Source organism: Lepidothrix coronata, unplaced genomic scaffold (genome assembly GCF_001604755.1).
Source record: "Lepidothrix coronata isolate B3197 unplaced genomic scaffold, Lepidothrix_coronata-1.0 Scaffold117, whole genome shotgun sequence".
Taxonomy (NCBI): domain Eukaryota; kingdom Metazoa; phylum Chordata; class Aves; order Passeriformes; family Pipridae; genus Lepidothrix; species Lepidothrix coronata.
Window position 1 is genome coordinate 965,529 of NW_016690297.1, and position 72,089 is coordinate 1,037,617.

The 72,089-nt window shown below is 38.8% G+C and overlaps 1 long non-coding RNA gene across 2 annotated transcripts; it reads left to right on the plus strand.

Moving 5' to 3' along the window:
- Positions 1-16,729: 16,729 nt before the first annotated feature.
- On the plus strand, positions 16,730-35,467 carry LOC108502350. Of its 2 annotated transcripts, XR_001876472.1 has the most exons (4): positions 16,730-16,835; positions 27,601-27,735; positions 28,156-28,297; positions 35,116-35,467. It is a non-coding gene; the product is annotated as an uncharacterized LOC108502350 (long non-coding RNA). The 2 variants fall into 2 exon arrangements; XR_001876473.1 differs by lacking the exon at positions 27,601-27,735 and having other exon boundaries at positions 16,739-16,835.
- Positions 35,468-72,089: the final 36,622 nt, after the last annotated feature.

A 72,089-nucleotide genomic window follows, 5' to 3' on the forward strand; every position in this document is an offset into this window, starting at 1 on the left:
CCTAACTGCAAGTTAGCTGAATTTGTATGAAGATGTCACATGATTTAATTTACTTTGCTGACATTCCTTTGCATGCTGGCAGACTACAGGTTGCTTCTACCAATTTTTCCCAGTTTCTTGCTAGGTCATATAAAATAAGCTTGGTGTCTGCCCTGGGCTGTTTCTTGCCACCAAAGGCTCACATCCCCAGTCTTCATCCGTGAGGTTTGGGAATCCACAGAAAGGTGACATCACTGATCCTCACATTCTGAAACTCCAGAAAAACATGGGAGATGCCACAAACCATGTTTTTGAAAATGGAGGAAACTTTAAAATAGGAGAACCTATTATACTTTCTTCACCACATTTTTTCAAACCTCTGTAGTTTATTCACATCAGAGTATTCAGCTTTGCTCTGCAGCCGTGAGAGTGGAACATTTTGCCTTCTGGTCTTTCCAAATGAGAGCTAAAATTTGTTCTTTATTCATTTGTACCCAAGAAGGTTCAGTTTTAGAGTGAAAATTTACCTTTCCTTGTCAGAATCTGGTTCTACCAGTTGTGGCCTATGGCAACAACTTATTCAGCACTTCTTGTTTAATTTATGAAGTTTAAAATAGAGTTTTCCAAAGCCTTCCACTGAAGGTGTTTCTTTTTTTTGTTTCTGTTTCTCTTTTTGTCAATTTCTACATATGTAGTTTACTTCCTTTTTTTTTTTTTTTTTCCCAAGATGAAGCAAATACCTTTTCTCTTTGGTCTTGCTGTGTTTTCTCTATTACAAAATTTCTTGCCAGTATCTCAGGTTGGGAAGATGGTATTATAACCCTGATCAATAACTGAAGTCTCTGTGTCTGTTTCCTTTAGCTTTCCTTATTCATCATCTGAAGAATGATGACATTTTTTGTGTTATTTCTTTGGTAGACACTCTTCTGAAAGCTTTGTTAAAAATTGCACATTTCTTTTAACTTTGAATAAAACTCTGGCACTACAGACGTTCTGGATGAATCACAGTGGAAATTAAAGTGGAATTTTGTTCATCTGTTTGAAAAGACCTGGTTTGAGCCTTTCAGACATTGCTAAATTTCTTGGACAAGAGGTTGTTACTGTATTCGTTATGATATCAGCAAGGGTAGTTTTCTGGGATGAGGAAGTCATTCACAATTCAGACCACCAAATCTCTGCCCCTTTCATATTACTGTTTCCACATAAACCACAGTATATTTTTGAAAGTCCTTTTTTCATACTGGCTCACCGTCTTATGCTTCTTTATGCAATTACAGTGCAAAGGACAAAGATTGGGAGTTTCCTTTTTCCTTTACTGACAACCCTAGACCAAGGACACATTCAATGACACAATGAGATAATAAATTCAAAACTGCATAAAGAACATATCTCTTCATGCAGCCTGTAATTTATGCTGGAACTCACAGCTTCACCATGGCATAGAGGCCAGAAATAGGTGGATAGGTCACAATAGGGATCGAAACTATATAGAGATAATAAAATACAGTAATATACAATTGTAAAAGCTAACATTTTGGAACACATTTAGCTTTGTTTTTCCCTCCTGCATTTCAGCCAACCAAACACTATTCAAGATTAGGGGACACCAGAGGTTGGAGGTATATTAAAAACCATCTGCCAAATCTGGGATGCCTTTTGCCTTCTGAAACATGGGATACTGTCTTCTAACAGAAGCTGAATTAATAAACTGCAGCACATTCTGATATGAAGAAAATAACTGCAGGCATTTGTATGTTTGAAAAAATGCATGCATATGGTCCTGGAAAATTTACTTTATTAATTTATTTTTGAACCTTAGAAGCTTGTATTTGGAACCCAAGCACTAAAGTGGAGGGAAGATGGACAACTTATCACAAAGCAGCAAAGGAAGTAAGTTCACTTAATGACATTGCTGGCTGTTTAATTATGCAAAGAAATTATCTTCTCCACTTCACTGTTTTTAAAAATGAGCTTGCTACATTCAGATATTAAGTGGCATATTCATAAATTTAGGTTTAATGCCACCGTACAGAGGCTTTCCCAGATAATTCAAAAGCTTATTTTCTTGAAGCCATAGAGACTGTCATTCTGACTAGACAAACTTTATGTTCTGTGTGTAATATCAGAGATGGATGATGTTGTATGAGAGTGCTCTGAAACTTTGGGGAGGTCTGTGTGGGTATCTGATTGTGGCTTTTGATTCTTTCCCTCTTTATACACTGGTACCTGAGGTTTAAGTGCAGCAATGTCATCTAACACCTTCTTCCTGCTGTGTTGAAACTAATACAGCATAATTACCTCAACTTCAATAGTCACAGTAGTTCATACTGCCTGAATGTGCTAAGGTAGAATTCAAGGCAATTCCTTGAAAAACTAAGCTGAGCACTTTTCATTTGTTTGAAGTTTCATATCTGTCTAATTTAGTTATCTATTAATTCTACAAAGATCACAGCATGATGACGATTAAAAGTCTGAATTGCCCCACTCATCTTGATTAAAATTTCTCTGTCAGACACAGGAAGAAGTTGTTGCTCACCACTTCAGACTGGGCAGCATTGCATCAGTGAAGTGACTCTCCTAGTTTTATTGGGACCCTTTGAGATGAAAACAATGGGACACTACTGGCCTTGGAAAGGCATGGGAAAGTGCACATAGTATTTAGCATCTGGAGGAGGAAGAACTTATTCAAACATAAATATTTGTTTCAGTACCCTGTTGTAAATGTTCACCATAGTGCACAGGGATTTACTTGCTCGACTTCCATCAAATATATATTAATGGAAGTTGTGTAGATAAATCCCTAGGCTTCTCTAGGAACAGCTCTTCTGTATTTATTATTCCTCTTGAATTTCAATGCCCCTCAAAGATTAAGGAACCTCAGGTTTTATTTTACTTTTCTGGGAGTTTCAGTAAGTTGTGATAACATCCTGGGAACATGACAAGTGTGAAAAAGACTGTGTTCTTTATTGTACTGATCACATCCCTTGCATGTTAAAGGAGAATATTTTCTGTTTCTCAGACTTCAGTATGTGCTGATGCAATATTTGCGTCAGCAGCTATCTGCAATTCCCTGGGAAAGGAAGAAACTGTGAGAAAGAATTCTTAGGTTGTTTGTTCTTAATGTTGAATTTTGCCAGTGTTGGTATGAATTCTCTTGTGAAATACAAATTTATCAATACAAAAAGATGATAATGGCCAGTCTTCGCGAGCGAAGATTTGGGAAAGGTCGTTAACCCTTCGAGCCTGCACAGTGGATTTTTTAGGTGAGACACAGCGTGCGCTGAACTGAGCCCACCCTTTAATCCTGAGGTTCATCTGCCGGGGCCGAGCAAGCTTGGACANCTTCTCTTAGATGGATTGCCTTACAGGGCTGACGAGCTCCATCTGCCCGGGGGGCTGGGAATCGAACCCGGGTCGCAGCGGTGAGAGTCCTGCACCCTAACCACTAGACCACCAGGGGCCCCTCGAACCCGGGTCGCAGCGGTGAGAGTCCTGCACCCTAACCACAAAAAGATGAAGTAGACTGAGTAATGTCATTAGGTCTAGGACTGTCAAAGGTTAGTGAGGTTAACTGCTGGCTTCTCCAGATAGTGTCCCCCAAATTCCTCTTGAGCTCATCCCACAGTAATTAATTCCTCCTTCTATGGATTTGATGCGTTTCCCCTAAATGAAAAAAAAAAACCCAAACCCCTAGTGTTAAGGAAACCCCCTTTTCTGACCATTCAGGAAGCCCTCTGGCACACTCCCACCACTGGAGCCTTTCACTGATGGGATTGAAACCCCTTCACAGCGGCAGCTCCAGTGACCCGACGGGTCCTCACTTGACTCCCTACACACCCACCCAAACAGTCAGACTGGGTTTCCTCACTAGTTCGACCCTGGGTTTCCCACAGCATAATCTCACATGTCTTGTTCCAGAAAGCAATTTATTCACAGTGCAGTAACACAGAATCAGTTCAAGCTGGTGCCTGTCAGCAGTTCATGGCCTCTTGCCTTGGGCTCCCAGCACCCAGAGCTCAACCTGCAGCTCACACTGCAGCTGCTCACTGAGCTTGTATTCCTCAACACTAGCAGTGTTATTTTCTTCCAACTGTCGACCTTTGAAGGTATAGAGTTATTTGTCAAATTAAAAGGCTGCTGCTAGGTTAGGAACAGATCTTACTCTACCTTAATATTGATCAAGGTTATGCTCTTCCTTTCCACCAACTGCAGTGAAGAGACACAGTCTGCGGGCTTCTGACTGCTTTACTCCTTTATTGCTCTAGTACTATGCCAGAGATGAAAAAAAATGTATGTGTTCTTCATGTTCTTTATTCTCTTCCATGCTCAAACTTTCAACTCAATTTTCATGTCTGTAAAGAATTTCTCCCATTTTTCCCTGCTTTCTGGAACTCTGTATAAAAATATATGGTCTGACCTGTGCATTAAGACAAGTCAGATAAAGAAAATGGCCTCTCTAAACTGCTCATCTATATATAGTACGTGTAGACTGAAGATGGAGTGCTTTCGACTCGTTTTGGTGTCTCTTCAGTTTAACCTACCAGGGACAGATTTCACTTGTTAAACCAAAACTGGATGACATCACATGACACTTCCACACTAAAATTGCAGCTCAGTTTACCAGCATTCAAAAGCCCTCTCCCTCTGAGAGCAGAAAATAACGTGTCACAGGAACAATTTTTTGGAAGCAAAGCATTCTTTGTTTGTCAAAAGGTATGTCATACAGAGCACAATGAGCAAAAGCAACAAAGACTTGTCCAATGATGAATCTTTCTTCCAAATTGAAGTTTTTCTCTCAGATAGTGGACTATCTCCTTAAAAGCATGTAGTGCTCAGGATCAGACAACTGCCTTGAAATTGCCTAGTCCCTCTCTGACATCTGCTTGACTTGACTGAAAACCGTGTAAGCTGAAGATTACATCTACACTGCTAAGTGCATATCTCCATGGGAGTAAATCCTGGTTTCCAGGCTGGGTGGTGTGAACTGTTTCTGGCTGCCTTGCAGTGAGCTCCTTTAGAAGCAGACTGGCTGCATTCACCCTACACAGTACTTGCCCTTGGATCTCTTCTATGCCCCTTGTAATGCCTCTGTGATTTTAAAATTTTGGGGTGGGATTTGTTCATTTCAGTGTTCAAAAACAATGACAAATGTCTGACTGCTAAAATATTTGCAAGCTTTGCCTAAGGACAAACCCCACTGTAAAGGGAAGCTTTTAAGGTGTTAGTTCTTCCTTCCTTTTTCACTGGTGCTAGATTTTCTTCCCCCCCACACTATTTGGCTTTTCTCCAGAATTACCTATGTTTACTAGGCTTTTATTTTATCTCCCTCTCTAAAGCAGAGGGAACCTAGGGAGAAGCAACATAGTAATTCAGGTGTAGGATAGGCTTGATTTTGTGGACAACTTTGCATGACATAAGACAAAGAAGGCTTTGTCAGCTTGAATCTGGATTCAGCTTAAATATGCTGGCATGGTGCTATGCCTGCCTAACACTCTGTTAGTGCCAAAAGGCATTTCCACACCCAAGCCGTTGTGTAGAACCATGTGGAATGACTTACCCCTTAGGAATCCACTTGCTCAAAAATCTCTTTACCATTTTGCCTTTTTCAGGTAAGGCTTCCTGTTGAGAATGCAGTGTGTTCTCTTGAACCATTACCACTGGCAAAGATACACAAGAAAGGGACATCTTAGTGTGAGCTCTCAGATTCCAAGTAGAGTTTGCATGGAGAGTTGTACAATATTTATGAAGTCAATGTGTTTGATCTGGAAATCATTGAGAAACAGAAAACACAGAACTCTGTCATACCATATTTTTTTCAGTCACACTCCCCAGTGCAAAATATCCCAAAATATGTTTAAAATTCTCGTTATTAGTATTTACAAAATGAGAAATGCAGGAAAATAGCAGAGTCTGTTCAAATCACCAGAAAGCAAGAGCACACTGAATCTTCCTTTGTAAATAAAGAAGTAATGTGGAATTTTTATTGGTTTCTTGCAAAGGTATCCTGGCAAAGAATTTTATTTTCTTAGCTGTGATGTAAATCAAGACTAACTTAGTTGTGCCTAAGTCTAAAAAAAGAGATGCCAGCCCTTTTGTACGCTGTAGGAGATCTCAGAAAATGAATGGTCTTGGGAAAAATGTCAAGTGTGAAAATTTCCTTGTACAAGTCCCAAGCACTATAAAAAAATGCCACATTCTTCTTGCCAGCTCCAGCAGTTCAGAAGCTTGCAGGAAATGAGCCCAAAGTGTATTAGATGGTCTCTACTATTTTAACAGAGGAAGATAAGAGAGCTTTCAGAAAGCCTTGAATTTACTGACCTTCTCTTCCAATTTGAGCTAATTCATTAGCTTCATAAAAGCCTTTCACCACTTTCTCAATAATTATTTTGTTCCACATAGCTGAGTTCTGAATTATTATTCAGCTCTCTGAAGAGAAGAGAGTGTTATAAGCACTCTTTCTAATGTATGGAGTTGAAAATCACTTCTCCTGATGGCTGCAATAGATCTGTGGGGAATTTTCTGTGATTCCTTTCTAGATCCTTTTATAGGACCTTTCCATGCTTTTATCTTCCCAAGTGTTCAATGAGGTAAGATTATTACAGCACCAGAATAGGTGGCCACTGCTGTACCATAGATGCAGGTCTCCTTTTTGTCTTCAAGAAGTGGTATGCCAACTATCATGTACATGGGGTTTTTTCTTTCCCTGAAGGCAACTTAGTGATACCCTGAGGATCCCCGGCTTACCTTTATCCACAAAATAGGATCTATGACAACTGATATTTTCATACTCATGCACTTCTAAGCTTTCTTGAATGACCACTTGTACCAGAAGGTGACATATTTCAATTGGAGGTTGTGGAGTTCCCCATCTTTCTAATTACAAATATGCATTCCAGTCACTGGAAGTTAAACCATAGCTATCTTCTTATTTGCTACAAAGTCACCATATATTATGTCTATGGTATCTAAACTATTTGTTACTAGAATATCATTAAGGCCGCAAAGCTCCAGTGGAATCTGTTCACTTTAGATACATGAAAAATTAGATCTAAGCTCTATTACTCGCAGAAGGCTTTTACTGCCTGAGAGAAATAATCCAAGGCAGTAACAGAGCACACTGCCTGATAAGGTATGTGAAACAGATGTAAGAACTAGAGATGCCTTCCTTATCTCCATGCTGCTAGGCTGGAAAAGGGTGCTATGGAGTGGTTTGTTGCTGAAATAAGCAAGTTTTTAGGTGCAAATGAAAAACCTGACAGAAGAATCCTACATTTGCCTAAACTCCATGGGTCTGCTCTAGCTTCAGCCTGGTCTGCTGTCTAATGGCTATTCCTTATCCAGTTTTGGACACTGTTAGATGGCAAAATCCTGGGATAGGTCTAAAACTCTGTCAAGGCTAAAAATAAGCTCATTTTTTCAAACTCCTATTCCTTCTTTTTCAAATTATGAATGTTTTCAACACTACTGTAAATCTCATTTATTCCAAAAGTGTATATTTGTAGTGGTTACAGTATATCCAAAGTAATTCACAAATCCTACTGGAAATTACTGACTCCTTTGGTTTAGAGCACTATTGCCTCAAAATAGAGTAAAAACCTCAGGGTGTGGTCTATGGATCATCACCTTTCCTTCTGCCTTGAAAAAATAGTTTCTTGGACATGCATCAGTGAAAGATACTTTTGTGACTATGCCTGATTTTTGGTCCTGCTGTGTTTGATCATTTGTATGTGCACGTGTCTGTGACTGCTTGCATGATTATAATTAATACGACACTGAATGTTGATGTTGTGGCTTGAGTGGAAAGATTGGTATAACCAACACTGATCCTAGTGATACAATTCCTGAACTGTGCTGTATTGAGAGGAGTGCATCAGGTGGCTCCTGGCTCACAAGACCAGTATTTAAAGCCATATTTAGCCACAGACATAATTAAAGTCAAGTCTTTTTCAGCCTTCATTGGAGCTGACTGAAGGGAACTGCACGAAAGTCGAGTACTGCAATGGTAAGAAAAGGCAGGAAAAACCCCTGCTCCAGGAATGGTGGCACCCAGTGATATGAAAGCAATAGTGAGAATGGGAGAGGGATCCCTGACAGTGGGTATGAATTCAAAGGCGAAGAAATTGTTTGACAAATTGAATATGTGGGAGGAAGACAGGAGAAAAACACCAGAAAATGAGAGCAACAGGTGTGAGTGTATCCCTGAGGAAAATCAACAGGTAGAGATTTTATAGAATATAACACACTGGAAAAGTAGGTTTGGAAATTCTGAGTGAGACAGTTGTGTGCTGTCACTTGTTTCTGTCTATTCAGAAGACAGAGCTTGGTTGATTTTTTGCAAAGAAAGAAGGTTACATCAAAAGCTATAAATATTTCATACTAGACTTGAGTTACCTGTTTCATACCAGATTTTAGTTTAAGAATATTCCCACAAGTTCCTATCTACTTACTGACTTCTTTGGTCAAAGTGATAACAATATTTAACTCTTAAGAAAAAGTGCCAAAGTGACCTGGAGGAGAGACTATTCTTTCTCTTGATACTGCCCAGAAGCTTCTTGTGTGTGTGTGCTGGTAATTTACTGCAATGAGCATTACCACAATTGCTCAGTTGCCAGCTTTTGATAAAGGAGGGTTGGGAGCTTGCAGGGATGTTTTAAAAGAACAGTTCTTACAGGTAACACTTTTCCATATTTCAAGCTTTTGTGGGATGTCTGAACTACTTGGCAATGAGCACAATGGATTTGCAATAAAGCATAACTTAAGTCACTTCTTTTTACACAGATATCACTTTTAAGTAATCACATGCCTCTTATTTAATTGTACAGTTGTTCTCTAAAAAGAAAACTACCCTATTTGATTTACACCAGTGTCACTTAAACAATACTGATTGGGTTTTATTCCCACTGCATAATATATAGACTGAATGGGGCAAAGCAAAGCAGAGATTTTTATTTTTTCTAATTATGAACCTCCTCTAACAATGTGAGGAGAATCAAAAGGTCACCTTGAATGTGAATGTTACTGGGTAGGTAGAAAGGACTTGAAAAACAAGTGATAAAGAGGAAAAATCATGATGATCTAATCAATATAGTTAATGGAGCATTCAGCACACCCTTCAGGAGGCAGCGGGAGCTCAATCCAGCTCACTAGATAGAATAGATGTCCAAGTGCCAACTTAAGCGACATTTGTCAGCCCCTTAGGGCTTCCTGAAATAACAAAAAACATGTCAAAGAGCTCTGGACACCTCTGTTAGGCAACAGATCTGGGCCTCATCTGAACTGCTGCAATGCTGTATTGTGAAGAGAACTTGAATTTTGCTCTCCATCAGTACATATTTCTTACTATTTGAGATATGCTGTCTTGATCTGTCTTGTCTCCATCTAAGACTCTCAAAGAGGACATGTCTCCCATATGTCTCATACCACATCTACCAGCCCCATGCAGGTACTTCAGGCAGCCTAAGCATATCCTATAGCTTTATACCTCTTTGCCTGACCAGCTGAATTGAGTGTCACTATAGATGTCCTAATTTCAGCTGTATCTCACCTCAGGTATCTCAGATCCTGATCACTCCATGGCAGACGAGGTGCCCAAAGCCATCACTGACAAATGCCTATTACTGGATTCTTCCTTTCTGATGTAAGGTTTGCACAGGAATGCTGAGGGTGAAGGAAAAGATGATCAGATCAATGTGCCTTGTGACATTCCTGAAAGAAGGCAAAGCAGTGAGGAGAGCTAATCATCAAAATGGAATCACATTTAATTGTACATCTCCAGAAACTAAGCTATGATTTCTGATTTACTGGGGTGGCACTTAAACAATACTGACTGGGTTTTATTCCCAGCACATGGAATTAAGTACGGAAATATATTCTTTTGAATGCATTATGTATTGTTTTAGGTTTTATAAAAATTCTTTTTGTCTTCAAGTAAGTTCATGGTGTTATCATGATGAAATAACACATGTTAAGGCACGGTCCACTCCTATGATGATCATTACCACTGAACACGTGAGGCATAACAATATGGGGCCAAGGCCACGTCTAGATCCTCACTCCACCATGTTGGAAGATCTCACTGGTGGTTAAAGCTGTAAGGAAAAGGAAGAGAAGAAGTACACAGTAAGACTGCAGATCTGTCTAGGGGCCTTCCTCTTAACTGTGTTGCAAATTTTTTCTATATTGGTGATTTAAAACAGGTCTGTCAAAAAGAAATCGTGCTTTAAAAACAAAGGCAGTAAATAATAGATGAATTACTGGAAGAGTAAAAGTATGGAGGGACAGCGTGCCATTTATGTCCTGCAGCCATTTAAACAAAAGAAGCACAGTCCTAGACAAACTAGGGGCAGAGAATGTAACAGAAACCATTGCAATTAATACCACATCAGTCTGATGGACAGGAAACATAAGACTAGGAAGAAAATGTGACATTTTGAACCACACTGAGAAATCTGGCTTAAACGAAGATGACTTTCTGGACTCCACTGATGTGGAGACACCCCTCTTTGAAGCTGATTTTTCCATTTGGCGTATTTATAGTTCAATCAAATATTCTTGTTGATCCAAGAATGAGGTATTTTCCTTAGGAAAGGGATAATGAATGCCTACATGTCTAGTAAACCCTCTAGAGATGTGAGCTGCTGGGATGCTGATTGAGGTTGACATTGTTGGAATGCTGACTGTGTCGCTCTGCCTGGCTGCCCACTGTGCCATGCCTTTAAAGATCAGGTAGTAGACAAATTAGTTATTTTAATTATGCTTATATTAATTTCAATTACCCTGTCAGATGTAAGAGAAACTAAGAGAGCTTCTTACTGTCATTCTAAAAATCAGTACATAAAAGAATTGAAGAATGTCTCATGGAGTGTTTCAGTGTTTTGGAAAGGACACAAAACATCAGTCTTCCTGATCCTAGTCAGAGTAGAAATGAGACTTTAATGGAATAAGTCTTTAAAAGACCCTATTTTTCTTGTCTGCAAGGTGATAGTTCTTTTTTCTTCATTTTTATTCCATTGTAAATAAAACAATTGGAATTGTGCGCGTGATTTAAGAACTTACATCTCATTTTCAAAAGCTGGCTTTGGCATGCTAGAGTGAATGTAACAATGACTTTTAGTGAAAGTTTGGGTCCATATGATGCTGTTTTAGATGAGGACATTCATCATCTTTGCAACTCTGGTGTTTTCCTTCGAAGTCCCGACATGGTTGTCACGTTAAAAGAAACAGAAAAGAAGAACTTCCTGTCCAACTTGTATATTTTTTTTTTTTGCTATCCATGTCCCCCCCAGGAGATCAAAGCCTTTTAATGTCCAAACAGTCTGTTAGTGTCTCCTTAGATGAGACTCTTCGCTTAACAGATTCACTGAAATGACACAGGACATTTGGTACCATTTATATAGGGACAAAATGGCAATAGGGAAACCCCTCAATCAGTTTCTCCTATGAGTTATTTCACTGTCGATGAAACTGTCAGCACCTAAAAACTGAGTCACTCCAACAGTTCACGAAAAACCACATTTATTCATACAAATTTATGACAATTTATGGGGTTTGTATCATCAGTGATAACATTTAACTGCAAAAATTAGACTGAAACCATGTAGCAACAACAAAGCCAGGCATAAGCACACACTCTAAGGCAAAGCAACTTACAAAGAATACTAATACCACAAAACCTAAGCAAAAAACTCTAAAGCAAAGTCACTTACAAAGAATACTAATACCTCTCAACCTAAGCAAAAACTCTAAAGCGAAGTCACTTACAAAGCACATGCTCTAAAGCAACTTAAAACAACTTACAGACTTAAAGCAAAAGCTTAAGCACACACTCTAAAGCAAAAGCAACTTGTAAATAAGTAAGACAATGTACAAAGAATAAGTAAAGCAAAAACTTAAGGACACACCCTAAAGCAAAAGCAACTTACAAATAAGTAAAAGATTTAAAGTATTATGAAGCAAAAGGAAAATGAATATATATAGATATATATATGTATAAAATGATCGCTCATCCCAAGGCATCCTGAGAGAGTGGAGGGAGAAAAAAATAGCCCTTTGGTTACCTCCCCAGAGTTGAAGGAACTTCTCCCCAGTTTTTGCTTGGGTCAAATCCCCTTTTATATTTTATTTTTCTTTAGGCAGTTTGAGTGGCTATAGTCAATAAATTAATTTTGGGGTGATAGACAGTTGACAGAAGCCCAAGGATCCCAGCAGGATGGTTGTGAGAAAAGGCAGTGTTATGTCCATATCACTCCTTTCTTTGTTTAATCCTTTTACCAGTTTCTGGGAATGTCTCCCCAGGTGTGGGGGTTTTTCCAGGAAACCATCAGGAGCCTTTTTCTACTTCTGTGTGGCCTTATCTATCACCTTACAACTGGTATTTGGAAGATTCCCCTGCCTCCCCAGTGCTCTGAGTCTGTATTCAGTGTCTTCCAAGTGTGACGCAGTGAGGAAGTCCATGCATTTGGGCTGAAGTTCTCAGCTTCTCAGTATATTACTCTGGTTCAAACAGTTTATGTGGTAACATGGATGCTGCCAGAAAGTCAGCAGACAAAGTCTGCTTTTCTTTGTGAGAAGGGAGGCAGGTGCAAAACCAAGTTCATTTTGGTCCTGTAAAAAGTCCTCCCAGAATCAAATTCTATCTTCTTTAAAATATTGTTCTACTGGTTACTGACATACTTTATCCTTTGTTTTGCATATACTGTTTATCACTGGAAATCCCACAGTGAATGACATTGCTAATATCCCGTGGATGGAGAAAATCTCACCTACACCTGCTGAATACCATGCCCCTGTAGATGAGGGATAGCTAGTTTTCATTCTGTCCTAACTCCTTGGATTCCCATGAGGTTAAACCAGTAAAACTGTCTGTGATGCTTAGTTAATTAATGGTGATCAAAGCAATTGAGCTTGCTTTGAGATTCTTAGGTTATATTTTGTGATAAAATTTTGCAGTTTTCTCTGTCCAAACTCTGAAACATAAATCACAGTTTGAACCAAAAAGCAGTCTGTGACGTTACAAAGGTACAAATTTCTCTCTTCCTCTGTGAAGAGAATAAAAATGGGTAGCAGTTATAATTTTTTTTGCATACAAAGTGTCTGTTTGTGCTGACACAGATTATTCTTCTCAGTGGGACTAGATAAATAAATTTAAAAAATATAATTTTCTTCCTGGGAAGATATTCAGTTGCAAAATGCAGTAAATTAATTCACTTACATGGAGATATTTCATAAGTTGTTGTGAAAGCTAGACCCATAACTTGAAATGATGGGCAGAGCCACTGGAGGGTGTGTTGAAGACCGGTCTGTACCTGAATTTGACTCATAGGTAAGAGGTGTTTTAACTTTCAAATTACTGTTTAAAATACTAAGCAGAAGCTCTTTTGCTCAAGTGCTGATAAACCTCACTTATGACAATTTCATTTCAGAAGGTTTCTGTCTTGGAATTCAAAATAACAAGGGCCAAATCCATTAAAAATCCAAGAAGCCATGGTACAGAAGCATCTCCATGATCAGAGCAGCTGGAAAACACCAACTTTCAGGGTCCCATATGGACCTAGAGGAAAGCTGAAGACAATGGCCCTGGGCCCAGGCTGCAACACACTTGTACTCGACATAGTCCAACCATAGGTAAATAAAGCTGCATTAAAATTCAGAATTGTTTTAATTTACACGGGTTTGTCAATAACCACTAGAGACAAAGAAAACCCAACAAGTGGAATTGTTGATGTCACACCCCCTTCATGGAAAGCATAAGTAATAGAAAAGCAAGAGGGTCATGTGCCAGTTACATCTCCTGAAAGCCCCACAGCTCTGGACACTCTTCTGAGCCAGAGATACTGCTGCGTAATTTGTTCTACATCTGTTGTTAAAATGGGTTTACTTAAATTTTTCATTTATCCACATTTATCTCTTTTAAAGCCTGTGCTAAACCTTACCTGCTTACTGAACTGCTCTGCCGGTAAGGTGGCTTTACTGAGTATGGACAGTGTTTCACTAAATGAAACTTGTGAGATTCTAATAAGGAAAGTTTCAGCAGCTTGAGAGTATAAATGTTTCAGGATGATCGTGATAATAAGGTGTGACATAAGATACACTCTAATACACTGGGAAATAGTGAGGAACATGTTTATGATTCCAGAAGGTGTTATTGAAGAGGGATCTAGTTCCCATATATCCTCTCCTTGTCTATGTAGCAGAATTATGTGAGGATGGATTAATGCCCAGACTGAACTCCTACCAGCATGAGTTGGCTATGGATACTTTCCCTCAAAGCAAGGGCAAATATATTCAGGAGATGGCATCTCACAGAGAGGCAGGCTGCCATTTGGACCAATATCCTGGGAAATGGGCCAAGGACCACAGCTTGGTCAGAAGAGAGCTGTGGGTTACCAGCAAACCAGACCACTGACAGCACCACAGCCTCTGTATACCCTGGAGATCCTGGATGGCTACTTAGCTCTGCAGAGTTTCTGGAGCAAATAACCTTTTTGGGATTGTTGCCTAATCCACAGAGCTAAAGCAACATGGAAAAAAAAAAAGAGTAGCCAGAGAGGAGAAATAAGTGATTTTCAGAACCCTGCATGGGATACCTTTAGGGATATAATTTGGATGCTGGGTATAGGTTAGGTTTTGGCAGCTAAGATTTTCAAATAAACAAATTAAAACTACAGCAAAGTGGGCTGAGAGCCTTTTTCTTCCTCAAACCTTACTGTTGCTTTATTTATTTAGCCTTCTCTCTCCTTTCCAGCTATCATTGTGTCAGGTTCAAGAGGACCTGAAAATAAGACACCAGAAAACACTAGTGGCAGATCCAATCTATGTGGGATTAGCCCTTGGCTACATTACCTCCAAACTGAAATATATAAACAACATATAGATGTTACATGAATGTTCTGACCATAGGTACCTTCAAGTGCAGTAGCGTAAAACAGAGCTGGAAACCACCATATGGTTACAGACACAGCACTGTTTAGAAAAATCCCTGCATTTTGAAGTATACTACCATGCACTAGGAAAAAAGGCTTAAAGCAACCTTTAGAATATCAACCTGAAGAGCAAATTATAAACATTTTACATGCCTTGAATAAAAAATGTTGTTCCTCTAAGCCATTTTTCACATACTAATTTCACATTAATCTCATTGTGTAACATTAGTATGAGAAATATTTCACCAAAATCCCTTGAATTCTAAAAGTCTACTGACAAACTATTCAGTTTGGCTAAAAAAGTAATTATTCTCATTACTTTTTTCTTTAAAATATACTATTTGCTTAGAATGGCTCTTACATTGTTTGCAGAAACATAAAGAAATAATGGGCCATTTAGTGGGCTAATGTATTTTTCATTTGCTTTTTATCAACTTCCTTTAAAAAAATAAAAATATCACTGCTGAGGGTGAAATCCTATAATAAGGTTAATGAGTAAAGAAATAACACAGAACTGCGTTTATCATACTTAGCAGGTCTAAATCACAAAACAGGAGAAACAGATGCTTTGGAATGCAGCCGAGGAGTTGATCAGTAGAAGCTGATTATCTATTAATGAGAGGTTTTTAGTGGTGTACCCTGGTGTAAAAATCACTAGACTCCATTCAGGCAGTCATCAGTTGCAAATGCCATGTATATGAATCACTTGATTGATGTACAAAATTCAAAACAGATTTCCCCTGGTGCCCTATGGGTTGTCACGCACTGATGCTCTCCTATCTGTTTATGTTAATGAAACAGGGTTTTTCAGTAAGTAAATATGTGTAGTATTTAATTAAACTCACTGCTGAGCTCTGTGTGAAAATGTAGCCACATTGTTTAGAAGTAGTCTGACTGTAGTTCTTTGTTTTCACCTCAGTTTTCCTTCCCAGTTGCCTCAGTTCCCTGTCTAAAGAGAAGCTGGGTTTGTCCCATGCCAAGACGTTGTGAGCACCAAGATCTTGCGCCTTTACTCTTAAGTGGAAGGTGCCTTTGACTTCAATAATGGCAGGAACAAACCCTCATGTTCTCATCACCAGCCCCACAATTAGCAGGATTGCAAAGAGGGACCTTCTGGAGACTGAACTGCACTGGCATTGAGCAAATTGCTCTGCTTTTGACCCCCTTTGGGGTCTACGTGAGGGCTGGGCAAATGGTTTTTTACACGGTTTGTTGCCATATTAGGAGGTAAAGACTTTATGAAGTATTTGGAGACTGAATGGTTAAAACAATTTTATGAAAATATATATTATGATTAGAGTAGAAGTAAAAGCTCCTGGTTCCTACTTCAAGGCCCTACATGTGGGCAGGACAATGCAGAAAGAAGCATGAAAAGAATAAAAATTAGGCTTAAGGTAGAAGCCTGTAAAAATATTTCCCTCGGCTCTAACAAAGATCTTATACCTTTCGTTAAAGAGGAATCAAGGTTGTTATTATTATTATTATTATTATTATTATTATTATTATTATTATTTCATGTCAGTGCATTTTCTGCCTTTTTTTTTTTTGTTACTGTCATCATTATTCTCCTGAAAGAAATAGAGCAGCTGCTCATATGCTTTGCAGCACTCATAGTAAGTCCTGGCATGATTTGTGGCTCTATTTATTGAAGAGCTGGTTAATAGTTTACATTTATTAATGGCTGCTTGCCCTTTACTGTGGCATGTGTTTGCAATTTAATGCTGCCATGTGTCAATAGTATTTGCATGTTTGGTATTTTATTAGGCATCAGCAGTGCTCATGCATTTTACTTAGACCATCCTATAACTTTCCCTGGCTTTTTGTGGGACTGTACTTAGGAAAGGGTCAGTGTAACAGTTCCCTTCTTCACATTTCCAAGAGTCCAAAAGCTGCAAAAGCCACACCCGTTCAGATCTCTCCTCCTGTTCGTATCTGGTAAGATATCAAGGATCTTTTCTGGACTAATAGTGTTAGGAATACTTTGCTGAATATGATCTTTTTCTCTTGTGGCATCATTAATCAACTGAGAAAGCAATTTAAAAGGAATGCTGGACTCTGCTTAGGCTGTTTTGTCTGTTTTTTTCCCTGAGGTTCGATGCAGAAGGGGGCTCAGAATCCAATTAACTGAAGTTATTGTTATATTCATGAAGAGCTGCTCTTTCTACCATAGTCTCACTAACACACAGATATTTCAGAAATCCTACTTTCTCATGGCTTTTTTTTTTTTAAACAACAAAAAACATTTTCAGTGTCATTCCAGATCAATGATACACAGCACATGACCGAGGGAAGCAGAAATGCCAGTTCCAGCCATGGCTGTGCCTACATTCTGTCAATATGTATGAGAATGATGGCTTTGTTCCTACAGACAGTAGACCTTTCCCCTAAATGAATAAACATGCTACCAACAGGTCCTTCTCCAATGCTGCAAAAGTTCTGCTTTGGCAGAAACAGAGAAAGATATTTCCAAAGGATATATATTCCTTTACTGAAAGTACAGTAAAAGCGCCAAGTTCAATTCACTTGTTGAGTTACTGCCTTCCCTCTGATTTGTGGGGACTTTGAAAGCTGCTTGGAGATGGATGAGCATAGCTGGTGAAAAACTGTGGAATATTACTTGCAAAGTAGTCTTCAAATTAAATTCCCCAAATTGCCTTTTGCTGTGTTTTTTTAATCACCTAGCGGTCTTGTTTACAAAACTTCATGCAAATGACATATCAAAACATGGTTATTTATGAAGAAAACAAATCATCCAGACCTACCCGTTCTTTCATTTAAAGTTGAATATTTTTTATGTACTGAATGCATTCTCTGTTGCCAAGCCCTGAGCTGTCATGAGACTGGCTTAACACTGTGGTGATATTTTGTTTGAAAGATCACACAAATAGTGTTCTTTAGTGTTCATTTATCTGGTTGCAGAGCTCTCTAGTATTCACATTTCTAAGCTTTACATGCATCTGTGTGTATTGCATGTGTACCAGAAAGAGAGAATCTCATACCTCTCCTGAGAGTTAAAACTCTAGCAGTACCAAAAATAGTGGGTTCTTAATGAGGAAATCATTACATTTGGCAATTTCTGAAAACTCATGAGGTCTATAGTAAAACCTCCACTGACTTTTTTATGCAGCCCAGATTTTGCCCCATGTGAAATCAAATATTTAATCAAATTCTGCATTACTGTAAAAAAATATGGCAAAATTAGGACAGCTGTGAGTATGTCTATGAATTTTTTTGGCCACAGTCTGCATCTAAATCTGACACCTAGTTCTTCAAAAATCTTGTCCAACATCTAAGGTATGAAAGAGCTGAAATCATGCTTTTTTTCCCCCCTAACTCAATCTACATAGATTCACAGTCTAGATGATCTTACACTAAGATTCTTGAATATAGGGCTTGAACAGAGAGATAATAGTCTCATTTTGTAGTTTAGGCTGTAAAAAAAAAAAGGGATAACAGCAGGGGCACACTACATAGTCACACAACCATTAAGGTGCTTAAAAGCTTTGATTTAAATCAGGTTCCACACGTGACGTTTCTATGTTACCACCACCACAACCTTTCAGCTGAGTGCCCCAACCAGTTAGAGGTATTCTCAGGTGGCTGTCTTACGGTCTCTAATCTCAAGAATGTTTCCTATCTAACTAGTTTAATCATCACTGAATATGGTACAGGAATATGAACAACTGTGGGAATTATGATGTTTCTACTGGAAAAAAACCCCCACATCTACGGTGATGTTGGACAAGAGTGGCGGGATCAGTCCTTAGCAAACCCATCACCGGGAGAAACAGATTTTTTTTTTTTTTTTTTTTATGAACTTTTTGGCTAACATTACACAGAGCTGAAATAAATTTAATTTGTCTTATGAGGAATAAAAGCTTTTGTTGCAGAAAAAAGCCAACTTGCTGCAAATGAATAAGAGTGATTTGTCCATTCCTCCAACAGGATCCTGCTCTTATGACAGTAGAAGATCTTCAGCACCGTCTTCTTTATCATTGCTTGTAATGGGGATAGGGCAATTTGAGGCAGATATTAAAAGTGCTGGGTCCTCCATGGGTGAAAGAAATACCACTGTGAAAAGACAGTAATTCAGAACAAACTCCTCAATTTCTTACAAGCTGCCTTAATATGGTAACGGAACATAATTTTCCATGAATGCAAGAATAAAATAGTAAATAAATTGACTGCATCTTGATGTGCTTGTATATTATAGAATCCTCTTTTTTTTAACAGGTCAAAGTACGTAAGAAGGTGAAATTAAATTAACAACCCCATAGATGTGTCCTTGTCTGACAGGGACAGGCTAGTCAGGAGATGGTATCAATTTCCACTTTTGTTCAGTATGTATTTATTGGAATTCTATATATACAAGCACAAAAGCATATATACACTCTGAAGCTGTATGTTTTTAGGTTGGACCTTGAAGAATTATTTTATGACTAGGCACTCTTTGATTTGGAGTAGCATGGGTCACACACGAACACAGAAGGAAAGGGCAACTTGTGTGCCTTTAATCTCTATGCTCATACTGGTAAGGAAAAGAAAAAGGATTATTTGGAAAAACTGCATTTGATAAAAAAGGGAAAGCAAGAGGAGACTGGTTTAGATCAGCAGAGACATTCCTGTGCAGTGCTGTCTGTGCCTTGAAGAGTTTGTATCTTAAGTAACTGAATAATTAAACCCCATCTCTAGCATTTAAGATCAGGAAGACAGGGATTGACATTGTCATATGTGTTCTGGGCTGTCTTTTGCAACCGGACGTGCCTATCTCGTATTGGCCTTTTTAGCCACTAGTGCGCTTGTAACAAACGTGGGTAGAGCCCTCCCCAAATCTTCGTTCGCAAAGCCCAGCCATGATGATGATGATGATGTGTTCTGGGTATCCGCAGGACACGATTTTGGGTCTTTAGAGTGCCTGTCTAGCAGCTGCACCACAAAATGATGAAGAGGAGGACTTCCATGCTCTGACTTCTAGAAGCAGAGACATAAGCTGGCCCAGCTCTGTTAAGTGCTGCAGGCAACTTCGGAAGGCTCCTGGTGGCTTACAGAATCATGCTCACAGGCAGGTGGAAAGACAGTACAAGATTAAACGTCAAAGACTAAATTGCCTTATTTTTCCTTAACAGAAAGATAATTCAATTGCTTTGCTTTTGTAAGTTTTAAATGCAGTTGTGAAGCTTTACAAAAAGAATCTGACCTGCTGAAATTCTTTATTTTGATTGAAACAGTATTCTCTTAAATTCATAGTCGTCACTTAATCATTCTCCTAGGTTTTCTATAAAAGGTGCACCATAATGATCTTAATTTTTTAGTCTTTATTTCTTTGAGTGGTTTTTCATCCCACAGAGAAGCCACGGGGGTTTTTTTAAGAGCACGGTGAGAGAAATTATCTCTCAGACTGGCTGCAGTAGAGGGTAGTCCCAAGGCACCAAGGAAAAGAGAGATGCTTTAACTGTTGCTGGTGGCTAAGGTTCAGCCTGCATCCATCTTTACAGGGAACAGATCATTAGGTTTGTGAGTCAGGGCAAGATCTGTGAGCATGGATGTGTGCACGACCGAGAGCGAGGGACCAGAACGTGCACAGAATAGTTAACATCCTCCATATAACAGGCAACTGCCAAGCATCCTCTTGTGTATTGTAGAAACTATATCAAAAGACACATTTTCCACCTAAGTCTCTGGTGTACTGGCCTGTCCCCACTGTGATGTTGCAGCTATTCCTGACCAAGAGAGTAGAAGTGAGAAGAAAACTAGTTTTTTGACTCAAAATGGATAGAGATTGGTAACATTGGAGGAATGTTTGATAAACAACCTTCTTCTAATAATTTTTTTAAAACCAAAACTGTTTTGTTGGGAGATATTAGGAGTATTTTAGATAAGTTCTCCATGCTCCAGATAATTTAAATCTTTTTTTTTCTGTATGATATTCCAATTTGAAGAATGCAAATTGTTTCTTTCAAAAATTAATTTAATGGTAATAATTTAACAACATTAACAAAGAGAAGTCAAGGTGAAATCAAATTTTGAACTAAATCCAACAAAAATATTTTGGAACAAGTAGGATTTTTTTTTATCTTAAATTTTGGCATGTGTAGTAATTTGGGGAGATTACAATGTACAAAAGGAATATAAAATGCAGGAAAACTGGTTTTTGCCGAAATGTATGAATGTGTTTCTGTATATTTCTTGTGTAGTTTTTTATTTTGGGTCTTCCATTTCCCCCTAAACCATGCTGATTATAATGCAAATGGTACCCAACTGGGATGCATTTCTCAGTGTCTCTTTCTCTGTATTTTATCTTTGTGACCCTTTTACCTTACTTGCTAGTATCTTTCTTCATATTTAGTATGATCATATCAACCAGGAAACTGTCTGATGGTGTCAAACTTTATTTTAATATGGGCTCCTTCTCATCCCAGGCAGACAGAATGTACACGGTGCAGCTCCAGATTTCCCCAAATATTGCTCAACTGCTTTCAATGATGCCAGACTCTTTTTGTAAGCCAAATGTTGGCTTGACAGTGATGTTATAACAGGAGAATAAAGTTATGGATCCCTATGGATCCATTTTATGGGATCACAGGATCAAACTGCAAGGAAATGTCAAACTAAGGTATTTGTACAGAAATTCCCTTTCTAGGATGTTGGGCTGTAACCTTGATTCCTTTGATTCCCCACACAGAGCTGAGCTCTGTTAGGCTCAGGTTTCATGAACTGTCTCTGTCTTATTAGGAACCATCCTTTGGCCTACTTCTCTGCAAGGCTGAGAGACACAGACAGGGTAAAATCCATTTCAATTAATGTTGGGTGTCTGGTGTAGATGTTCGTGTTAGAGCTAATCACTGGGTAACTTTCATAATCAATGCAGAGAAGTGGGTTTCGTCAAGTATATGGTCCATCTTATCCCAAGATAAATACGTAAAATAGACTAATTTCACCTTGCAGATGCCTCTTTCTCCCCATTGACTGTAGGGAGAGGTTAGATGGCAAGATGTTCTAAAAGTAGATCAAATGGTTGTTGCTGAAGAAGTCTTCCAGCACCGCAGTGAAGACAGGGTTTTTTCCTTATCTTGCTTTGGCTGTACTCCAGATGTAGATTTATGCCTTACATTTGATGGTGCACTGTGCAGGGAGGTCTTCATAAAAGTCTTGCAGTAGGAGTGGCTTTTCCAGCAGAGATTGTAGTACATTTTCCTGGCCAGAGCGGAGACTTACGCTGTGCAGGTGGACTAGGTTATAAGCCTAATCTGAATACATTATTATTAGGCCTTTGAATTTTAAGTCACTGATTTAATACCTTGTTTTGTAAAGCTTATTGTCAAGTTGTAGAAGTTTGAAGCCTAAGTTGGGCTTAAAAGGTTCCCTTAATAATAATAAGTTTTTAAAAAACATAAAATGTGTGTGTGAACACATGCACACATAAATATATATTCTAAAGTAAAAGGGTTTTTTAGCATAGCCACTTCTATAGCTGAACTAGAACACAATACCTGAGGAAATCTATAGTCATGAGTTATATTCTCTGAAGATACTTTTCCACTGAAGGTTCATTTATTATAAGACCTAATATAAAAAAAATGAATATTTATTTTAAGTCAAGTCAGGACCAGAATTTATCTCCCAGGGAATATGTGTAATCTTTGTGATAACCAGAAAAGACTGTCTTCCCCTGGAGTGAACTCCACTGGATTTAGTGCTGCATTAGTACATTGAGCATCTGAACTGTGCTTATTGGTAATTTAGCTTCTCTTCAGCAGAGCACTAGGGTGTTTCTTTTCTTAAGCATGCATATAGTCATAGAGATTGATTTCAATGGAACTACTCAGGAAATCAAGATGATTATTTCTGTTTATTTTGCAGATATAATACTTCTGATTTTAGAGGAATAGGCTTTTCTGAAAATTGGATTTTAAGGTCACAATAATAATTTTTGTTTCTAGACATCAATCTGAAAGTATTACAGAAATATTAATACTAATAGAATCAGTATTAGGAAAATTGTGTTGCCCATTAGAATTAATTTTATGAGAAAAAATTATGCCATTTACATTTGTATTAAGCTTGGAAATTGTATAGAAGGCTTTTATATGCTCAAGATTTTGTATGCCTCAAATTACTTTCATTATGCTATTTTCTGTAGTGTAGCTACAAGTTAGAAAAAGCTTTCAGGTTTCAGTTTTGGTCTAGTTCAATAATTCACCATAAGTGCTCTAACCTTCTAGGTTCTTTTTATGTATCTTGAAGAAGAGGAATCTCACACTACATGCTTAGCACCTGTCACTTGGAGAAAGGCTTTGAATGGAGGTCGCCTGTAGTCCTGATGAGTCCTTTACTGAAGACGCTCAATGGGAAAGACAAACTTCTGCTTCCTCCCCCATTGCTTCTACTTGGGGCTTGGTACTGGGGCTGAGATTGTAAAATGTTTTCATTACTGAGGGGAAAGATCAGACAGACAGCAGCTCAAGCAAGGTGAGGGGTGATGCCAAACTGGGGGAGCAATCTGCATCTGAAGTCATCCCTTCTCTGAATATAGGGTGGACCCAGGGAACCTTCAGGGCTTCCACTCCATCTGATTCATTCAATGACTCTTATTTTTTGCAATTAACTGGAAAGTGTTGCACTTCAGGAAAAGTTCTGATGGCATTAATCTGTTTGACAGCAAAACCCCTATGGGACTGAGTTTTATAATTTACTCACTTTCTATATCCTATAAAAACAAGGCAACATCTTCACGCCCTTGAGTTAATTATTTCTTTTTGCTCCATGGACCCTGAAGTCTTCCTACCATCTTCAATAGGACAGGTGTACCTACTCATTCACATTATCATTCTGTAGCTGGTGATTTTAGCCCCCGCCAGGATTTAATTGCCATAGAAGAAGACAAGCTTTGACTCCAGGTTGACTGAGCAGTCCAATGTGGGAATACTCTTCATGAGCTTGATCTGATGGAGCCCTAATTATTGATAATAAGATAGTGATGAAAACTGTTCTTGATAACTTGGTATGCTGGGACCACTGAGCTAAAGTGTGTGACACCATCAATTACCAGAACAGTGCACTTTGGAAGGGAGGTGGGAGGCAGAAAACAGATCTACATATCTGACCATAAAAGAAGTGTGCCACACATCTAAATACACTGTGACAGCTGATAGGTGGGGGCTGGGCTGCAACTTCAGGCTTAATACCTAAACCTTTCATTTGAAGGGGAAGGGGAAAGGGAGGGGGAGGAGAAAGGGGTGGGATTTGACTGCAAAACCTGTTTCACAAAAATGCAATAAAATTCTAAATCTTGGCTCTGCTGTAAAGTCACTGGGGCAAAGACTTTACCCAAAACAAGAACCTTCCAGTGACTTCTCATTTGCTGTCATGTTGCTTCAGAGCTAAAGGTCGATTAGCAGACACCTGAAAAACATATGTAAAGAGGGTGGCATACAGACTCTAAAATTGTTGTGAAGCAGCAGGGGACAGAGCTTCAGCTCTAAACGATCCTATTCTTTACTTGGGTGAAAGTTCTGGAACAAAGATCAATACAGTGAGACCACAAATAATATGATATGGGAGAATTAATGTAAATTTTACATCTTTAAAGTTATATTTTGGAGACCAGTGTATAAAAATGGTCTTCTTAATAAGATGCCTGGATTCCATATGGAAACTGATATTAACATTTTATAGAAATGTTTTATAGAAATAAGATTTTATAGAATCATGTAGTCATAGACTCATTTATTTTGGAAAAACCTTTAAGATCATCGAGTTCAACACTTAATCCAGCACTCCAAGTCCATGACAAAACCATGTCCCTAAGTGCCATGTCTACATATCTTTTAAATACCTCCAGGGATGGCGACTCCATCACTTCCCTGGGCAACCTGTTCCAAAGCTTGACAACCCTTCCTGTGAAGAAACTTTTCCTAATATCTAACCTAAAGCTCCCCTGGCACAACTTGGGGCCATTTCCTCTTGTCCTTTTGCTTGTTAATTGGAAGAAGAGAGAGACCCCCACCTCATAACAACATCCTTTCAGGTAGTTGTAGAGTGATAAAATCTCCTCTGAGCCTCCTTTTCTCCAGACTAAACACTCTCACCTTCCGCAGCAACTGCTCATAGGATTTGTGCTTCAGACCCTTCACCAGCTTTGTTGCCCTTCTCTGGACACACTGGTTGTTGACCAGCACCCCCAGGTGCTTTTCTGCTGTGTTGTGCTTTCAGAAGTTGAAGTCCTCCAGGAGAGCAAGGGTTAGCAATCATGAGACTTCTCCCAGATGCCTATAGAGTATTTAATCTGTCTCTTCATCCTGGTCGAGTGGTCTGTAACAGACTCCCACCATGATATCTGCCTTGTTGGCCTTTCTCTGATTTTTACCTATAAACACTCAACACTTTCATCAGCATCATTAAGCTCAGATAGTGAAACCACTCCCTAACATACAGGGCTACACCACCGCATCTCTTTCCTTGCCTACCCCTTCTGAGGAGTTCATAGCCACCATTTATAGCAGCATTCCAGACATGTGAGTTATCTCACTATGTTTCTGTGATGGTAACTATGTCATAGTTTTCTTGCTGCTCAGCAGCTTTCAGCTCCTCCTGCTTGTTGTCCACTGAAGGCATTGCTGTAGATGCACTTCAGTTGGGCTATTGATCTCGCCACTTTTTTGGCAGGAGAAATGGTAATTCCTACATGACTGTTCTCAGGCACTTCTGTGTTCTCAAGAATCAATAACTCTTCTGTCTTTGCTCCCACATGGATCTCCATCCCTACCTTCACTGAGACTGAAGGACCATGCTAGCACATGGTTCCTCAAACATTGACATGTTGCCTTCAGGCTTTTCTCTAGCAAGCTTGATTTTTATCCCTTTAACCCTTCAATTCTAGTTTAAAACTCTTTTAGTGAGCCCTGCTAACCACAGCTGATATCCCATACCATATGGTGTCATGCTCAGCATATAAAGCTGGGTGGCAGGAGAAGGAAGAGGGGGTATTTGGAATGGTGACATTTGTCTTTCCAAGTTGCCATTATGTGTGCTGGAGCCCTGCTTTCCTGGAGGTGCTGAACACTTACCTGCCCATGGGAAGTGGTGAATGAACTCCTTGTTTTGCTTTGCTGGCATAATGGCTTTTGCCTTACTGATTAAACTGCCTTTATCTCAAGCCACAAGTTTTCTCACTTTTACCCTTCCAATTCTCTTCCCCAAGACACTGTGGGAGAGTGAGTGAGTGGCTGTGTGGGACTGAGCTGATGGGTGGGGTTAAACCATGACAATGAACAGGGTAGAGGAGTGTATGGATGTGAATTATATTCTACCTACAACATTCAATGTATCGATTCCAAAATATTTTTATATTTTGAGAGTCTGTATTATTTGAAGAATTTAAAAAAGCTGGAATATATGCAAAAAGATACCCATGAAGCAGTGACCCAAAGACCTGCAAAAGACCCCATGTGTAATAAGGTTGGGGGCTGGTTTGTTGAAAGGTCACTTGATCACAGCGTGCATGTAAAAAAATATCACAAGTTAAACATGTGTTTGGTGCCTCAAGGGGAAGGGTAAGAGAATCTGATGCCTGAAACTTAAGTGAGAAGGAAGAGTAGGAGGCATGGTGTGCTGGAACATACCATTGCAGTACTTGTGAGTTTTTGTTTTGAAACTATTCAAATTTTTTGTATTCAGAAGTAGAATAAAGAACATTCATTTGAAGATGAAACTGAAATAGTGTTGCATATTAAATTTAAGGTTGTACATTTGAGTAGAGGATGTGAAAGAGGTCATACTAGGGCTTGAAGAATCTTATGTGGATCTGAACTGGTCATTGGTAAGTGCAGGCTAGAGGTGGGTGAAACATTTCCAATTATGATAGCAGAAAGGTCCTAAAATATCCTTTCATAAAAAGTAGCTGGAGTGTTCTGAGGAGACTGTTTAGTTTATTAGGACAATTTTGTGATACAGTGACCCATAATAATGCTCCCCGGGCTTACTTAAACATGGAGGTTCTTTTCACTTGTATGTTCTAATGAAGAAAACAGAAGAGGTCAGAGTGAATGGACCTTTTCATCTCTACATTATGCAACTTGGTAGGACAGAGTGTTTGTGGTGCATACACTTGCTGAGAAAGACAACTGGCTGTGCTTCCATTAATTTCTGTCAGCACAATACCTCTTTTTGTAGTGTTTCATTCTTGCCTCTTTTGAAGACCAGACCATGAGAGGAGAAGGTATTCAAAACCCTGTAGTCTGAGATCAACATTGCTAAAATGCAAAGTATCGCAATGGTTCAGAAATTTTTAAAAACTGAAATGTAGTAAAAATGCACAGTCAGAAAGTATTATTGAAAATATAGTGGCAATCAAAAGACTTGGATAAAGGTAAATAACTGTAAATCTCTATGTGCACCTGAATGATCCACATCTCTAATGTCAAATAGAAAGGCTGGCACGCAAGTAAACATTTTCACGTGAACTCTACTTTTTTGTTTTGATAGAGCTGATATATCAACAGAAACTGACCTCTTCCAGTATTTTGACGTTGCTATTTAAAGTCCATCTTGAAATCAAACTAGGAGATTATTATAGATGATATCAATTACCTATGCCATCATTTAAACAGTTGGTCCAAGTTTAAGCAAATGCTTAATTTAATTAAATTCTTTCCTGAAGTTCTCTCAAAACAAAATCTGTCTGTTTTTGTCTGTGACACAGGTTAAAATCTGCATCTTCTGAAAGACTTTAATGCTCCTTCTGCTACCTGGATATCTAGTTTAACATCACTGGCTTCTCAAATGTCATGCTTAAAATAGGCTTTAACTTTCTAATACTGAGTGAATACTGTTGGAGGTAAGCCATGAGTGTAGCAACAACCATAGGTTTGAGTTAGCCACAGAACACATTCCTATATTCAGAACCTCCACCCCCAAGAATATGGTGATCATTTGTACCAGCCTATGCCTTTCATATAAGACTGAGAATTTATTTCCCATATTTCAAGTCCATAAATTGGTTGAAGAGTATTATATCATTATAATGATCCCTAAAACTAAAATTATTTCACTGAAATTTAGTCACAAAAGAAAAACCACTTCACTATGTGGTTTTGGAAGCACAAGGTCTTGAGACCTTGGGCAGGATACATTGTTTAATGGGCAGATTAGGTAAAAAGAGGTAATCATGAGGATATGACAATGAATACAGAATTCTTGGGAAAAAACTGTTAAGATTAATCTCAAACAGAAAATACTTAAAATTTGTATTCTACAGATTCAGAAAATCCACAGTTTGAATGGATTTCTTGTTCATCTTATGGAACCTCAGGTTTAATTCAATGAAGCTGATGACCTGGTGACCTTTGTGGTGTCCTGATAGTCTCCAGAATGCAAACCTTCAAACAGAGATGCTGAAAGTAAGTTGTCCTTTTTCTCAGCACTGATTCTAAAGCCCAGGTATGTAATTCAAACATTTATTTTACAATCACAATGGTAACTGTATGTCATGGTTTGAGATAGCCCCAAAATCCAATCCCCTAGTCTAAACCCCCTCCCACATCTCAACCTAATTTGAGATGGGTTTTTTTCCAGACAAAACACACCAGACTCCAAATGGGGAAAGGGAATATATTACAATGACTGTACAAATAAATATTATAACACATTATACACACGATCACAACTATCTCTACCATGACATACAGTATTTACAATGGATCAGATCTCTTCTCCCCTCCAAATAAAAGTCCAGGAGGGAAAGAAGGACAGATCCCTTCCAGTCTCTAAGCAGAAGTATCTTCTACAGCAGCAGTCATCTGTCCTCTCCACATGCAGCAGCTGATAGCTGGATTTCTGCCAGCACTCACGAGGGAGGTATCCAAGCTCCCTCGGCCCCGTCGCCACCAAGCGAGGGGTCTTGTCTTCCTCCGTGGACTACGTCACCCCAGACAAAGGTCGTTCCACCACGGTCATATCACGAGACGCAGGGGGTCTTCGTGACGGTCTGGTATCTCCAGGAGATTCAAGCTCCTTGCAGGGCCTCTGTGCCCTGCCTCAGGCCGCGAGCTTCTTTGTAGCTTGCAGCAAGGGAGGGCTCCAAGGTCAACCTCCCTGCATTCCTCTCCGTCCTGGTCCAGCTTCCCAGGACGCTCTGAGCTTCTCAGCTCCTCTCTGCAGTGCACGTTGCACTTCAAGGCTCTTTCAAGTAAGAGTCTATCATCTTCCTCCTTTCCAGGAGGTCTCAAAGGAGTTTGGTGGGTCTGGTACAGTTCTTACCCCAAAAAAACTCTGTCTCTCAGCTGCTGGCTCTCTCTTTCCCAGCTCTCCTTCCAGGAGTTCTTTCTGCGGTGCTGTGATGCCTCTGCTGCTTCATCTTATCTCCTCTGGCTCTGTGCCACCGTTTCTCCGGTCAGTGCAGTTCTGCTGCTGCCGCTCACAATGAATAAACATCTCCAGGTTCAGTTACAGACACTTAGTCCAGCTTAACACTGTTCCACGTCTCTGTAGCCCCCAACTGGGGCTGGGGGGCCCCAGAGGCCCCAAGGGGCTCTGAACCCCCTTCCTCGTGGCTCTACAACATGGCCACCTCTCCCACAACAACTAAACTACCACTCGTCTCTTCCGGTCTGGTTGTGGTATGTTTATATTTTGCAGGAGCGCCCAATGGACAAAACTTCAAAACTTCCAGGAGTTTCCACCCCTTGGGGTTTTACCATTTTGTTAGCCTCTGCGGGAAAACAAGGTCCAAACTACTACACTGTCCAATACTTTCACATGTTACAGGTAACAGACATGTTTTACTGTTCTATAGAGCTAAAAAAGTTTGACTGGCTTTTGAAAGCCAGTCTTTTGAATATTCAAAAACAGAGAAAAAGACTGGTAAGTGTAGAGTCATAGATTCCTCTGCTAGAAAATCTTTCAGTTTTTAATGTGTCACAACACTATGAGGAAGGTATGGGGGAGCTTTCATTTCATTTTGAAGTAGGTACTTAAATTCACAAAGGTGTCAAGTTGGTGAGTTCCATCTGAAACTGGATATAGCAAGAGCCTGAATATATTTGAAAGCTTGGAGAGAGACACCTCACACCTAATTGATTTGTCTTTTACTTTTGCTAGTAGTAGTAGAAAATAGTAGAAAATTGTGCTTAGTATGGTCAGTTTTCAAAATGCTTACTTGACTAAAATTAATTAGATATCACAGCATCCTCAAAATAACTTACTGTTTTCTGTTTATTAGCTAGTAAACTGAAAGGAGGGACTGAAATTACTTTGCTGAAGCCACACATCAAGTCAAGATTAGAACTTGTATTTCCACGTTCTCAATTTTGTGCTGTAACAGTCTGATTATACTGCCGGCAGTTTATCACCTTGCCAGCGCAGTAGTGCTCCCCTAGGCCTCCTTCTTCCTAATAGTGGTTAACTTTCAGACCATGTTAAATGCTCACTGGAAATGGGGATGAGGGAGATTGGCCAAAACGGTTACTCTCACTCTTTTTTACACAGTTTTTAAAGCTAACATTAATTTTTTATTCTGTGAATGCCTAGAGCCATATTATACACCCAAATTAAGGTAGACCTGAATTCTTCTGAGTCGCTAAGTATCATAACGCTTAATTAAATCAGTGGAGGTATTTATTGTTGTGAGCATCCCCGAAAAGCAAGAAACTTTTATTTAGCTCTCTGAAGGCAGGCACTTAAGTCTAAAACTCATGACCTGACTTTTAAGTGATAAGACTCATTAGGAAGTGAGAAAATAGTTTTCTATACAGTATGTTTCACAGTAATCCTGGGTGATTTTCTTTTTTTAAAGAAAAGACAGATTTCCAGTATGTAGTGTCATGTTCTTAAATCAGTGAACTAAGAATAAATGTGAAGTTTTTCTTAGATGAATATAGTTTATCCCTAGACTTGGTAGGCAACACAAGATGCCTGTTCTTATGAGAACAAGGAATACATGTGAGATACATTGTTTTAGATGCAATGAGGCCATTTGTTAACAATTTCCTAGAAAACTGCTGTAATCTTTATCAGTTATGGGGACTGGCTTTTGCTGTATTAGGCTGACCCACTCCTAGTAGAGCAGTTCAATAAAAAAAAAATCATTACATGAATGCAGTGGAAGCTCAAATACACAATTGTAACCCCTACATGTTAATGAAGAAAAAAGATAATACTGAATGAAAAAACAGGATTATTTGCTTTCTGTCCCATACTTTCTTAGAAAAGCTGAGACTAGCAGCCCAAAACTTTAATGCAGAAGTGCTAGAATATCATAGGCAGGCCCTCAGCTCTGATGGGCTGACAAGGAAAGAATAAGCACTCTTGAAGTCATTAAAGAAAATCCTAATAAAATTCTCACACACCTTAGGTCTGTAGGATGACAGTATTAAATGTCATCCCTCTGCCTCCTGCCATTAAATGTCCAGTTAAAGACCTGACAGATTGCCTTTCACAAAACAATAGATTAAGGATGCGCTTTTTACGTGTCTTCCAGTTCCGTTCAAGAGGCAGTTATGAGCAAAGGAGATTTTTTTTACATGTTTAACTGTCCCAATCACACTATTGCTAAAATAAACCCCCAAACAGGAAAAAATTAGTATAGATATAGTCATGCCCACCAGGAAATGAAAAAATCAGGGCCAGCACCCAGGAGCAATTACACAACAGTGCTGGTACAAGGGCACCAAGGAAGAGCAGCCACAGGACTCAGACCTTAAGAAAAAAGGAACAGGTAACACCTTTTCCATTAGTGCATCCTTGGCATGGGTGCAAGTGAGGGAGACCTATCCACCATAGTCCAGCTTTTTCTGTCACTCTCTTGCAAGCAGCATTACAACTAGAGACACAGCTATAAGCAGAGCATATAAAGCAGCCATGTAATGACAGTGACTTAGTGGTCCTTTGCAGGATGAACGTAATTAACTGTGGGCACACAGCAGCACATCCCCACTGCATGCAAACTGTGGCATGTGACAGCGGACTGTGGCTGCCCCAAGGATACTTACTTCTGTTTCTCAAATCTTCTTCCTGCCCAGGATGATGGCTAGTGAGCTCTTTGCTCACTACAGAAATGATTCCATTACAGAAATGACTTATTTCTCAGCATTACTGAAATACTGGATAATAAGAAAAATCTAATTAGCTAAAGGTTCCTTCCTCTGCCCCATATTTTAAATAATCCTGCACAAAGGAATTTTATCTGTTTCCCCAACTCTTGTTAATATGGTCTGATTAGCCATGAAAGCAGAAAATTCAGTGATTAGATACACCAGTACTTTAAATTAAATCACATCTGTATCTGTGCATCCCTTTTAGGCTTACTTACTGTCATGCCTAAATAGATATAGCTGGACATTGCAGGCAAATGAACATTCAGATAATACATTACATCCAAAGTCTCATTCTAAGGGGTCTACTTATTCAATGAGGCATTAGAATTAGGTATCTGACTTGTCAAGGCCTATCAAAACGCATCAGGATAAATTTTGAGCTAACCTAAATCAGTATAGTTCACCAAAACTGACTTCAACAAGTGGAGAATCTGTCCCACAGCTATTTCAGGCCTTGCAATAAGTTGTTTATGAAAAAGCTCATAGCCAAGAATTATTCATAGGAATAGGAAAATAACTTCAAACACAAAATAAATCGGACAGAATAGAAATCTCTCTGCATTCACTCTGTGAACACAATGCAGAATTCATCATTTCTGAGGGAAACTTGCATTAGGCAGAAGTGTCTGGTAGAGAGCTATCTCTGACAGGTAGCAATATCATTGCCCCAGTACAATAGCTTCATGGTCAGGGCATTTTTCTAGGCACTGGGAAAACTGGATTCAATTTCAAATACAATGGGGACCACAGTGACACAGTGTCACAGTTTCCCTGTGACACAGCCAGCTGGAGCAGGCAGCAGTTGGACAGGTTCCCGTGGATCCCTCAGTATCCAATGGGTTGGTTTCAGTGTGCTGTGTTAAAATGTTTAGGTGTGTTGTGTTTGACTTACAGCAAAAATGGAAACCTGTACTCTTTTACTGGGATGCTGGGGGATTTTGCAAAAAAAAAAATAAAATCAGAATTTTCTCTTATTTTGTCAGGACATTTGGCAAGTCTGCTTGCAGCATCTGGCTCATTGGCTTTGGCCTTGAATAGCCTATCCAGAAGTGCCCAACTCCTACTAAAATCTAGGTCATCCATTCTTGCCATTGGCTTCTTCTCTCCAAACTGCCCTTCAAGGCCATTGTAGCATTATTTCCAGATTATAATTCAAAAAGTTTCCTTTTCTTAAAATTGCTATAAATATTGCAAAATAACTTCACCAGTGTAACAGGACTAAGACAATTTGAATAAGCATGTTTCTCATTTGAAAACTAACTTCTCCTTCCTCTGACTATGACCTCAATGAAGTAAATCGATGACTTTTGACTTCTACCACCACAAATAATCCATTTTTAAGCCAACCACATTTATTATGTCTATTTAAACACCAAGCAAACATTTATCTGAAGCCATTGGCACTTTCTCCTTATTGTGAATTCTAGTGTGCAGAGAAGAGGAAAAAAAAAAAGAGATTGATCTCAAGCTTAGAAAATCCAAACACTGAAAAAACAAATCCTTCCATTGAGGCTCATCTGGTCTTTCAAGAAATAAATTCTGTATCTCTTCATTCTGCTTTTGTTTCTATGTCTAGTGCTCATGTAATTTATGCAGTGAACTCTCTATTTCTATACATGACTAGGCTTCTTCTTTATTCCTTTTTTTTCTGACATCTTATTACAAAGTTCCTGTTGAAATTCTCTTAAAAATCAGAAACTCATCCCATTTGTGACCTTTCGTTATATTCAGTAACAAAGACACCTGCCATTTGACCTTGTCATCCAGACATTTGTCACTGTCAGCTCGGGATTCCAAAAAGGTTTTCATTTTCTTTGAAACACTGTCCTTCTCACTTTGGCAGTAAACCAATTCTTGAGAGGTCAGCAGGAGCTATTGACATCTTCACAGTCATCACAGACCAAAATTGTAAATGTTTTTTGCAAATCAAATACTGAATCAGGTACTGCAGCTGTCTCATGATGTTCTGCCTCCTAGGGAGAGAATCTACTAATCTTTGAAAAAGTAGAGAGCCAAATCAAGTGAATCAAGAGATTCACTTGAGCTCTATCAGCTCAATGAGAGTTACTATATGGAAATTTCTGGTCTGTATTATGCAGGAAGCCAGACTAGGATGGTGTAATAGGTTTTTTTCACCTTAAAATGGATGTGTCTATCAACCATTTCAGTGGAATCACTCAAAATGGCATCAGCTGGGATTCTGACCTGTTTATTTCTTTCATCCTTTTTTCTGGGAAAGGAATTGTTTCTATGACTGTAACTCGATTTAGTAACTTTAATTTTTCTTCCTTCTTGGAGGAAAAAGGAAAGTTCCCCATACTCTGATATACTATGTTTAATTATTCTCCAAAGATCAGAAAGTTTTGTGTAAGGGGAAAGGAACATATAAATGAAAAGGCCACAGGTTTATCCTGTATTGCCTCTCATGAAGAGCACAGTGTGCCTAACAGCTTCTGGAAATTCTCATTGTATACTCAAGTTAGTATGTTACACACATTTTGTCTCAGCATTTTTTTTCCCCAGATTATCATATTATTCTGTTCTCAGTTACAAAACTGTGATCTTGAAATGGTTTATAATGGGATATTTAGATTTATTTTTAACATGCTTAAATATTTCAAATACATTAAGAATTCTGAATCAAGCACTGGGTAGACTAACACAATTATTCACAAAATGTTTGAAAATAAATTCTTCACTCTGTAGACCTCCAGAGACAAATGCACACACACAAGGACCTATTTTACATACAGTAAAAATAACGGAATAAAATTGAAGTCATCATTTAAAAATACAACTTAAGATAAGAAAAAATGCTATGTTACAGTTGTCCCCTAAACAAATTGCACAAATTCTGCAGTCAAAGTTAAATCTAAACGGAATGGAAGGTACAGAAATGCACAGTTAAGGCATTCAGACAGTCTTAGTGTGTGTCAGTGTAATAACAAAAACATACATTAAAATCAAACTACTTGAATTTTGGTCCCAACTTGTATTATCTTGATTTAGCAGACCTAGTTTCTGTGTTTTTTAATTTTCATGATGTCACTTGAGGATAGAATTGAAGCTATTTTATTATCTTATCTGTAAAAAGTCTAATTCACCATATTTAATTTTTTTTTCAGAGTAAAATTATTCATCAGATCTAAAGAGCAGATGAGAAGTCGCTCAAAGGAGAAGACAATTGTATGGAGCAAAATGCAGACAATTGGAATGAATACATGGTACTGTACACTGATCCACTTTCCTTTGTTTCCTCTTTCCATGATAACGAAATCAATCAGCCTTATGGACAATGGTCAGATATAACCAGGGAGCCCTCATTGCATTAATCCATCTTCCAGTGCCTAAAAAGGGTTTGTAAGAGAGCTGGAGAGTGGCTTCCTTTAGAGGCATGTACAAATAGGACAAAGTAATGACTCCAAACTGAAAGGGAGTAGGTTTAGGTCAGATATTGGGAAGAAATTCTTTACTGTGAGGGTGGTGAGGCTCTGGAACAGTTTTCCCAGAGAAGTTGTGGATGCCCCATCCCTGGAAGTGTTCAAGGCCAGGTTGGATGGGGTTGTGAGCAACCTGGTCCAGTGAAAGGTGTTCCTGTCCATGGCAGGGGGCGATTGTCATCATCATCAAGGAATTATGAAATTAATTCTTAGTATATAAGTATATATTTTATACTTATATATGTATAAAATTACTATTAAATTTAATTTTTTATTGTTTAAGTATTGACCAGATGGTTGTGATTTAGATAGCTTGCAATTTCTGAATCAAAGTAAATAACTTAATTAAATATTACATTACAGCCTCTGGGAAACATTACCTACATTTTAAGTAGAAAGGGAAAAAGTTTGAATATATTAATATATTAATGAGAAGTTGTAAAGATTTATGCCTGCACTAAAAGAAACAGTAAACATAGCCATTATCAGATAAATTTTTTTATCTAGGAGCATAAAGAATAGGACATATGCATCCATTATATCTAAAATTTTAATAAATCTTGGTATATTTCACCTTTACTCATGCAAATGCCTTGTCATCTTCTTGCTGTATTGTAAACTTCAAGATAGGTTTTTTATCTAGTTGTCACCTGTTGAACACCAACACAAACCATTTATTTGGACTACATTACAAAAACATACTGCAGTTTAGCTCACAGGTAAGTTAGAATTATGTTAAACAAATCATTTTTTCTTCCCTGGTTGCTTTTGCATCAGTGGTTCAACAGCAATTTGCTCTTTTACTAGCTAAACAGAATTTTTGTCACAGGTGCAATCTTTCCTCTGTTATTTATGCTCATAAATAATAAGTTCCTGCACTGTAATATATATAATATTTTACCAATTAGTGAGCTGATTCTTCTTAAAGTAAGTTTTGGAATTAAGTTCCTAGCATTATCTATTATGAATAAATTCTCTGAGTATATAGACTGCTGTTCCGACTGCAGTGTTCTTATTAGAATGCATGGGGCTTCTTTCTTTCCAGGGGTAAAACAGAAGCTTAAACATTTGCATCATAAATCTCAACACTGTAGATGTAAACTTATTTTTTCCTTAAATCATATGAATGTGTATGATGTCACATCTTATTTTAATTATATTTTAGTTCTTTGACTGTGTTAAGTGTTTCAGACTGTTGAGTTCAACTTAAGCAACTACACAATATCTTAATTCTCTTGATGATCAACTGTGTTGGTAATTTAGTTGCAACAACAGCAACTACCCCTAAAAAAGCAAGCTTAAATCATAATTTTTCTTTTTTTTCTCGATGTTTTTCTTTCATTTCTTCATGCAGTTATAGTGTTTTCTTATGAAATATGTACCCCCTGGCCTGGGGGGTACATATACTCCATGTCGTCTGGTTTGAATATTGCAGGTGCTATGAAAATATATTAGCACATGGATAAATAAATAAAAAAACCCCTCCAAAATCATTGATAGCACAGTCAAGCATATATTGCATATTTTACCTCAGAGGCCCTTTTTAATTTTTAATAAGCTTACTGCTGTTCCTGGTCTTTAGGACTACAGTGCTATTAGTAAAGAAAAATGCCATTTGGCATCAAAGGAATGTAAGGAATAAACAAACAAAGAAAAAAAGCGAAAAAGTTTTATGAAAAAACTGTGAGCTTTCCAGAATAATACTGGAAAATAATTTGAAAAACCATTTTTCCTGCTCCTTAAAGAACCTAAATAAAAATGCACAGTGAATTCTGAATGCATATAAACAGGTGTTTTTTGTTTATAACTCTTCATTTGCATCTTATCTCCACGTTACAATAATAAAAAACTACTTAATTCTGGATAGGTAGCACTGAAAAAAAATTCTCTTGTTTTAGTTACAACTCAACTGGAAACATCTGTCATGAATAATGACCATGATATAGAGCTCCTCAAGATGTGAATTAACACTTTTGCTATTAATATTATAATGATTATCTTATGGATACTTCTTTGCATCTCTGATGATCCGCTATAACATCAGTAAACACAAGTTTGCAGTTTCACACATGGTTAATACCAAAATATGGGTGCATAATCCTGCATATGAGCCAAGAAAAAAATCTTTTTAGGAACCCACAAAGGAGAACATTTATTCTTTCACCTGTATGTAGTGCTTAGGCATCCCTTTTGTGACCAAGTATCTGACCATGATGTGCAAATGAAGAACGAAGACCTTTTGTTTACACCAAAACACTTACAGTCAACGGACAGCCCTCACAGCCTTCACCAGCTTCCCGGTGGAAGGGAAAAGTTTACTCCTAAAACCCGAAAAGCTCAATATAAAATGTGAATATATCATTTTCCTCAGTTAATTCTGACATATGAACATGCTATCTAAACCCCAATATTTTATTAATTCTTTTTGTCATTAAGTACAGGTATTGCAAAACCTTTTAACTTGTTAAAGTAATTCTCTTTCTTCTGAATACTCTGATTTATCTAATGCACTCTGCTGCCAGCAGCACTGAGGGACTTAATGTAAAGGATATTTAGATATGAGATATAACTACAGTTAGGAACTTCAGCTCTGACACTGAAATAACCTTGGAAAGTCACCTTACCCATCAAGTTTTCTCACCCAAGGTCTATCTTTAGAAAGGAAAGGTTTGGGTTTCTTAGTGGTTGAGGGTGGTATGTGAAACTGGCAGGTAAAACTCTTAGCTCAGTGCAATCTTTGTCTTAGGTGTGATCAAAAATATCCATTATCATTCCACTTGTTACCACTAAAACATGCAGAGAAAACTGTATATGAATACAGAGGCCAGTACTTTCACAGTGGTCTTAACATTATAGCAACAGCAGATTTATAGCAATCCATAATCCAGGCATACCTAAAACATTGAAGCATCTTGAATTTCAAGAGTGCCATCATCTGCACTTGACACTCATTCAAATTTAAATTATGTTTAATTTCTTACATTGTTTCCCTCCAGTCTGGGTCCAAAAAACTTCCTCATCTGTAAGTACACAGTATGTGGCACAGCAGTAGTGAACTTGGATCCATCTAATAGATTTGTGAAGCACTTTGGGTTTGCCAGCCCAAATGCCAACGATATTTCATTGGAAGCCTTGAACTTGGACATCATGCTTTTGTCATTTATTTGGGCTGTTGTGTGGGTTTCGTACTCACAACAGCCATTTCCTCACAGCTGGTATCTTGTGATCTGCAAATGTGACTTCACTAACCATCGCTGACAGTATCTTTCTTTGTCTGCAAAGCCTCCTGTGTTCAGGTACCAGTTTTCTTTTGTTGTTGTTGAAACACGCTTTGCTCCCACCTCCCTCACACTGACTATGTGGAGAGGCACATCTGCTTTTGTTTATTATGCCATTCATGTCAGCTGTGTTTTGTTGTTCACTTTCTTGCCTTGGCTACCTCCCAGCCTTTGTGTTCACAAAGGGGAGTGGAGTGGAATGGAACCTGATATGCACTCAGCCAGTTACTGGCCAGTCCTGGGGACTCAGCTGGCAGTTCAGCTGCAGTACATGGAGCACGGTATAACCCCTAGAAATGGCACCCATTCCTTCTCCCCGGCAGAAGGAATTGCCAGTGTGATGAAAAAGTGTCTTAGAAGACACCAGAATATTCTGAAGTAATTTTCTTAACTGACTTTTCCCAGTTCCTGCCATGAAGAGTAAAAAGATAAATTCCTAAAAAATTATTCAAGCTCTTCTAGGTGGTTGTCAGTGGGATCAGCTCAGCACCTGTCCAAAGCAGAATGTATTAACCTTGCACAGGGGTAAGTTACAGGTCCACAGGAAACAAACATCAGTGCTACATCACTTGAGGTCATATTTACTGCTGAACTTGTTCACCACACAGTGGTCTTTCAATTTACTCAGTATAAAGGTAAAAGATATGTACACCACAATACCTTCACCTGTCCCTGCTGTTAAGCATCATAAGTTTGCGGAATCAAGCCTGGTTTGCACCTAAATATCTCTCTGCAGAAAAAATGGTGGCAATGACTCACTGAACACTGACTTTGGTGCCCACAGCGTGTCATGGTCAAATGTGAATTCAGGTGAGAGCAGATGTTATTCAGACCAAGGAAGCAATGCCAGACCATCACACCAGCCTCATGACATCTCCCCGGCGTGTGACAGGGCTGGCCATGAGGGTCCCACTGCCTGGGTACTGCGCCCAAGCCCTGAAGCATCACAGACAAGTTGTGTCACTGTAAAGTGTACTCATCCAAAACTAGCTTCTTCCAGGTAAATGGGGGAGAGACTTGATTTGTTTTTAGAAAAACCATGTTCCAAGCACTGGTCTTAGCTGCAGGAAAGAGACAGTGGTACTGCAGACCCTACTGACCCTCTGATAGAGAGGGCCAAATAATTTTCCAAACATGAGCTTGTGCAGTGCTGATAGACCAACGCATGCCTGGTTCTCAACTGATTTCAAACAGTGGAAGGAAAACTTCATCTGGTCACTTTTTATATTCCAAGTGTATTTTTAATGTATTTTAAATAGTTTACTAACTTCTTCACAGGGGTTAGCAGCCTTTTACATATGTGAACAAGTAAAATTATACCTGGATGATAAAATATGGAAAGCTCTAAGCTCTGATTACATCTGTAACCAGCTGGATCTGTAGCTGTGTAAAACCCCTGCATCCTCATTTCACACCACAAGTTTATAGGAAGCAGGTATGCATGCATTTGACTATGTGGCTGTTATACCTGTCTTTGAAAAGTGAAAGAGTCCTTTCCCAGCCATGGCTCACATCATGGCCAGGTAGTTGTCTGGGTTATGTATCTGCCTGCAAAACATGCATCATGTTAATCAGCTTTGCCAACAAAAAGAAAATGTGAAGCTCACACCAGGGAGCATGAGAACTTCACACAAACCCACATTATTTTAGATTTCAGGTAGTTTGAATTTCATACTTATTGTAAAAAGAAAACCATATCATCTTCTAATATTTACTCAACAGTTTTATAAATGTCTTCCTACCAGAACAGTTTGAATTTTTGTGGCTGCTGTTAGAGATGCTGATGTGTGTTTAATAACAAGTGACAGACATCAAAGATTTTAACAGCAATCAATCCTATGTAACGTAACTCTATTCATAGCACCTTCCCTTCCTTGTGTCTTGTGAGCCACACAAGGAGCTTCACTGGTATCCCCATGGTCTCCAGCATACAGAAGTCAGCAGAATAGACATGGTAAGGTACAAACAGAAAACATATGCAGACATACTCCAGAGATGCAGTGGCTCACAGCTGTGTACCAATACTAAACAGCATTAGAAGGTTTCACACAAAGTGCACAGAATCATGGAATATGCTGAGTAGGAAGGGACCCACAGGGATCATCAAGTCCAAGTCTTAGCTCTGCAGGACCGTCCTCAAGAGTCACGTAAAGTTCAAGAAGTTCAGCAAATTTGGCTGTAGAGAAGAGAGGCAAAAAACCCTGATGCACATGATTCAGTTCCAGACAGCAACTGTAATTATAATAATGAATGAGCCATAGATAAAAGCATAACATCTCTCCAAGTGATTAGAAACTATCCTGGGCCAGGGATTTTTCGTTAGAACCAAAAAGTGCAAGTGCGAGTACAAGTAATAAAGATGATTTTATCAGAAGGAATGATACTTCCTGTTAGGTACTTGCAGCATCTCCACAACATTTATCCCAGCCTATTGACAGAGCCCACTCTACATTAAAATCAGCAGCTTGGCAATTAGAAAAAAAATGCTGTGTTGGCTTGCAAAGAAAATGTGATTTGTGAAGCTCTCAAGGTTTCAGTCCAGGAGTTTTGTTCTAAATGTGCTGCCTCCAACACTTTGAATACTCAGATGAAAACAAAGTGCTCCTCTAATGTGACATGCCATTTTGCATAGTGTTCTGTTGGGTCCATTGCTCTGATTATTGTCTTTCTAGGAATAACAGCAGTGCCTGCTTGAGATTTGGAAGATTAGCATTAACAGGATAGAAAAGAAGAGGGCAGCTGTTTCATGATGGTATTTAGATAGATGATCTGTCTGCTGCCTAATCCACATATCATCTACATATCCAGTCAGCACAAGGCAACCTGCTAAAAAAGTTTACATGAGAAAACACTCTAAATGTAGGTATGTTTTCTTACGATGCTACCTCTCCCACAGACAAAGACTACTGTTTGTAATTTCACTAGCCATACTGACATTCTTCTTCAGCCTCTTGCTATAGGAAAAGTTTGGCTCTAAAATGACAGCGTCTACACATGTGTCTAGTAAATTCTGTAATAGTAAATTCTCAGTCTTGTGAGGCAGAGAAAAGGCCTTTCTGGCTAAGCATTCACACTTTGGGGTACTTATTTCTAATGACTCATAGGATCTTGTGAGATTCTCTTGTTGTGATTGGCATAGTCACAATAATTGTGATACCAAATTGTGATAGGTGTGAACGGCTCCCTAGGGAGCCCGGAGCTCAAGTACTATTTCATTGCAGTTGGTTCTGTAAATCTTAGGAACTCTGTGTAATCTCAGTCTATCAGGAAGTCTGTTGTCTCTTGTTTATCAGTATCGAGGAGTGTTATCATGTTCTCTAGACTGAAAGCACCTTGTGACTGAGTAACGCTCAGATTTCATTGTGGTTGTGCTTTTTTGTGTTTTGCTTTTCTGTTTGTCTTAACAAAACCATGTCAATAGAAAGCTTGAAGTAATCATAGTGAAAAATGTAATCAGGTCTGAAGTCAAACAGCATAAACAAGATTATTTAGGGCAAAGTAGAGGTCAGTAAAAGAATGGAACGTTAGGAGTTTTCACTCAAGTGGAAAACTCTTAATTATACAGTATATTTCCAGGAAATGAGACTGGAAGCTATTATAATTTATCTGCATTCAGTACTTCAAGTTCTGTACCATCTCGACATTACCACGCTTTATACCTTTTCAGAATATAGAATTTTGCCTGCTGAGAAAGCATGTAACCTGGATTGATTAAACTGTGGGGCTGCACACAGAAATCACACTTTCCTTCTTAACTCCTTGCAGTGTTTTGAGAATTGCTGAGAATTACTGCACTCCAAAAGCCTGCATATCTCTCTTAAAATCTCCAGTTCTCTTCCTTTTTACTGCTTAATCAAGGTGAAAGAATATACTAATGAATAAGAATTGTGAGCCTAATGAGCAAGAATTGTGTTTTCTTTTCTGTAATGATTTGCTTAGTTGCAGCATGTTATTGAGCTACTGCACCGCTTTGTACACAGGGCTCCTGGCAGGGAAAAACCCAGGTAAACAAGGCAAACAAAATTAGGCTTCATGCTGTGTGGAAACCAGCTTGTTTATGTTGGTATGCTTAGTAGATATTTTCTTTAAAGTATACCTTTGGTTTAACAACATTTAAAATTCTGTGTGTAATGATATTCTCCTCTAGTTTCTTGTGCTTTTGTTAAATTTTAAGAAGTTGCTTGAATAATGCATAGTATCATATGAAACACAGAGTAAAACTGTTAATCAATAAGTATGAAATTAGAAATGAAAACAAGATAAAAGCACCTTTTCAGTCATGTATTACATATCCCTGTCAGAAGGTGGGTTTTTTTCCAGTAATCATCAGCACTTTGTTACATTCTATTTTCAGTGTAGTAAGAACTTGGAATTTCATCATTTCTTTTGTGGGAATGAATAGGAATTTATTCTTTGTACAAATCCTTCATTTTGCCTTGCTTTTTGCATATTATTTAAATTAAATCTTTTTTGAATATACTTCCACAGACGACATTTTGTATGGTTTAATTCTGTAGAAATGGGTCCACTCTTCCACTGGCATTAAATTTCTTCAAATGTAATCTGAATCTGCTTTTATGGTTCAGAAATCTGTATGAGGTTTGCTTCTATACAGTGAGAAACTCTAAATAATTAAAACTTAAAACGCTTTTCAGAGAAGTTTTATGGAATCACATCTGTTACTTCTTATAGAAATTTTCCTTCACAGATATTTCTTTTTTGGCTTGTTTCTTTTAGGGTACTAACAACATTATAATCCTATTCCAGACACTGTTAATAAGGCAAATCTTCATTATAAGCTTGTCTAGTCACAGGAGGGCAACTGTGACAGAGACAGGATGTGACAGATGCTCTCTCTCATCTTCCCGTGGACACCATCTTCCTCCAGGTGTTTTTATACTGCTCCATCACTGGCTGAATGCCATATTCTGAACCCATCATTGAATGGTTTGCATTGGAAGAGATCTTAAAGATCATATAGTTTCCAACCCCACCCCCCCATGGACAGGGACACATTCCACTGGACAAAGTTGCTCTGATCTCAGAGTACTCTCTGATTGCCTATTTCCTTTGGATTAGGAAGTACTCATATATAAATATATATATTTTTATGTATATTTATACACACAGAGGCAACATCATTTGTGAATATAGAAAATCAGAACAAAATGCTGTCTTCAGAAGCATGTGATGTAAAGCCTTGAAAGCATTCCCAAGAAAGGCCACCCAAACTAGAAAAAACAGGCAACAGGTCTGTGAATTGGAAACTATATTTTGAGGTGTTTTGTGCATAGAGAGGGTAGGGGCGAACTCCCCTTGGCACAGCTCTGGCAGAGCATACAGCTGCCTGTAAGGCAGTTATTTGGGCTGGGGTTCTATCGGTTTCCTTGCCTTAATGTTTTTGGAACCTTATAGAAAGTTTCATAAGCTCTGGCTGAATGACCCAGGAGGGAGAAGGCAGAAGTGTACTGTGACATGTGCTTGTACAGGCCTGCTGTAGTCAAGGGAGAACAGGTGTAGAAAGAAAAGTGGTGAGAGAGAAAAAGGGGCTGTGGAAGCCTGACCAGCATTCAACACCACTCACACTCTGTGGCCATTCTCTGGGAAGTGTAGCCCTGAGCTCTGAAGAGTTCCTCCCCGCTCTGCTGGGACACCACCTCCTTATAGGGCCCCTGTCCACACACAGTGCATCCTGCTTCTATCAAAGCTTCCCATGGTCCTGCCTAGCTGCCCCAGGGAGCCCTACAATGACTAAAGTCAGGCCCCTCCCTAGGCAAAACCCCAATCCCAGACATTCTGGTCTTGACCTTCAGCCTCCATCACAGAGGCATCAATGTGGGGTGAGTTTCTGTGGAGAGACAAGCAGGTAGGACGGACCGGGTGGTTCTTTTGAAACCAGTCTGAGACAAGCAGCTGCAGTTTCAGTCTTTGCTGCAGATTTCTTGTCTTCTGGGTGTCCTTCTTGTTCCAGTGATACCCTCTGGGTATCTGTTCAGAAAGCCTATTCCCCTAGCACACAGACCACAGAAGTCAGTACTTCCAAAAGAAAAAGCGGGTGTCTCATTCAGGCTTCTGTTACCTCTCGCACCAGGCACCCACACTCCTTTGTGAAGCAAAAAGGCCAGTTTACTTGGTGTAGACTGGACCCTTACACCTGGCAGCAGAACTGAGTAGGTCCTTGCTGCCATTGTTTTTTCCCCTGTTTTTTTATTTACGGGCCATGTGTCTTTCACCCAGCACTTGAGTGGACACTGGAGAGACCATCAGCCCTTGGTGGTTAAAGTTTCCGGAATTTTTACCAGACTTCAGCATTCATTTCCATAACTCTACAGCAGTCCCAGGTCTGTCTGAGTTCTTTAATTCTGTGTTGCTGTGGTAAGCAGCAGAGTCTGCAGGGGTTGCACAAGCTACAATGTAGTGCAAACATGTGATAAACATGAGAAAAGTACTGAAATAAAAATAATTTTCTGCTTCATTTTACAGACAATCCTCTCCTGCTCTTGTGACTGTCTCATCCACACTCAACTAAACATTCTCTGTTAAGAGATGTGTCATAACAATTTATTGAAAGTGTCTACCACATTGCAAATTTTAATCTTACCTGAGGTCATTGGATTCTACCGAAGTGATGATTATATATTATTTTTAGATCCTTATCTCAGGAGATGAAACAGCTCAATACACCAAATAAGAACTATACCTCAGAACTATAGTAGGCGGGCTTTGGGTCTGTGTCAGATGAAGTCAGCAAAGCTGCCAAGTGTGATGCAATTCTACTATGAAAAAGGCATCCTGTAATTTAACTCTGCAGGTTAAAGTTGTGTTCAGTCCTGTGGTTGTCAATGTATGGAAACTGAGGGAGGGAAGGTTTAACATTCCTTAAGAGACATGGAAAACAGATGAAATTGTCATCAGAAAGTCCATTTATTTCCATTTCCCCCAAATGAATGAGATAAAAATGTGCTTAATTCAGGGAGTTTAAGCAAAAGGGTAAAAGTAATTGTTCCAGCAGAACAGATCATCTGCTCAAGATGGAAATAAAATGGAGATTAAGAGATGATGAGAAAATCTAAAGAACAAATTATCAAAGCAAGTGAGAAAATACAAAATACTTTAAGTCTGTGAAGACATTAGGAAAGTGAGTGAATCATTACAAGGCAAGGCTGTGACAGAGGAGATCAGCAGAGGACTGATGCCAGAATGATAAGGGGAAATGTCTCTCTTCTCACCCCAAACATGAAGTGGTGAAGCTAAGTAGCATAATTAAACTCAGTCAAAGTAATTGAGCAAGACCACACTAATCCACTGGCTTTGTAGGAAGCACAGGGCAGTCACTAAAGTGCTACCAATAACACCCATTACTAATAATAGCTTCTTGTGGGACTAAGTGTTCCAAGGGACAAGATCCTTCCTTATCCTCACAGCCTAGCTGCAGTGCAAGGATTACTGTCAAAAGAGTAATATCCTCTTTGAGTTAGGCAGAAAAGGGAACAATTTGGTAGTGGCTTATATCTGACAAAGAGTGTTTTTATGAAAAACTTTATTTCAGAAAGAATAGACTTAAATATCTTTCTGTAGCTCAGATATTTCTGTATCCATTTTCTCCTGTAAGAACTTTTTCTCTCTAGAACCTCTCACTACAATCATGTCAAGCTATAGAAACTGCTCAGTATCAAACCCCAGATGGCATACATTCCTTCGCTCAGCTATTCTCCTTTTTGACTTGACTATGAACCTGCAGCAATTTTCTCTGTTCTTCTTGCCTCCTTCCCCTTCCACGAGCAGTCACTTAAACAATAACCCTCTTCTAACTCTCTGTCTCTACAGAGAAAGGATGCCTTTTTTTATTTACTGACTGCGTAAAGAAAAGCAAATGCAGCACAACAGTGAAATGTAACAAAGAAGTGACAGCTTTCTTGCAGTGCCACATTTCTATCATTATAAGATGCCTTTGGCAATCTGACTGTACTCATTTGGGTTCATATGAGTAAAAATTGCACTCCATTAATTGTCATGTTTTGGAGAGCTTTTTTAAAAGATGTGGATATGCACACTATGGCTACTGTGGAAAACAGAACTGTCCTTCAGCTGCTTTTTGCCAACTCCTTTCATTTCTGCTCTTCAGACAAGGACAAGGAGCAGGTCATGAGCTGGTTAAGTTTTTCTTCCATCCCGCTGCCCCCTCATGCCCTTCTGTCTCCCTGCTGCATGGGCAGGAGCATGTTTGCATGAACAGGATGTGTAGGAGTTCCCTCTGTGGGACCTGTGCATGTCTAACCACAATGACAAATGTTTGCATGGCCCATCACCCAGTCAGCTGCGATCTGCAAGTCTAAGAATTCCTGAGGCACCTGAAATATCAATGACAGAAAGATATAGGACAGAGGAAATTACTTTAGTGTAAAACACAGAGACCTTTAAAATATTTGAATTAGTTTACTTGACACTACAGCGTCTGTGTTTTTGCATTTTTTGGTCTTTTTTTGTTAATTATTGTTTTAATTGTGAATATCCACAGTTTAATTGGGAAGGTGAAAATATCACTGAAGATAATATCTGTAATACCCATTGTGCAGTTATGAGCACATCAGTTTCTAAAAGTACTTTTGTGTGTCTGCATTAGATTGCAAAGAAGGTACCTAGTAGAATTAGGCTAGCCCTTACGTGTTTATTAAGATAAGCTTGTTGCTAAAAATTACCTCCTGGTGAATAATAATGCAGCACAAGGAAATAAACTGAGAAGCTATTCAAATTTTTAATCTCCAAGGTTACTATGGCATAAGATACCAGCTATTTTTGAAGAGTAAGTGGAAGCTTTTTTAACCTGCTAGAACACACTGAAAATGTTGACAGAAATAGTGGGTGAAAGTGAATGGATGAGTATAATAAAATTGTGAGCAAAAGATTCTGGCAAAGGTCTTCACAGGAGACTATTAAGAAACTTTGATGGTCAGAGGTTATATCCTGCCATGGATTAAAAGTGGTTAAAAGATAGACAATGAGGTAAAAATAAATAACCAATTTTTCAGAAGAAAAAAAGATTAATAGTGAGTTGCCCCAAAGATGAGCATTAGGAACTACCAGTCTGTAATAAAATATGTGTACAAATGACCCGGAGGAAGGATGAATTGGAGCACTAGTTATGCAGCAATTACACAATTATTTTAGGTAATCAGATGAAGATGGGAGAAGCCTAAACATCTTCAAGACAAGAGACACTTAGAATGGAAAGGTTTAATAGATAAACTCTTAAAGTGTGAGCTGGGAGGTACTGATCCCTGTGTATAGTAGGAGAAAAATGAGTGAAAGTATTTCAGTTTGCACAAATCTGCTTGTTCTGAGGAAATTTTCTTGGAAATATAATAATATGAATTAATGTCAGGGTTTAATTTCTGGTGTACTTCAGGGACTTATGATTGAAGTGACTACTTAATCTGTAGACATTCTGTCCCTTATTTGGATTTCTCTTTGTCTTTATTTCACAAGATGATGAAAAAGTCATCAGATTACTTTTTTACTTTTTTTTTTAATTAATAATCTGTGTTGTATGTATAATGTTGGCTACAAATTTTTAATCTTTTGTTTTGGTAAGAAAGTTCTCAGTCTTGATCTCGTTATTGTACAAAGTTGATTTTTAAAAATTTGGAAAGTCTCAACTAAGGAAATAGCAAATGTAGTCTTTGATGAGAAATTTCCCACATTTTTTCTTTGTTTGAGTGCCAGGAGGCACCCAAAATCCTGCATTCATCATTACTCACCTACTTTTGAGAAATACTCATTTTTATAGCAAGCATTTCAGAGAAGGGATTTAGCACGAATAACTGGAATAAATCTGTACTATTGCAGAACATAGACTTAAGGTTTAGCCTTCACCTTGATCATTCTCTGATCTGATTCATTTTGTGGCTATGTGAATATACACACACCGAAAAGGGAGGAGGGCTGTTTGCCTCTTCTAAAATCTGCCATGATTTCTACTTGGTTGGAGCCTTAGATCAGAACTTGACTGGATCAGAAAAATAACAGTTGAAAGTACTGCTGCAGGTAAGAGTTGTCATGAGAACTAATCATATCTGACTAAATTTAGATGAGTTATTAGAAGACTGTCAGATTTGGAAAACACGCTGGAGATCAGATGAGGAAGCATGTGCTGAAGATGAGGCGTGGAGGGAACCCACAACCTCAGCACAGCCAGAGAGGATGTTTAGAGGACACTGCAGTAGGGACCCAGCCCCAGACTGAATATGGGAGGTAATGGACAGGACCCTTTCCTGGGAACCCTTTTCTAGGATTGGGTGCAACTTCTTCAAACCAGGAGAGCACTGAAAGTCACAGAAAAGGAGGGAAAACCTGATTCAGAAATGGCAGAGTGTCAGAGGTGCTATATGTGAGTATACACTTGTGTGTGCCCATGAAATCTGTAGTGGACACTTTCATTTGCCTCATCCACAATATCTGTATTTTTCTAGATAAGGAGGAAGTTCTGAACACTTTGTATTGCATTCACCTTAAGATGAAGGTGTGCAATTCCTTCATGCTTTGAAGTTCTTGGAATCTGGCCATACCTCCAAAAGACGCATGAGGAAAATCATCCACACTTTATTTCTGAGTGTTGTTAACAGACGTTGTGCAGCCTGGCTTCCACATAGAAAGTCTTTCCTTGAGCTTATTTTGTGTAGGACAGGATAACCATTCCTTACTATTTTACTGTACTAGTTCTTGTACTTTTCTTGTTTAGATCAGCAATTTTATGACATTAGGTCTTTACAATGGATCATCTCTTACTACGCATTTTATTGCTTGCACCAAAATAGTCCAGTAAAGGTTTTGAAATCCCATGATAATTAAAATTACCAAAATGTGGAAAAGCACTCATTATTGCTACTGGTATGCTGTCAAAGTCAGAAAGGTAAATAAATAAAAAAGGGAGGACTTAAAATAACCATTTCATATGATTATGTCAATTAGTAGCATAGGATATCCTTCGTTTGATATCCATTTGATATTGATCCCTGGTTCTTCAAAATGGACTAGAAAGCTTGGTGAAAAATATCTGAGGCCTGAGATGAACAATAGAGTTCTCCAAAATAAGTAAATATGAAAAAAATTTAATACCTATGGTGTGTGGCCCTCAGTCACTACAAAGATTATAAATATGTTGTATTCTGCTTCTTTTGGGTGATCCCATGTACTTTAGCACATTTATAGATAGATCATGGCAAAAGCATACAAGTCTGGGTAGGAAAGGGTTTTATTTGGAAGTGATAGAAGAATTTCAGACAATGGATGGTGTAAAGAAAGAAGCAAAGATGTGGAAAAAGTGTTCACTAAAATGAAGGTTGTTCAGATGTTTGGGAAATTATCTGGGCTTAAGCATCACCCTTTCCCTGTGGGCAGCTCTACCTACTGATTCTTCCAGACTCATCTTCACAGTGCAGTATCAGAGGAGGCTAAAGAGCAATGAATATCCGCTGAGCTTTAGTTATATGGTGTCTGAAATCACTTGGAGGAGAAAAAGAAATCAGTGGGTCATGACACCATTCCCTTGGCAGTTAATGCCCTTTGCACTGAGGACAAAATGTTTGAATAAAGAAATATCTGGCAGACCAATACAATGTGAAAATTTTCAAACTCTGCTAAGGAGAGGGGCACCCAGCCCCACAGAGGGAGGGAGGGAGGGAGCAATGTCACAGTGTTTGAGGTATCAGTTGAGATGGCTGCCTTGGATTGTAAATGTGCTTCTGGGACCATTCGATGACCCTCTACTCTTTTGTGATTCCTCTTTCCTCTCCCCTCACCCCAAGTCGTTTTTTTATAATTCTTTTAGATATCTCAATACTATGTGCACAGCAGAAAAATGCTCTATTCCCTTTTTCATACCAGTGAAGAGCAGAAATGGAGATGGGGCAGATGCTTGGCAAATTCACATTCTCTGTTAGTTTAAAGTGGCTTATTCTTCTTTCATACTTCTGTTGATCTTGTGCCAGCTATTGAATGCAGAGGATAAAATTCAGCTTTTACAACAGCCACTGGGAACTTGTCTTGAGGGAGGGTTCCCAGGAACACAAAAAGTAGAGAAAACCTCCCCTGTTCTTTCCTTTCGTAATTGGATGCAGAACAGCTGATGCTGTTGTTGCTCATCTCCTAGTGTGTAGGATATTGAAACAAAGGTTTCAGCACTCAAGATACTAAGATACTTCAGTCACTCAAAGAAAGACATAGGTACCCTGGAAAAAAGTTAAAGGGGGAACTTTTTCTAATATTTATGTAGAAACTGTGAAACTCCCTACAACAAGTTAAAAGCTTTGCAACATTTCTTAAGGATTTGGTAATTTGGGTAATAGCATCCGCAATTTCAGAGACAAGTAAGATCTCATCTCTGGCATATGTTCAAAGAAAAATGATACTACACTGGGATTTCAATAGATCTGAAGTGTCACTATGTTCAATAGCTTATTTGGGAATAAAGCTCGGTATAGGTTAAAAGTAGCTTGGGCCTTTGCAGAGCAGAGGACCTGCTAGCCGGGTTGTTCACGAACAGAAATTTAAAAAAGTATGAAAAACATACACTAGGGAAAAAATAGCTCTTCCTTTTGATTTTCAACTGCCCTGGTCTTCGTTTCTACAAGAAACAAATTCAATCCTTCTACGAGAATTTTTGTTCTTGTATTTTTCTCCTCCTTTGCACTTCAGCCTCAACACTTCAGTCTTTCTCCTATTCTCCTAAGATGCAAAAATTCTGCTCCTGCCATCAGGTCTGTGCTAGATGTATTGTTTTTGCCTATTTGTCAAACCTAAATAGGTGAAGACACTCGTCTTATCCTCCTTTAAGTATGAAATCATCTCTGTAGGTGTAGCTGTCAAAACACAGTCTCACTACTAAAGAGGCTTCTAAGATAGATTCTTCTCTTAATGTAATTATTGCAAAAGAGCTACATAAGCATGCAAAAATTTGCTATCTTCTATGGTGATTGGGCAACCTACAGGAAAGGAGGGATGGCCCCTCTCTGAGTACAACTTGCCCAAACCTTGTGCTCTCATTAAAGACACATCTTCTCCTCATTAGTTGGTTCAACTTTCTTCTGGCCCTGCCTTACAAAGTTGTCATCAGGCTTTTGGAGAGTACTAGATGTCGGGACTAAAATGAGGTGATAATATCTTCTCTCTCAGAAAAGGAAATGTTCTTATTTTCGTCTTTATTAGCTTGACTTGTTAAAGTAATAAAAATCTGTTTTGGCTTATTAAGAAGAGAAAAGAAGCTTATAAAGAACCACGAGAGGTGAAAATTCAGATTTCTGTTTAGGCAAAGCTGGAAACCAGGGAGAACTGAAGAATCTGAGAGTGTCAACACAGTGAAGGAAATATTCTGGCATACAGAAGTCTGTGTAGCCAATTCTTTTGGTGTATTTATTTATTGCTGATATTCTTATGCAAGAAAGCAGTTTCATATCACTTTTGGCTAGTCATTTTTCTTCAGGAATGTATGAATCGGAATTACTTTGGCTCAACCATTTAAATGGGTGATTGTTACAGAATATTGCTAGGGGTCTGAACTGTAGTGGGATAGTGTGAACTTTATGGTATGTTATGGTATTCAATAGTAATATAGGGGCTTTTCTATCCAGCCTAGTTGCTTTTAATGAAAATAATTAAAATACAGATGATACAGTTGAAATTTTATCCTTCTTGGTAGATGTAAAAGCCTTGTACAAGCACTGAGGCATTTGTAACTGATGAATTTAATGTACTGTACTAGAATTAGTACACCAATGGGTTTGTTTTTCATTTGTTTTGTGTGGGACAACTAGTTACTTAACCAATCCATTACTTCTTAGGTTGATTGAGCAGTTTGATATGACATTTTTTATCAGTTTCCTTGAGCCGATAAACAGGGTTGTTTGTAATAAAGGAAGGATTCTTGTTTTATTGTAGTACCTAATCCTCTGTCTTTGAAGTTGACAGCAACTCCTTCATGCTAGCAAATGAAATAGACAGAAAACCCTAGAGCATCCTACAGCATTTCTACAGCTGGCCACATTAGAAGTTCTGCTTCCAAAAGATGGGTTGTTATGTCATCCCTTAGGAATCATGTACACAGGAGGCTTTGGTGTCTTTTCAGAAGATAACAAAAAAAGATACTGAGTGATGTAAACAAATCCAATTTTGAGAATTATTTATAAGGGTAATGCCTGGAACACTCTCAACACTTCTAAGCCTTTCCAGCCCCACATCAATTTCTTTGTGCACATCTATGCTTCTGACTTCCACTTAAATTCTATCTTCATTCACTTGCTCCAAAAAATATGTGGGCAGGTGGTAAGCAACAGGTATTCCTTGTCCTTTGTTTCCCTTCTCTTAGGATTTTCTTCACTGTGTTTAATCTCATCCAATACCCTTCCTTTTCACAGTAAACTTATAGATAAGTAACCAACCTGGTGATGAGTTTGTCATCATGTTCCTCATTTCAGTCTAACTCTCAGTCATCACTCCAGGGTCTGTGAAGAATTTTCTCATCTCTGTTTATAAAGCAACAGCTTGTAACAGCAGTTTCTCATTTCTAGTAGGAAGCTGTGGGTTTCCATCTGGAACAAAATTATTCACCAATTAAGATAAGAAGACATCCGTCCCTGCCCCATGGAATGCACATCAGTTGATGACAGGACTGACACTGCTGGTGATTAATGTTTGGGACTAAAAAAGGAGTTGAAATAACAATAAATGGCATGGAGATTAGCACACAGGTTTGTATCTCCCTATCTCTTGTCATCTGGAAGTGTCCCTGACTAGAGTTGTAGAAGAAATGAGAGCTGATTGAGCATGTAGGGTGTAGGATTTGGGACTCATTGAGGTAGGGGAGATTTGTGTTTATATGTAGAGTTAGGAAGTTTGGGAATGCTTGAGTGCTATCACCGGGGAAATTTTGTAACACATCAGATCACAGGTCTGATTCAGCCTGTTTATTATTTATTTAGTATGTGAAAGCTGAACTTTGGATAGTCACCTTCTTCTTGTTAACACATACATCTGAGTGCGAAGAAAACACAAATCCTGCTAAGCTCTTAGATTTGATGATACAATGGACTGTTACTCATGTAAGGTGATTGCATATTGTGGATAAAATATACCTCTGTCCTAAAGGCAGGCATAGAGCCTGTGGACTGTTGAAGTCCCAGGAAAGCTCCCAGGGTAGGGAGTGACAGCTAAAGGAGAGCCTAGGCCTTCTGCTGACTTTCTGCATGCGGTAAGTTTCAACATGCGCAAAAAAATTACATTCTTTGATCCATTTTAGTTATATTACCTCTCTGTTTAGATGAGCATCTCCTCTTATTTATTTGTTTTGGTGGTTTTTGTATATTTGGTTGGTTGGCTGTTTTTTAATACTGAAGGGTATTTTTTTCTTCTGTCATGCATAGCATTTTGGTTTTTTTTCTAAACCAAGAAGTCCTAACCTTTCCCTTAGATCTTAGAGTTAGAAGTATCTCCCAATGTACATTTCTAAAGGACTTATTTTTATGTTGCATCTTTTGCCAAGGTAGAAAGAACAACTAAGAATACAGTCTGTCTAGGAAGGCTGAAAACAGGAATATACTGTAACATTCCTGTGAATCAGTGGATATAATTTTAAGTAGAGTTGGACAAAAAAATAGATACAAATTAGTTAACCCTTTTAGTGGACAACCTTTGATTTCAGCTCATGTAAAGATTTATGGAACATCACAGAGAGCCACTCAGGTCAATAGTAGGTAGTGTCTATAACACATTTTTCATAAGCTGCTTGTTTTGCCAGTCTGCAAATGTTGCCTGAATCACAGCACCTTGTTTATATTCTTTCATTCAACAACCATCAACAGATTAACATAAATAAAAAGTGGGAAAATAATGAGTAAATGTGGAAAATATAAACATGAAAAATCTTAACTAATGCAAATTTCTGTGATTATTTTAAGGCTGTAGGCACTAAGGGATGCATTTATTAGCTGCCTGAATTTGAACAAAGATTTGCAAGCAACTGATTTTCCTAGTGAATAGCTAGCTCAGCCCTCTAACCTTTTAGGGAAAGAGGTGAGCTAGAACAAAGGACTTTCTGAAGCAAAGTTTTATGACAGCTTTAGCTGATTTTAGAAAGCTTTTGAGCTTAGGAGCTTTTTTGAGCTTTTGGCATCATGCAGCAAGAGGAAGCTAAATATATGTGCTTTGGAACATATGTCTCAGATCTGCAGAGAGTTTCTCTACATTGTAAATCATACCCTGGCAGAAATCAAAATGAAGGGGAGAAATAAACAATTTCAGAAGGAAAAGAATAGTGTTTCACAAGTTAAACTTGTATATCACTTATTTGATAGCCAAATTTAAAACTTTTTAATGAGTGGTGACTTAGGTTCTTACCTGTGATATGCCTTGAGAAAGCTGGAATCTTATTGAAGTAATTTCTTTAATGGAAGAAAGATGGTGCTGTTATAAAATGTGACAGTTAACAATATCTTTGGATGGGGGTGAGAGAAAGAGTATGCAACAAAATTACTTGACTTTGCATAAGAAATTGCTGGCTCACATTATGAATTAATAAATATAAACTTGCAGGGGGGCTACCTCATTAAATCAAATAAAAGCAGTGGGGAGAAAAAAAGAAAAGCATTGACAGTCACTTTCCTTACTTCGGGCCCACAGGAAAAACACAACCGTGCGAGGTGGAACACATTTTGCATTCTAGTTTTTGCTTCCTTCATGTGTGTGTTAATAATTTAAATAATTTTGAATGCATAAAGCCAAAATTTCAGTATTAGACAAAGCTGGCAAATAATTTAACAGCTGCAGAACAAATAGTTGCCTTTAATTGAATGGAATCTTTCTGCATTCTGCAACTGTAACCCAATCAGTGGGACTGATAATAAAATTACCTGACTTCTTTAAGCCATATCTCTAGAATAATGTAATATTCTAATATTTATTTATTTGTTTATTCTTAAACTTAATTTTTATATAATTAACTGAAAGCTACCTAGCTAGCTCTTTTCTCCCTCCTTCTTAACTGTTGCATTGATCTGCACATCTGTATGTGCACACAGGAAAGGACACATGTTTGTATTCCCACCTCAGGACATCTCTTACTTCCCTGGTATAAATTGTGGTATTTTAATACATTGGATTGTAAGCTCCTGCCTGTGGATTTCACTATGTCACCCTAACTAACACTGGCAAATGGAACTCGGTGAAACTGCTTGTCTTCAGTGAGACTACTTACCAACTTATTAACATTAAGCATGTGCAAAAATCATCACAAGATTTAGCAACAACAACCACAACAAAAAATAATCACAAGAATGAAAAGGAGAGGAAAAATGGTTATAGATGTTTAAACATCAGTTATGCATTAACATAAATGGTTTGCTAGAAGGAGGAGCTGATCATTGTCCATGGCTATAGCTGTTGAAATTTGCAAAAATTTGCAATTCTTTCCTAAGGTTAAAATTGGGATTTTTAAATTTTTATTACTTTATTTTTCTTTCTGTAATGGATTTAATTGTGTTAGCAGAAGGTTGCTCTGGGAAAGACAGGTGGAATTTTGCAGGAGATTGAAGACATCTCCACCACTGAGCACTGCAGCAGTCCAGGCAGTAGCAGTCCAAGCTTATGCTCATCCCTATTTAACTCAGAATGAGAGATTTATCCTGTTAGCATTCCCCTCCTGTATCCCAGCTTGTGGGCCATTTTGTGCCTGATCTCCATGTTGAGATTGTAAAAAGGATGCTCATTCCACTGATTTTTATTCTGCTACTGCTTCTTATATGTGGTAGGTGCAGTGAAAAATACCCACAGATAGGAGCTTACATTCACCAGTATCTGTGTTGAGGCCACCAGATCTGTGACATGACATTGATTTGCTAATTCATCACTCCCATGGAGTTAAAAGCTTCATTTTCCTCTAAGGCAAGAGTGAGTGGCAGTTCAGGTTGATTCTTTGCATGTGAAAAGCCGGAGATGTAAATGACAGAAAGGTTAATGACAGGATAGACGATTTTTTAAAGCTTTCAGCTATTAGCACACTTTCAAACTTTTTATCATGCTTCAGATAAATGATTCAGGGTTTCTTTTTTAACTGCAGTCACAAGAACAGGGCAGCTTTTGTGATGCTTGCTGACTGCCATGTAAAAGCTCCAGGCATTGCTGGGGACACATATTTCTCTTGTGTTTGTTCTCTCTAGAATGTTGTTTTCCAACTGAGCAGTAGAGGATATCAAAGGGAGCTTAGGCCCAATGTTATGTCAGGCTGACAGCCAGTAGTGTGATGCCAGCATTTCAGTGCCTGTGAGATGGATGGCAAATTGCTGACCCTTTGCTGAAATGGCACTGGCAATAAGGAGGATCAGAAGTGGTTACATGTGTCTTTTAACAAAGCAGCAGGGCCTAAGGTGGATGGAGCCCAAATGTACTGTTAGAGCCAGCTTACTCTTATTGCAATTTGCCATGAGGTTGGATGCCTTTCAGAGGAAGCTTCTTTCCAGACTAAGGATGCAGAAACTGTGGTAGAGAAAAGGAACAAAACACAGAAACAACGTCATAGCAAGGCTGGTGTAGTGGCAGCATCTCAACCAATTACTGGGTGGCGTTCGATGACTTTCTTCGAGGGATGCTCTAAAAGGTATGTAGAGGTGTGCCTTCGCTTCCCCATAAGCAGGTCCTGCTGTGGCAGTGAGGGATGATTGAAGTTACAGTAATTACAAAAGTGATGTGGGAAATCCTGACTATAGCTGAAAGTTTCTGCAGTTGTATGGGGGGTGCTGCTGCTGCTGCTGCTGTGGAAGTGAGACACAATACAGAGATTGGCCAATAGATGCAAGAGAAACACATGGGCACCTCCAAAATTCAGCATGCAAGCCTGGTGTCATAATACTTGTCCAAAAGTTTCCTTCTGTTATCTTCTTTCTCAGACCATATTTATTTTCTCTACACACTTCACTCTACAGACTTTCCCAAAATTTATATTCCTTCAAATTATTCCTTCTTTCTAAATGATGCCGTTTTTCTCTCTTGGGGCAATGTTTACTTACTACCTTACTGCAAGCAATGTGAACTGTGTATTATGGTGATTAATTTGTAGTCTGGACACTGGAAACATAACTATAAAGATTAACACAGCAAAAGAGAAGAGTCATCTATGGTAGACATCTGTGGCATTACAAAACCAGAGCCCAGATTTTTGTTCAAAAATAAATAATTTTGTTATTTACTCTTTGTCTTCTGTTAGTAGTTAGCTAGTGATTAACGGATCAACACTTGTATGCCAAATACAGTATGGTTAAAATATATAATTCCTCTTTCTCCTATAATATTGTTCTAATTTCAATAATAGAGTTCCAACTTCAGCATGCTGGTTGATTCATATTTTAAATTTCAATACAAATAAAAAACCAAAAAATGACTGAGGGAATAATTTTAAACTAAACTACGTAATTCTATGTGGATCTTGGGCAAAGGGGTTATCCTATTTCCTTCAGAAATAATCACACTATCTGTGTAAATGACTGGTAAGGGTTTGGATATTGTTTCTAGACAGTAGACTAAAGTAGCCTCTGGGGCCCAGAAAAGTTTCAAAGCTGTTGAATATTCATAGAGAACTTTATTGTTCTGATGAACAGATGCAGTGGTGTAGCTGTCTAAAAGCTGTGGAGTCCATGCTGCACAATGGCGTTTATATTTTTGTGATAGTCTATACACATGATTCCCTGAGGCTGTGACATCTGAGTGCAGATTTTGCTGAGTTTTAGGAAGTTCCAACTGAATTTTTTTTTTTTTTACATCATAAATTTCAAAACTTGCCAGAGACACACAGTGTAAAATACATCTACCATGAAGACAGTCAGGAATGCAAAGAGCCCTGAAAAAAACTGTATAAAGATTAGAGTGTAAGTCATGCACAGGAGCACATCCAGACTTCACCAAGAACACGAGCTAAGAGACAACGCATGTAAAATAAGCCTGTAATATAAGCCCCACACATCATAAACCAGAGTTCTCCACTAAAATGATGGTAAAATATATAGTGAAACACCCTTTTGGATTTTCCAACCTGCATGGAAAGTAAGAGACATTTATTCATAGCAAAACCAAGACCTGCTCTAAACAAATCTTTTATCCCACCTGAGACAGAGACTACTGATGTATCCTAATGGAGCTGTCACTTCTTCATACCAGAATAAATGAGAAGGCTTATAGAACAGCATATTTACAGCAATATGTTAGTAGCACTCTGCTAAATTCTCTGAATATTTGCAGAGAAAACCTTTGAGTACAGTAAGATGCAAATGAAAATGAATAAATATTGAAAAGGCTGCTCTTCAAAACTCCTATTGTTAATTTGTCACTGTTCTAGATCAACCTGAATCACACGCAATTAGGCAAAATTATCCTCTTTTTCACAGAAGGAGAAGATGTACTCAGTCCTGAACTAAGACCTAAGTCCATCTTCCTAAGATACCAGGAGTTTTCATGTATATTCTACCACCGACTTTTAAACTACTATAAGACTTCAGTTTCTGGGAAAACAAAAAACAAACTTTAAAAAGTTTGCTTTTTAAATAGACACAAAATAAAACAGGAAGTAGAAGGGATATTCTTGTAGTGACCAGCAGACATCTAATCCAGATCAACACTAACACTGTGATTTCTGAAATGTGGCTCAGCTGCAGATGTTATGCTGATTATGCTGATTAGTTTTCTACAGAAAGTTCTAAAGAACTATATTTGAATAATTTTTCTTTTCTCTATGCAATGACGAATGAGAAAACACCACAATAATTTGTAAATATTGTAGTAAAACTTAAAGAAACACTAAGCAAATAATCATAAACTGAGACTAACATCCTAAGTGTTTGGTTGCATAACATTAAATCATAGAGTCATAGAATCATTAAGGTTGGAGAAAACCTCTAAGATAATCAAATCGAATTGTCAACTAGCACAACCACCATGTTTGCTACTAAACCATGTCCCTAAGTGTCATATCCACACTTTAAGGGATGGGGACTCCACCACTTCCTTGAGCAGCTTGTTCCAATGCTTGACAACCCTTTCCATGAAGAAATTTTTCCTAATACTTAGTCTAAACCTCCCCTGGTAGGAGGTTAACATCAGATGTTATTAACTAGGTACGCGTTACAGGATCAATAGCCTGATTGAAGTGCATCTACACCAATGCCTGCAGGATGGACAACGAACAGGAGGAACTGGAAGCCATTGTGCAGCAGGAAAACTGTGATGTATCTGCCATCATGGAAACACGGTGAGGTGACTCACAGAACTGGAGTGCTTCAATGGATGGCTATAAACTCTTCAGAAGGGACAGGCAAGGAAGAGATGTGGTGGGGTTGCCCTGTGTGGTAGGGAGTGTCACAATCACTGGCCCTTGTTTTTGTAGGGGGCTTTAACTTATCAGATGCTTGCTGGCAATACAAGATGGTGGAGAGGAAACAGTCCTGGAGGTTCTTGGCCTGTGTGGGAGAGAACTTCCTGAGACATCTGGTGAGGCAGTCAACTTGAGAAGGCATCAACTGGATCTGTTATTTGTGAACAGAGGACTTGTGAGTGACGTGATGGCTGATGGCCATCTCAGACAAAGTGGTCATGAAATGATAGAGCTTTCAATCCTTGAGAAGATTCTCAAGAAGATTCTAAATTCTCAAAGAACCTTGGTTTTCAGGAGGGCAGACTTTGGACTGTTAAGGAGACTGGTTTACAGAGTCCCCTGGGAGACAGACCTGAAGGGCAAAGGAGCCCAGGAAAGCCAGATGTTCTTCAAGAAGGAAATCCTAAAGGTGCAGAACAGGCTGTGCCCATGTGCCAAAAGATGAAATAGTAGGGAAGAAGACTGGCCTGACTGAACAGAGAGCTTTGGCTGGAACTCGGGAAAGGAAAGAGAGTCAATGACCTTTGGAAGAAGGGGTAGGGAACTCAGGAGAACTACAAGGATGTTGTGAGCTTATGCAGGGAGAAAAGTAAAAGGGCTTTGGCAATAGAGCTTAATCTGCCTACTGCCATAAAAGATAAAAAATGTTTGTACAAATGTATTAATAACAAAAAGAGAGCTAAGAACCTCCATTCTTTATTGGATGGGGGGGGGAAACATAGTGACAAAAGACAAGAAAAGCCTGAGGCTCATGGCATCCCGGCTCATATCAGCAATAGTGTCCAGCAGGACCAGGGCAATGATTGTCCCTCTGTACTCAGCATTGGTGAGGCCACATCTCAAATCCTGTGTTCAGTTTTGGGACCCTCATGATAAGAAAGACATTGAGGTGCTGGAGCATGTCCAGAAAAGGAACAAGGAAGCTGGTGAGGGCTGTGGATTACAAGTCTGATGAGGGGCAGCTGAGGGAGCTGAGGCTGTTCAGCCTAAAGAAAAGGAGGCTCAGGGGAGACTTTGTCGCTCTCTACAATTCCCTGAAAGGAGATTGTAGTGAGGTGGGGGTCTCTCTCTTCTACCAAGTAACAAGCAACAGGACAAGTGGAAATGGCCTCAGGTTTTACTAGGGGAGGTTTAGATTAGATATTAGGAAAAGTTTCTTCACAAAAAGGGTTTTCAAGCACTGGAACAGGCTGCCCAGGGTAGTAGTAGAGTCACCATCCCTGAAGGTATTGAAGAGATGTGTAGATGTGGCAGTGAGGGACACAATTTAGTAGTGAACTTGGCAGTGTTGGGTTAATGGTTGGACTCAGTGATCCAAAAGACCTTTTCCAACCTAAATGATTCTATGAGTGTATGATTCTCTGGCTAAATATAGCAATGATTTTTTTTTTGATAATGTGCTTCAACAGTGAAAAAGCAACAGGAGACTAGAAAACACTAATTATATTTACGTCACAGAAGGGAAGAGTCTGGGAAAGATGATGAAAATTAAGTTTATTAAATCCAACAACAGTATTAGAAAATTTTTGTGATAATGTTCACAGAGAGTTTCAAGCTCTATTTGGAGAATGAAAATGTAATAAAAATGAGTCAGCTTGGGTTTGGGAAGAAAAAAATTATGACAAACAATTCTGATTATATTTTTAAATGGAATAATGGTTTGCTTATATAGAAAGAAGCCTGGTAGGCATCTTATAGGTGGATTTTCAGGAAAGCTTTCAACAAGGTTTCACATGATGGATTACTGCATAAAGCTTTCTAAATATGGATTAGGGGATGAATGCTTAAGATGTCTAAGGAATTGCTTAGAAGATAAAAATGGAGGAATTAAAAGTGCATTTTTGTTCACCAAAGCTAGGATCTTTCATGGGAGTCCTTTTGGTATCTTCAGCAGGACTTATATCAGGACTGTCATGTGAAGCAGAGGCACACAGGGCCCTTGACTGATGGCTGTGTGCCCTCATATTGATAATTTAGATGGTGCTGTAATACAGGAGAGAGACATTTCAAATAGCTGATGTGGCTGTTTTAGTACCAAGTGGTGGAATATATTTCAAGGGGCTCTGAAGGAGTTCTGGATACACTGGTACTTCTCCATCTTTTAGGACAGGAGCTGGAAGGGCTTATAGGTAGAGCTGCAGATTGGAGGGGGGAACGGGACAAAACCAGGTTTACCAGTTACAAGGAATGGGATGGCACACTAAACTTGAGGAACTGAGTGCTAGTGAGTTCCCTCAGTTTGCTCCACAAGGTGTTGGCTACAACAAAACACACCTGGAATGTTTCTACACCAATGCACAGAGCATGAGGAACAAACAAGAGAAAATCAAAGCTTTGTCCCAGTCCCAGAGATACAACAGCACTGTCATAAGTGAAACCTGGTTGGATGAATCCCGTGACTGCAGTGCCATTTTGGATGGTTACAGGCTCTTCAGGAGGGATGAAGGGGCAGGTGAGGCAGGAGGGTGGCATTGTATGTAATGGAGGGGTTGGAATGTGTGGAGCTTACAGTTGGCAATGATACATTTGAGAGCCCCTGGGTAAGGACTAAGGACAAGGGAATATTGTGGATGTCATTGTAGGAGTCTGCTATAGACCACTCAGCCAGGACAATAATGTTGATGAATTATTCTTCAAGGAACTAAGGGACACCCCCAAATCAATTGCCCTTGTCCTTATGGGGGACTTCAACTTGCTAGAAATCAACAGGGAGCATCAAATAGCTGGTACAACCCCAGCCAGATAGATGACAAATTTAAGAAAGCCAACTCAGAAAGATGCCATCCTTGATCTGCTGCTTGTCAGCAGAGTGAATCTCATGAGTGAAGTGGAGACTAGTGGCTGCCTTGGCCACAGCAACCATGAGGTGTTCGAAATCTCTGTTGACAGGAGGAAAAGCGCCAGCAAAATGTCCACCCTGGACATGAGGAGAGCAGACTGCAGGATATTGAGGGAACTAGTAAGTAAAGTCCCTTGTGAATATATTTTTGAAGGTTTGGGGTCCATCCGTGTTGGTCACTTTTTAAACACCACGTCCTAAGGGCAAAGGAACAGGCAATTCCTAAATGTTGGAAGTCAAGCAGGCAAGGCAGAAGGATAACTTGGCTAAGGAGGGATTTTTTGGAGCTAAGGGAAAAAAGGAAGCTGTATGCTCAGTGGAAGCAAGGTCAGGTGACATGGGAGAAGCACACAGATGCTGCTTGCTGCTATAGGGAGAAAATTTGTGTGACCAAAGCTCAGTTGGAGTTGAAGCTGGCCAGAAATGTGGGGGACAATAAAAATGGTATTTTTAAAAATATTAATAGCAAAAGATAGTGCAGAAATAATATCAGATGAGGATGGCCACGTCAGAAACAGGGACATAGACAAGGCAGATGTGTTTAATGCTTTCTTTGTCTCTGTCTTCAACACCAATGATGGACTAAGGGAGTCCCAGTACCCTGAGCTGGAGGGCCATGGCTGTGAGAATGATCAGCTCCTGGTTGACCCTGAACTTGTATGGGATCTGCTGTTCCAGCTGAATCCCTATAAATCTATGGAGTCTGATGGGATTTATCCAAGAATACTCAAAGAGCTAGCTGAGGTCATCACAAGGCCTCTCTCAATGAGTTTTGAATGATCTTGGGAATCCAGAGAGGTCCCGGGTGACTGGAAGCTGGTGAATGTTGTCCCAATTTTTAAGAAGGGCAAGAAGGACGACCCTGGAAACTACAGGCCTGTCTCAATTCAGTGCCCGGTAAAGATTATTCTGGGAGGTATTGAAAAACAACTGAAGGACAATGTAGTTATCAGTCACAGCCAGCACTTTCCTTCATGAGAGGAAAGTCCTGCTTGTCAAACATAATTTCCTTTTACAGCAAGGTAACCCACCTAGATGATCAAGGGAAGCCAGTAGATGTAATCTTTTTGGATTTCAGTAAAGCATTTGATACTGTCTCTCCCAGTATCAAAATGTCCAGAACACAGCTGGATAAACATATCATGTGATGGGTGACCACCAACTGGGTCACAGAATAACAGTGAATGGGGTGACATCAGGCTGATGACTCGTCACTAGTGGGGTTCCACAGGGCTCCATCCTCAGTTCAGTTCTCTTCAAAATCTTCATAAATAACTTGGATGCAGGACTCAAAGAAATACTAAGTTTGCTGATGACACTAAATTGGGAGGAGCTGTTGACTCCCTTGAGGCCAGAGAGGCCCTGCAAAGGGTTGTCCATAAATTAGAGGACTGGGCAGTATGAAGTTTAACAAGGGTAAGTGTCATATTCTGCACCCGGGATGGGGTGCACCCTGGCTGTGCATATAGATTGGGGAATGAGATCCTGGAAAGCAGTGCCTCGAAAAGGGACCCGGGGGTCCTGGTCAATGGCAAGTTGAATATGAGTCAGCAGTGCCCTGGCAGCCAGGAGGGCCGACCGTGGCAACCCCTGGCAGCTAGGGGGCATCAGACAAACCATCTCCAGCCGGGCGAGGAAGGGGATTGTCCTGCTCTGCTCTGCACTGGGGCAGCCTCACCTTGAGTATTGTGGTAGTTTTGGGTACCACAATATAAGAAAGATATTAAGCCATTAGAGAGCATCCAAAGGAGGGCTATGAAGATGGTGAAGGGCCCTGAGGAAAAGCCATACAAGGAGCAGGTGTGTCACTTGAAATGTTCAACCTGAAGAAAAGGAGGCTGAGGGGAGACCTCATTTCAGTCTACAGCTTATGTACAAGAGGAAGTGGAGGGGCAAGTATGGGTCTCTCCTCTCTGGTGACCAGGATAAGACCTGAGAAATGGCCTGAAGTTGTGTCAGGGAAGATATAGGTTGGATATTAGGAAAAGGTTCTCCACTCAGAGGCTGTGTGGGCACTGCAAGAGGCTCCCCAGGGAAGTGGTCACAGCACCAAGTCTGTCTGAGTTCAAGAAGCATTTGGACAGTGCTCTCAGGCACATAGTGTGACTCTCAGGGATGATCGTGTGCAGGGCTAAGAGTTGTACTCAATGATCCTTGTGAGTCTCTTCCAACTCAGCATATTTGATTCTTTGAAATGAACTAATATGAGAACTGGGAATCTAAATCTGTCATAAATGGGCAATTCTCACAGGGCTTGTAGGACTGTATTGTAGGAAATTCGTATTGCTCTCCATTTAAAATTTAGGGCAGTAGGCCGTATCTCTGCTTCTTCAATTATATCTCTCTGGGAAAAGGTGTTCTTGGTTTGGCATGCAGAAGAAAGATGAATACTTTAAAACGTTATATCTAAAGCTCATCAGAATAGATCATTACCTTCCAATATAGCTAAGAGAACTAATTCACAGAGAACTGAAACAATTTGCCCCACAGGTCCACTGCAGAGCTGGGAACAGAATTAATGTCTTATAAAGCCGGGTACAATGCCCCATTCACTACTCTAATTAGAAAATTATATCGATTTAAGAATGATGAATGATACAGGCTTGAACATGATAATAGAAGTATGCACATTTGGCTTATAGTCCTATCTCCAAAATGAAACCGATCTTATGAGAACTGGTGTGACTCTAATTTGAAACAAAATATTAAAGTGATGACAATATTTTTGAACTACCTAAGAACTGATACAAATTTTGGAAGTTTTGAAGACATCTGAAATAAATCAAATTATCACTCTAATCTTTTTAATGGTTTTTTACATAGACACAGGAAGAAACTCTCTTTTCCCTTCTGAACTTGTATTTTGAGAAGCTGCAAAATGCAAGCAAAGTACGTGCAAGTGTCAAAATTCCTTTGATTTTCCTTATGTAGTTCTGAACACATTGGCATACCATGGAACTTATGCAGGACTTTCAAAAGGAGTTAATTTTCCCTTGAGGTGTCTCCTGATTCGTCTTTTTGAGTTATTTCTTTAAAGGTATTGGGCAGTTTGGGGATGGTTTTGATCTGAAAACATGTTTTAGTCTATTGAAATACTTCACATTTAGAACAAATGCTTTGAAAATCTGAAATCTACCAAAAAGTACACTAAATTAGATCCAAAGTAGTGGGGAATAGGAAGAACTTGCAGAGAAAATAAGCTGGGAAATATTGAGATAATACATAAAAAAAAAAGTGTCACTTTGTTTTCCTCTTGTAACAACAGTGGTAACACTGCATGTAGAGTTCAGTTTGCTGTTGGTATTTTTTGGTGAACAGAGCAGGTTTGTTTGATTTAAAAAGCAAAGACTCGACCCTGTAAATACAAAGCTCCAGATTTTACATCCCCACAGGAAGACCCAACTGTTTAATAGATAGATCCAAACTCTACAAATACCTTCAAACATAAATCTTGCTTTGACTTAGCCTGTTCATCTTCTCAGGATGGATGATAATAGAAATATACCTTTTGGTTAGAGGAACAAGAAAGTAATTCAAATGATATCCAAACTGCTCAGGAGTTCAGAAAAGAAGTATTTTAACTGTAAATGCTCTAATACTGGACAAGGTGCCCAGAGAGATTTTGTAATCTTCACTTGAAGATTTTCAAAACTAATCTTGCCAAGATCCTAAGGAAGACCCTGATCCAGCTTTCAAGGTAGTTCTGATTAGAGGTCTCTTCTAATGTTAGTCTTTATGTGATTCTGTGGCACCACGATTTTTTTTCTTTTATTTGTCGGGTAAAGCTGACAGAAAAATTTTCTCAGGCTTGTACATTTTAAAAACATTTTGAGGTATTTCTTGTTTTTTGTGGGACAGTAGCTATCTTTAAATTCTCTTTTAGTTTGCTGTTGAAGGGTTATAAATTGTAATATGATCAGTAAATAGTCAAACATGCCTTTTAAAACTTTGAACTAATTGAATATTTCCTCTGCATGTGAAGACTTTCAGTGGAATGATTGTAATGTCTTTGCCTTGCAATGGTGAGCTGAGCCACAGATAGTGCTACCCCCAGCAAAAAACTGGTGATGCTGTGAATGCGAGAGATGAATAACGAACTGGCAATGAAAACATAATAGCCCATGGCCCATGGCATGTCTCCCACAATATGTTCCTCTGCAATGAGTAAGGCTGTACATATTTCAACTTCTACTTTAAAATGTTCATTCCCTATTTTCCCATTTTTCTCCTTCTCAAAAGTCTTACCCAGTAACCTCAAAATAATTTTTGAATAAGTTCATCCATTTAAAGGAAATGAAGACTGAGCATCAAATAGCAAAAATGAAGTTTTTCAAGTCAAAAGACTGTAAAATTATCTATACGACTCCAATGTTTGAATCCCCACAGATATGAACTTTTACAGATTCTCTTGCCAAATTGCAGTTGTGATGGAAGTTTTAAATGATACTCAGTTTTCACCAACCAGCAATAAATATACTGCAATACTGTGTGTTGACCTGGCAAAGGCATCTGATAAAACATATTGTAGGCAGCTGCAGGGATTTGCTTCCAAACTGTAGCAAACTAGATGGGGAAGAGGCAATGATGTAACATATACTTCCCTCTCTAGATTTTGAACAGATTGAAAGGGAATACAGTCAACATTCAAATGTTTCTTTGTTGTCATGCATATTAAAAACCCAGGGTAAAACTTTGCATTTTTATCCCTGACTGTGTACATAAATAGTACTATTCTCCATCCAAATGTGCAATATGAAAACTTGTCTGCATCAGTCATTTTGAAATAATTGCTTTAATTTGGGTCTGTGGCTGAAAGTGAACACAAAGTCAGTGTCATCTTCTAACAGTAACTTTTCCCAACGATTTCTCTTTTGCAGCTTGACAAATAACAAATGCTTGGTGGGAGCTTTAAATTTAAAATTCATTGTCGACCAGCTGATAAGAGACATATCAAATATTGGATTTTGCTATATAAATAGGCATATCCAGAAGTACAAAGAAGATTCCAATGACTTTCATTTGTTGTACTGCCTTTTTTATCAAATTTCCCACTAATCAAAACTTTCACTTCTGTCATGTCCCTGACAGGTTTACATATCATATTTATTTATCATGTACCTCTGTTTATCAAAGTTTTGTTTATAACATCCCTGCTGTGGAGGAATGATACTCTGCATACACAAATGCAACTAGTATTTGAGATTTTGACTTGCAATCCTGTGCTTTTTAAGCCAAGATTTAAAGGATAAAAGAAAATTACCATTGTCTGTGAACATGAGAACCTCTGAGAGATTATGAGTAATGATGGAAGAGACTGTAATACAATGTGCTTAGAAATCCCATTTGGTGAGTACTAGAGAGGTAAGAAGCTAACAAAGGAATTTGATTGTCTGCATAGAAGAGATGCTGAGTTTGGAACCAAAATTTGGGACTTGATTTTTCAAATGCCTTGGTGTCATTTGCAGGATTAACTTTGTCTTTGTCTCTTTCTTTTGCTTCTCTGAGGTCTCATGTCTTGTGCATCTTAGGATGCTCTCCTAGTCCTTGCCCAGTCCCAAATGTGGCTCACAGGAGAGCATCCGCCATAGTCACCAACAAAGCAAATGGGTTTTGATTCCTGTGGTTTTATGGGCAATGACCTAACAGGCCCTTCATAAAAGACAGATGCTTTGACAATGGAAAGAAGACAATTAAAGGAAAAGCATTTAAAAGCAAAAATTGGTACACAGGTTTTTCTTGCCTTGATTTACTTCAGGAGGCCAATTAAAGGCCACATCATATAAGCTTTTAATCCTTGCTTTGTGTCTCCAAAATCTATGTGCCCCCCTGCAGTAGAACATGCTCTTTCAGTCTTCTCGGGTCTTTTGACTGTCCCTCTTCCTCTGCACTGTCTCACCTGGGTATGCAAACACAGCCAAGGACTGAGTTATTCTTAGGAAAAACAGCGTGTCATCTGCTTAGGATCTCTGTTCACTCCCCACCACATGACTCTGGGCTCCCTATAGCAGAGCAAACCCCATAATTTTGGCCAAAACCAGCTTTAGATAGAGAAAGAGGATGGGTACACACAACCATGATGTTGGAAGGTGGCACTGAGGTGGTACTGATGAACATGGTATGCAGTGTGGAATTCATATTGAAGGAGTAAAAATTTTTGTTATTAAACAGTTCAATCACCTTTTTAAATTCTGTGTTGGATTAAAAGTGGTCAACAACCATTCCTTTCTGGAATGCCTCATTTTCTATACTGGCAGGTGCACTTTCAAATGACTCAAACGTTCCTAAAGGTAGTGAAAATAAATGAGAGAAAAATGCCTTGTTTCTTTTGCCCATTTGAAAAAGTTAGTAAGTTCATTAATTTGAAAAAAAAAATAGAACTGATGGTTTAAATAAAGTTGAAGTGTTTGCAACTGTCTTCCTTGCTCAAAAACTGAAAGTTCTAAACTTAAAAAAGTGACAACCCAGAAAGCTGAAAATAAGAAGTGTCTGACAGGACTGACTGTTCTTTTTCAGAGTTGAAGGGTTACTCATATTTCTCATCTCTCTTAGGTAGAATCTCCATTTATAAACAAAAAGAGCCTGGTACTTCAACTGGCAGATGTCTCTAAAGTCTGCAAACAAGCCCTGCTTACACAGCTTGGCAAGCCTGGGTGTTGAAAGGGAGTTTGATTGTGAAGATGGCAAGAAGATCTTGTGGAGGAGTTCAGTCAGTTCCTACAAGAAAAGGAAGCTGAATGGTAGGGAGTGTGACACTGATAACATGGGGATGAGGCACAGTGTGGTGAACCAGAAAGGACATCTGCACTAGTGGGGTGTTTAGTGCTGACATGCAGACAAGTCTCATTTTTGAAAGAGAAACTAAGTTTCTCTTTAGTAATGCAGCATTCTCAGAAAGATGTTAAGGGATTTGCCCCATTTCAGACTTAACTCTTACACTACCCACCAAGGGGTACCCAGTTTGAGGAAAGAGCAGTAGCTTCTACCCATTAAACACATTTTTAGTAGAATTTCTGCAGTGATAAATTATTTACCTGATTAAAACTGAAAGTGATAGCAGATGTCTCATTACTTTTATGCAGGGACAGATCTGAGTCATTATTAAATTTTAGTGATTCTTGATCAGTCCTGACCACAAGCTCAAAAAGAGCATTCTGGTGAATAGGGATTTATGGCTTATTAGAGTAGATTCCTCAGGGAATTTATAGCAACTGGGAGATCTGCAGATCTTAACATGGGCTGGTATTGAATCTGAAATCCTTATTTTAATGTATGATTTTGTAGAACTACAGTTCCTGGAAGACCCATTACATAATCTAGGACTGACACTTTTCTAGTGGAACATGATGTGGCTGTAGCCTAAAATATGGCACCATAATTTCAGCTGTGGAAATTGAATTTAAAAGTTTACTTCATTTGTTTAAACTCTTTTATCCGTGTTAACGGATATTACTCATCTTAGTAGATTACTCTATATTTTAAATTTTCCAGTTCCAGGTTTAAACTGGGAGCTGGTTAACCCTAAGTTACCCTAAGCTCATGAACGTGCCTCTTCCAAATTTATTCTCAAAGGCAATTTTCCAGACATTTTCTTTCTCTGTTAAGATCAATCTCTAAAAATCAAAGCTTTTTTTCATTCTTAAAGGTGTCTTAAATTCATCATAATCTCCTAAGGCAAGAGAAATTTCCTTTCTTTGTCTAGACTTTCTCTTGTTCAGTGTAGCTGCTGATCAAACAGAAATTTGAAGGAGGCCGCATTTGCAACAAACTCTTCAGCTTTGTAATTCTTTTCTTTTTTTTGCTGCTTTACTTCATCCTTTTCTGCTCATTGTACATGCTGTAAAATCACAGCAAACAAATTACAGCTTATAATGAACTTCTCTTGCATGATAATTATATTTTATGAATAGCAAAGCACTGATGGGTTGATCTGCTGCAGAGGAGAGGCTAGTGAAAATCAGAGAGTGAGAAGCTCCTGCTACTCCTTGATCTAACTTTTATGGCTTATGCATTCACTTAATGGGCCATTGCACTAAGAATCTGGATTTATTCTAGATCAGGAACCCCTTTATTTTACTCAACTGCATGCAACTATTCTATAAAACACTACAGAAAAATTAGGAAGAAACAGGCAAGTGCAAAACAGGGAAAGAAACAGCACTCAAAAAGTAGTGTTCAGTTGCCATTTTCTGGCACTGTAGTTTTCCTGTAAACAACTACATTGGTACCTTTCGAGAGACCAATACTCTTTAGTATTTTCATAAGTTTGATTAACAAAAATAAAAACATGCTTTTAAAATTGCATAAGACCTGGAGCTGGTAAAGGAAATTAAGGACCAGATCAGAATTGAAATTAGTCATGAAAAACTGGAGGAATGGTCACCAAAATAGGAGGCAATTCAACAGGTTCAAGTTAAGATGTTGACCTTATGCAGGGAGGAGAAACTGAACAAATACAAATCATGCAGCAAGCTATTCCACAGCAATTCATCAAATAAGGCCCTTGGGGCAGAAAACATGTAACAATGTACATATCAATACAAGGTGAATGCATATAACCATGTCATGTTACTGTAAACAAGGTGAGCACTATGCTGAGATGTATAAGCAGAAGGGATAACAGCCTGCTGGAACTGAGAAGTGATCTTTTTGCACTTTCTCCGTTGATAAGAATATCTGGAGTAGTGCCCTCATCTTTGGACGCTGTGCCTCAAAAAAGATATGGACCAATTTAAAAGAACATTGCCATAAGAATAGGCAGAGGTCCAGAAAAGATGAACGAGATAAAAGGATTAAATAAATGGAGAAGATTAACATGGAGAAAATAACAAACATAAGACATGAGTCTTAGAAAATGCAGGAGTATTGCAGAGGGAGAAACTTGTCCATTTTCCATGTCCAGGATGGATGGGCAAGAAGTATCAGCTTAAACTGTAAATACTGGGAAAATACTTCTAAGTGGAAAATTAGGCAGTCACTCGGAGAGGGGGAATGAGAATCTCCAATGTTGGACATCTCTGGGGACAGTGCAGGAGAAAATCTCACAAGGATGGGGGTGTACAGACAAGCTACTCTGTTGTGGAGTACAGAATAGCCCAGACCGCCTTTTGAGTCCTTTCTTGCCACAGCTTCTCATGATTCT